Source organism: Cucumis melo, chromosome 10 (genome assembly GCF_025177605.1).
Source record: "Cucumis melo cultivar AY chromosome 10, USDA_Cmelo_AY_1.0, whole genome shotgun sequence".
NCBI classification, from domain to species: domain Eukaryota; kingdom Viridiplantae; phylum Streptophyta; class Magnoliopsida; order Cucurbitales; family Cucurbitaceae; genus Cucumis; species Cucumis melo.
The window spans coordinates 10061767-10133855 of record NC_066866.1 but is presented as its reverse complement, the minus strand read 5'-3'; the positions used below and the strand labels follow the sequence as shown (position 1 = coordinate 10133855).

The window sequence follows — 72089 nt, the reverse complement described above, 5'->3', positions numbered from 1 at the left end:
ATGCAATACCCATCTCGAGAAATTCAAAACCAACAAGAGTAAATATGGAATTTATGAAAAACAATGGTGACTTCATGGATTTTTATTTGTTATATGGGTCGTAAATATTTTTGCATTTTATTCTATATATGAGATTAACCTAGTTTCATTCTAGTATTTTATTATTATCTATCATTTATATAATCTAAAATATTGCTATATCTTATATTTTTGTTCATTTTGGTATGTTTTCAAAACAAACCTAAAATATTAATTATCATGTCAATTTATGTTATATAATTAACTTAAAGTTCATTGGACTGATATGCTAAACTAAGAGGACATAGACTTCACTTTTATTCATAAATATATGTGTGTATATGTACGCAAAAAACTTCACCTAAATGTTGGGTTTAAAATCTCAATAATCTAAATATAGCCCAAGTTAAATTTTAGGGACTCAAATTTTTTCTCCCTCAAATTTCAGGATTTTTATTTATTATTTTTATACAAATATCGTACACGTTTTGATTTTAATTTTCATAGGAAATCATTGTCAAACCAACTTAATTGTGTTTTTCTTCATTGCAAGGAGAGAACATAACGATGAAAGAAATAATAAAAACTTCATCATAGCCGTATATTAATGCGCAATCAAAGTTGCAAACCTTTGTTTAGTTGATAACAAAGTCAACAAAATGAATACAAAAGAAGATAAAGACAAATTGAGTATGAAATAATATTGTCAATATATATATTTATATGTATGAAAATAATATTTCACGACTATTTAGTCTCCTCCGGTTCTACTACGAAGATTTGATCTTTTGGTCGATCGTTTATGTTAGTTAAGTTATGTTCGTTTTGTCAATACAAATAGTTAGTTAGATAAACATCATTTTGGAGCTCGATGAAGACAATAACCAATAGAAAAATTATTTTGAAGGATAAAACTACGCAGCCTAAATTAATTCTCACAAATTTACACCACAAATAAATAATTTAAATTCAAACAACAAAATAACACAAAAAAAAAAACTAAATCTCAAATAAAAATTTAGGATAATTGAATGGAAAATTATCTTAATTTTTGGGGTGTTACAACTCATGTCTTTTAAATTTACGGCCATTCACTTCCTAAATTTTCAAATGATCGCGCTAATGCATTTCTAGTTTTCACTACAAGAAGTCGAAAGTTTTTCGATGTCGTGAATCACGTCGGAAATGTCCTACCATTCCCAATGCATACAAATGGGCATCGATATAGGCGAACAATTCTGAGGTCCCAATAAAGACGTCGGGATTGCTTAACCAATTTGATCTTTTTGAAATATATTGTGAACTTTTCCCGACGATGATCTTTTTAAAATATACATCTAAGGCATCGGAAAAAATTAAATAATAATTTAATTGTTCAATTTTTCCTGACGTCTAGACGATTTCAAAACGACATTAAAGACAGCTTTAATGTCGGTTAAAAAAAATTAAAGACATCTTAGCTTTAATGTCGGTTAAAAAAAATTAAAGACATCTTTAATGTCGGTGGAAAAACGACATTAAAGATGTATCATAAGTGACATTAAAGATATATTTAATGTCGGTTATCCACCGACATTAAAGATGAACCGACATTAAAGGCCTTTAATAACACCTTCAAAGATGTCGGTTTATAACCGACATTGAAGGCCTTTAATGTCGGTTTATAACCGACATTAAAGATGTCTTTAATGTCGGTTATAAACCGACATTAAAGCCCAACCGACATTAAAGCCCAACCGACATTAAAGCCCAACCAACATTAAAGCCCAACCGACATTAAAGCCCTTTAATAACGCTCGCAAAGATGTCGGTCGCCAAGTGACATTAAAGGCCTTTAATGTCGGTTTTAAACCGACATTAGAGGCCAGATTTCTTGTAGTGTCTCTACATGGCGTCGGGGGATAGAGCCAACCAATACCGATGCCATTAGGTAAATGTTGGGATTGGTTGGCATTATCCCCTGACATTTGGCGTCGGAAAAAATTAAAATAATAATTTAATTGCTTAATATTTTTCGACATTCCTACATGGCGTTGGGATAGTTCCAACCAATACCGACACGTCATTAGTGAAACGTTGGGATTGGTTGGGGCACTAACCTCGACGTTCCACTTTATGGCGTTAGAAAAAGTTGTGTTTCTCGCATTTTCGAGGTGCATCTAAAAGCCCTATAAATTTGAGTTCTATGATGACAGAACACAGAAGCAAAGAGAAAGGAAGAGGAAGAGAGATTGTCGAGAGAGAGATGGAGATTCGTTCGTCATCGTCGTCGCCTGTCGTCCTCCCTTGTCGTCCTATTTGTCTGTCACCGCTCCCAATCAAGGTTTGTTTTCAAAGTTTTTTTTGTTTTAAAATTAAAAAAAATGTATATATTGCATGTTCTTTATTTTTTTTTAGTTTAGTTAATTAGTTTTAGGATTTGGTTTACGGTTTAGATTTTGAAATAGATTTAGAATTTAAATTTAGATTTGAATTGGTTTTAGATTTTAGTATTGAATTAGTTTTAGATTTTAGTATTCAATTTGAATTGCTTTTAGGATTTAAGATTGAGATTGAGATTGAATTTGAGATTTATAAATAACTTGAATGTGTTGAGATTTGTGGGTTATAATGAATTTGAGGGGGCTATGTTGAATTCAGAAGTTGTTTATTAAATTTGATATTGTGTTTAAATTGAATTTGAGATTGTGATTTAATTTGAATTTGAGATTGTGATTTAATTTGAATTTGAGATTGAATTTGATATCGTGTTTAATTTGAATTTGAATTTGAGATTGAATTTGAATTTGATATTGTGTTTATGGTTATCCTACATTTATTTCAATATTGGTTTTTAATTTGTTAGTAGTTTTGGGGTTCTTAATTAGCTAAGTAATTTTTAATGAAGTATGTTGGAAGTGTTAGGTATATGTTAGAAGTATGAATCTTAACTTTAGTGAAACTTAGGAGATTGGGCATAGAGTATCATGAAGTAAGTTTGAGGTAGATTAAGCATTTGAGAGGATGAATATAAGATTAATCAAACATATTTATGTTTTACGGCTTTTAACAATGGACAGGGGTTAGATGAAACTTAGGAATAAGTTTTCGGTTGAGTACAAAGAGGAAGTGTCTTAATTTTTAGACCTTGAAAAGCATCACGTCGATAATTACGGGCGAACAAGGTGTCCATGCAAGATATGTATGGACTCAAATTAAGACTCATTAGAGGGTGTGGAGCGACATCTATTAACCATTGAAATATCCCCTTATATATAGAGTGAGTGTATCATTCTTGACAAATGGAGAAGATGAGGAAGATGTGATCGAGGAGATGAGTTGGGCATAGAGAGGACCATGAAGATGCTTGGGATACGTATTTTTCAACTTTTAATTCGTTTAATTTCTCATCTACGAGCGAGGTTTTAGGAAATTGATGTAGTTCTATTATTTTAATGTACTCCTTTTGAACAATTTGAACAATATTAATTGTTATTTTTATTAGACATTCGGATTTCGCATTTTGATTTATAAATTGTAAATTTTTTATTTTAGTAATTTGTTATAAATTTTGTTTGTTGTCTTCCGAAGGGGAAGAAAAAACAATAGTTCACGGTAACATAAAAAATAATAAAAAATAACAAAAGATCATAAAATCATACAATGTTAATAAAAAATAAAAAAAATTAACAACCTTTTCCCAATATTGCGTTGGAATTCATTTAATCCCAACGCACGGAGGCCACGTCGAGTATAGTACATTGCCGACATATGCCAAGCATCGACATGGACTACGTCGGGGATGCGTCTATTCCGACGTTGTCCCTTAGCATGTTGGAAAAAGTTTCTCTGAAGCAGTATTTCTGACGTTCTGGCTGATGGAGTTTTCGACGTCGGCATAGTCTTGGCCAACACGCTTTTCTATTTGGGTCGACGCTCTACCACGTCAAAAATGCCCCAAAATTTTGTAGTGTTTTGGAAGTTGGGTTTGTTTTCTTACTTTTTTTTTCTCCTTTGATTTTTAAAGTTGTTTAGAATATTTTTAAATCCATCTCTCACAAAAACTTTTTTTTTTTAATTATCTCTTGAATTTTATAAAACAAGTAGATAAAATTTATTAGCAAAAGCAGTATTAATAAAACTTAATTTTAAAACAATAAATTTAAGAGTCAAACGAAACTATAGTGATATTATGAAAGATTTTTTTAATACAGATATTATGAAAGATTTTTTTAATACACATAAGGGTATGATTAAGCAAATTAGAAATTAGAACTGTTTAAAGATTACATCATAAATTTTTTAGTTTATTATCAACCATGGCCAGAGAATATAAGACTATTATTGTATTGGATGAATCTTTCATCTTCAATTTGATTCTTATAAATATACAAAATGGAGTGTAGAATAGAATAAAGTATGAGATTGAGAAAATGGAAATTATGATGTGTCATTTTTTGTTTTTATCTCCCTTCATATTAAATCGATCCAACTGTTTACTTCAATAACAAGTAAATTTTATTTTCTTTAATAGTTTGAAATATGAGAAGTTGATCAACTAAACCATTAAAATTTACTAAATTAATCAATTAGTTTAATTCCTTTTACCTTTTATTTTCCTTCAACCATTCTATAGTTTCTATTTTTTTGAAGAAAAAGAAAACAATATTCAAAGAATCGAAAAAATAGATATATTCAAAATAAAATACAATCTTAAATTACATATTCGATTCTCAAATAAGGATTTTTTTGAATTGATGGGAGAAAAAACGTTATTTAAATAATTTTTATTAAAAAAATATTTTATATATGATAAATGTGTCAAAAATATTTACCAATTGAATAAAATATCAAAATCTATTTGTGATAGATCATTAGAATAGATCACAATTTATTGTAGATAGACGGTGACATTTAGCTATATTCATAAATATTTTAGTTCATTTTACTATATTTGAAAAAATCCAAATTTTTCTATATTTTAATATGTGCAAATTGTTCATAGGCAATTTTTCTATAAAACTATATAAACAATATATATTAAGAAATTATTTCAGATGACAAAATTGTAGAATAAAATATTTACAAATATAACAAAATTTCATATTCTATCGATAATAGACATTAATAGACATAATCTATAAGTGTCTATTGTATCAATATCAATCATTAATAGAATATCAAATTTTACTAAATAATTTGGTCCACTTTGTTATATTTGAAAACTACAAGTACATGTGTAAGGTTTAGGCTTTACTCTTGAATTTTATAATTTCAATTGTCTTTTTTTCTTTCTTTCTTTTTTTTTTTTTTTTGTCTTTGCACTTGGAAAAAATGGAGAATTGTCAAAATTGAAAAAAATGGACAGGCCATTTACACTTTGCAAAATCAAGTACAATAAATTTTTATCTCTTAAGTTTTTTAAATAGTTTGTATTTTTTATTATTCTAAAAAAACTCATTAATTTTTTTTTATTTCAATCATAATTTTAAAACAAAACAATACTCAATTAAATTAATTTAGGTTAATTTTCATAATGTAACAAAACACAAAAATATTTTCAACCTGTGTAACAAAAAGCAAAAGTTCATGAAACCAGTACAATATTTTTATAAAATTTCATATTTACCCTTAAATATTGCAGATGATTAGTCTCTTCTCTTTCTTCTTATTCTTTGTGATTTATTCATTTTCTCTTCCAACTTTCTTCATATTCTCTTCCAAATTTTCCTTCTTCTATTTTTAAACGACCCATTCTTATGTTTAAATCTCTTATTTCATCTTCATCATTTTCGGTAAGATTTTTTTAAGCTACTTCATCTTCCTCATATTTGAGAATATCAAGATCATCTAAATATCATTTTGACATGATCTAAACTCGTTTACCATTGTCAACATGATCGTTTAAATTTGAAGCCTTTTTTTCATCGTTTAAAATGATCTAAACGATCGTGTTGACATTATCTAAAAAATCACTTATCATAGTCAACATGATCGTTTATCATGGTCAACACGATTGTTAGATTAGATCGTTTAGATCTTGGTACATGATTGTTTAGGTCTAGAAGAGAAAATATATGATGAGAGATGACGAAGATCATTTATCACGTGAAAATTTGAAGAAGTGAAAAAAGAAAGATATAAAAGAAAGAATAATAATAATTGTAGAACAATGATCATAAAAGAAAGAGTAATAATAATCATAAATGAAAGAATAATAATAATTGTAGAACAATGATCATGATTTCAAAAAAATATAAAAGAAAAATTCTAGAAGAAGAAGAGAAGGAAAAAGATGGAAAAGAAGAAGGAAGAAATCGGACTCATACAAAATTCAAAAGCGGCAAGGAAAAACCTCGAATATTTTAGAAAATAATGGTTGGCTTCATAGGTTTTTCGATTTTTTTATACAGACTGTAAATATTTTGCAATTTTGTTATATTTATGAAAATTAACCATTAAAATAAGTACTTCTGTAAAATTTTATACGAGCATATATATCGTGTGCTGTAATGTTCCACAAACACGAACTATGCTTCTCGTAGATATGTCTCTTTTTTGTCTCTCTTTTATTGAAAAAGAAAGAGAACATGCATGCTTGTTGTAACTGTTAGATTTATTTTTAAATATAATATTATTATTAATGTGGCCCAATTGCATTATATGTTATTTATCTCTTTTGGGCCTATTATTTTATTAGGCCTTAAAAGATAATACCCTAATTAAACACCATGATGGGTGGTGTCTATAAAAAGAACCTTAGAGATTGATCATCTCACTGCCTCATTAAGTAGTTTATTCTTCCCATCAAGAAACCTAAATTAAATTCTAAAGGAAGGCAAGGGGGAGAAACACAATTCCTTAAGTCCACAATTAAGAAGACTGAAGATGCTAAGGAATTTACGAAATCTGAGGAAAAATGTTCTCAGTCAGAGTCGGCTGATAAGTCACTTGTTGGAACACTTATGAGTACTTTAACCCATATCAAGTTTGATGGTTCTCATACTATACATGAGCATATCCTTGAAATGACGAACTTCGCAGCAAGATTAAAGACCATGGGAAAAGAAGTTAATGAGAATTTTTTGGTAACGTTTATTCTTAATTCCTTACCTTCAGAGTATGATTCATTCCACATGAACTATAACACTCTAAAAAATAAATGGAATGTACATGAATTACGAGTATGCTCATTCAAGAGGAAGCAAGGCTTGAGAAACTAGTAATTCACTCTATCAATCTCATGGGTCACAAAGGAGCTGGAAAGAAACCTAGAAAAAAAAATGGAAAGGGCAATCATGGACAACTAAAAGTAAAACAGTCATCTGTCCCAATCCACAAAAATGAACAAATTAAGTATAAGTCTCGTTTTTGCAACAAACCTGGGCACTATCAGAAAGATTTTCTAAAACGTAAGGCATGGTTCGAGAATAAAGGTAAGCATAATGCTTTAGTATGTTTTGAATCAAACTTAACTGAAGTTCCTTATGGTACATGAGTGGATTAATTCTAGTTGTACCATTCATGTTTCCAATACGATGCAGGGATTCCTTATGACCCGAACCACAAACCCAAATGAGAGATTCATCTTTATGGAAAACATAGTCAAAGTTCCAGTTGAAGTTGTGAGAACCTATCGTTTAACTTTAGACACTGGACATCATTTAGACCTTTTTGATACCTTTTACGTCCCTTCTATTTCTCGTAATTTGATTTCCTTGTCAAAACTTGATACTTCAGGTTATTATTTTAAATTTGAGAATGAGTGTTTTAGTTTATTCAAACAGAACATTTTTATTGGTTATAGTATTCTTTGTGATGGCTTATATAAATTAAAGCTTGATCATTTTTTTGCTGAGATTTTGTTAGCCTTACATCATAATGTTGGTACTAAATGTGGTCAAACTAATGAATCATCAACTTACTTATGACATAAACATTTGGGTCACATATCCAAAGAAAGAATTAAAAGATTGATAAATAATGAATTTTTTCTAGATTTGGATTTTACTGACCTTGGAATTTGTGTGGTTTGTATTAAAGGAAAACAAACAAAATACACAGTTAATAAAGAAGCCACAAGAAGCTCACAACTTTTTGAAATTATACACACACTGATATTTATGGGCCTTTTGATATTCCATCTTTTGGTGGAGAAAAATATTTTATCACCTTTATTGATGATTTCTCACGTTATAGTTATATCTATTTATTGCATGAAAAATCTCAAGCAATAGATGCCTTAAAAGATATTTATAAATGAAGTTGAAAGGCAATTAGATAGAAAGGTGAAAATCTTAAGATCTGATAGAGCTGGTGAGTATTATGAAAAATATGATGAGAATGGACAATGCGTCGATTCATTCGCTAAATTTCTAGAAAGCCACGATATATGTGCTCAATACACAATGCCAGGAACATCACAACAAAATGTTGTTGCAGAAAGGCGAAATCGTACATTAATGAATATGGTTAGAAGCATGTTAATTAATTCATCTTTTACATGTGTCCTTGTGGATGTATGCATTAAGAATCGCTCAATATTTATTAAACAGAGTTCCTAGTAAATCAGTTCCAAAGACACCTTTTGAACTGTGGACAAAGAGGAAACCTAGTTTAAGGCACCTGCATGTTTGGTGTTGTCAAGTGGAAGTAAGAATTTATAATACATACAAAAAGAAACTAGATTCAAGAACAACCAGTGGTTCTTCATTGGTTATCTAAAAAAATCAAAAGGGTATAGATTTTATTATCCTAACCATAGTACGAGAATAATTGAAACTGGAAATGTAAGGTTCATTGAGAATGACATAATTAGTGGGAGTTTGGAACCACGTAAAGTGGAAATTCAAAAAGTTAGGGTGGAAATTCTTTCATCTATAACTTATTCTCAAGTTATTGTTCCTGTAGTTGTTGACTCTGTTAACAATCCATAAGAAGAACAAATTAATGGTCAAACACCACATAATGATGTTATAACAAATGAACATGTAACTGAGGGATCACAAGAAATAGAGTTAAGAAGATCATTTATTTATGATGACTATGTGGTTTATTTGCATGAGTCAAAATTTTACTCAAGTATCGATAATGACTCGATTTTGTTTTCACAAGCTATTAAAGGAGATAATTCTATCAAATGGTTAGATGCCATGAAAAAAGAGTTAAAATCTATGAATAATAATGAAGTCTGCGATCTTGTAGAATTGCCTAAAGAAAGTAAAAGAGTTGGGTGTAAATGGGTCTTTAAGACCAAACGTGACTCAAATGGTAATATCAAATGACATAAGGCTAGACTTGTTGCTAAATGTTATACTCAGAAAGATGGCATTGACTATAAAGAGACCATTTCTCCTGTCTCGAAAAAGGACTCTCATTATGGCTTTGGTGGCTCATTATGATTTAGAGCTTCATCAAATGGATGTGAAAACTGCCTTTCTAAATGGAATATTTAGATTATAAAGTATTCATAGATCACACAGAAGGTTTTATGGTTAAAGGAAAGGAACATATGGTGTGTAAATTAAAGAGGTCAATATATGAACTTAAACTAACTGCCAGACAGTGGTATCTTCAGTTTAATGATACCATCACACCTTTTGGTTTTAAAGAAAACATCATTGATCGATGTATATACCTAAAGATCAGTAGGAGTAAGTTTATAATTTTTGTCCTATATGTTGATGACATCTTGCTTGCTACGAATGATTTTGGTTTGTTATGTCAAACCAAAGAATTTTTTTCTAAAAACTTTGAAAAGAAAGATATGGGTGAGACCTCTTATGTGATTGGAATTGAAATATTCAGTGACTGAACACATGGATTGTTAGGATTGTATCAAAAAGCATTTATTAATAAAGTTTTAGAGAAATTTAAGATGGACAAATGCTCTTCAAGTGTAGTTCCAATTTAGAAGGGAGATAAGTTAAGTCTCGTGCAATGTCCAAAAAATGAATTTGAACGAAATCAGATGGAAACTATTCCTTATGCATCTATTGTTGGAAGCTTATTGTATCCATAGACTTGCACTATACCAGGCATCAGTTTTGCTGTGGGTATGCCAGACAGGTATCAAAGTAATCCAAGAATGGATCATTGGAAGCTGCAAAGAAAGTTTTAAGGCATCTGCAAGGAACAAAGGATTATATCTTACTTACAAGAGATCTAATCCTTCTTTAGGTGATTGGATATTCAGATTCAGATTTTTTCGAATGTGTGGATACAAGAAAATCTACTTTTGGCTATTTATTCCTATTAGCTGAAGGAGCAATTTCATGGAAAAGCGCAAAGCAGTCTATTATCGCTGCATCCCACTATCGAGGTTAAATTTGTAGCATGCTTTGAGGCTACGGTTCATGGTTTATGGCCGCAGAACTTTATCTCAGAACTTAGAATTGTCGACAGTATTGCCAAGTCGTTAAGAATTTATTTGATAACTCTGCAGCAGTTTTCTTCTAAAAAACAACAAGTATTCTAAAAGGTGTTAAACATATGGAATCAAAATACTTTGCTGTTAAAGAAGAAGTTCATAAACAAAGGGTGTCAATCGAACACATTAGCATTAAACTTATGATTGCGGATGCACTGACTAAAGGATTGCCACCAAAGATGTTCAATGATCACGTTGAACGTATGGGCATCAGTAGATACCATTATTGAGTCAAGGATTATGTTATTTGACACTTTGAGCTCATTTATTTATTGTTCTGATTTTATCTTATGGTTATGTTCTTATGATTAGTATATACATAAATGAATTATGTAAACCAAACAAACATCGTCTTTGATAAATACACTTATTGTTGGACCATTATTGATGATTTTTATTATAGATCATGTTAATAGAAGAATTATTTTAGTGATACATGGAAGGAAGTATGTTAATGCAATAATGTATGACCGTCATGATTCTTTAGTAGTTTCTTTGACTTGACCTGATATGTTATGAAGTTTAATTTTGCATATTATGTCTATGAACGTATATGGTAAATAATACCAATGGGCGAAGTGGGAGAATGTTAGATTTATTTTTAAATATAACAATATTATTAATGTGGTCCAATTGCATTATATGCTATTTATCTCTTTTGGATCTATTATTTTATTAGACCCATTAGATTAAAAGATAATGCCCTAATTAAACACCGTGATGGGTGGTGTCTATAAATAAAACCTTAGGGATTCATCCTCTCACTGCCTCATTAAGTAGTTTATTATTCCCATCAAGAAATCTAAATTAAATTCTAAAAGAAGGAAAGTGAGAGAAACACAATTCCTCAAAAAGATTATCCATGGATCAAGGTATGTTGTTCTTGATTAAATTTTAATTTGTAAAATTATCTAGTTCAAAGATCTTGGCACTTATTATTATATACAATGTTAAGGTTTTATTGTATAATCATGAAACTAAAGTTTACAGTAATAAGTGAAGCTTGAGTTTCTATTCAACCATATGTTACTTAAGTTGTTCGGTGTAAAAAGATAATGAACCTTCATTCTTTTTGTTGAGTGATACAATACTTGGTAAAGTATTCTCTTTCTTAAAAGGAACACAAGAAAACATGTTTAATAGACTTCTCAAACATCATGAAAAAAATTGAAAAGTTTCAAAAGAAGAAGTACCAAGTTTAAGGGGAGCCTAATCGTGAAGTGCATCATGAAAGAGTCTTAAAGTTGAGGGAGAGTCTAAAATATTCATTAGGAATCAACTCTTTGTGGGTCTAAATAATGTGTATTATCATATAAGTATACTTTATAATATAATTTAATTCTACTAAAGTTCTTTTTATTATGCATACTAACCTAGACATAGATGTGGTTATACTGAATGCAATTACCAATTTCTTTGTGTTCCCATCATTCTATTCTCTTGACTATCTATGTTTGTATCTTGTTTGTGACATTGTGTTTGGCTTGTGATTTGGTTATTAAAATTCATATGAATGAATATAACTTGATTGATATCAAATTTATGGAAATGTGGGAATATATAAGGGAAATTGTCCAAAGTAGTACACTTTAGGTTTAGAGATTTGAGAATAGCACATTGTTTTTGGAAGTCGTTACACTGTTTCTTCTCGCTACGTCTCAATTGAAATCATCCACAAGATTATTATGTAATTCAGATAGCCCAAGATTTATGCACCTGTAGGTGAATATAGAAAAATTGTCCCCAAGATTTTTTGTAATTCATGATGAAAATGCCATCAATTCCAAAAAAATTATTTATATTATTTATATATATATATCATAATAAAATGTAAAATGAAATTGACTTGCTCAAGAAATTTCATAACAACTCCCAATAACAAGTTTTCAAGATCTTCTCCCACACTCAAGGGCCATTTGGTGGAAGGGTTAGGGTTATGATAAAACTAGTGCTATGATAAACCTAGTTTTATCATAACCCGTGTTTGGGAGAAGAGTTTAAAAATGTAGTTTTACGATAAGAGGTGTTTGGGAAAAGGGTTATGTGGGAAGAGTTATAATAGTGTTTTGAATAAGATGTGTTTGTGGGAATTGTTCTGTGGATAGGTTTATAAGGGTTTTATGATAAGATGTATTTGGAGGGAGGAGGGAGGAGGGAGGGGGAGGAGTTATGTAGGCAGTGTTATGATTTTTTTTATTTATAATTTTTTTTCAACCCATTTTGTAAATGGAAAAAAAATGAACTACATATTATTTTTTTATGAACGCATCGAAAATTTGCTATAACAGTTTGCCTTACTGTCTCCAACGGTAATGTCCATCTTCAATTTTATTGAATTAGTAAATACATTTAACCAATTTTTCAACAATTCTGATACATATTTGCATAAATTTTTTCCAAGTCAATTTAAAAATATAAAAACCCCATATTACGTATTTTTATTTTCGAGCGCATCCGACATTTTTTTAACATATTGGCTTACGTGCTATAATGCATTCGTCCATATTTAATGTGCTTCAATTAGTTACTATGTAGCACTTAAACGCCAATTTTCTAGAAATGTTACACACACCTTCCAAATTGTAATCATTTCAACCAACACTTCTTAAACCAAATTTCGATACTAGAACATTATGCAGAATAGTTTCATAAAATAGTACAAATGATATACAAATCATAAAAGAGTACGTACTAAAACAATTTCATAAATTATAATTACGAAGAAGAGTACAAATCAAATACAAACCAAAGGAAGAAAAGATAAGGATTAGCTGGTGGAAGTACAAAAACAGTTAAGGAAAATCTCGTAGGAGGACTGTGCAGTAGTTCATCCTCTCCTCGTCAGTCATCTCAATGAAACTGCGCATGTCATCCAAACTGTGAAAGAGGCTCCGCGATTTCTAGATTCTTGAGGTGAGGGATCAAATCTCGAATTATCTCTAGAAGTTCGAGATTTGATAAAAAAAATGAATTTAATCAATGTTTTAAAAAAATTATTCAAAGACTAGTCCATGATAGATTTTGAGAAATTGTAATAATTTCTCACTCTTAAGGTGGGGAATTTTTCCTCAATATAGTCTAATTAAGGGAATGTATTCCACTTATTTTATGGGATCATTGCTCCAAATATTGGAGTGTTGAGCAATGAAATAAGACAAAAAAAAAATTTTGATGAATTTTATTAAAGACATTAAATTTGGTCACCATTTTCTAAATGTGTGTTACGGGGTGCTAACACCTTCCCCGTACACAAATAACTCACGAACTCAACTCTAGTTTTTTTTTGCATACCATTTTTTATTTTATTTAAAATTATTTAATTTATTTCGGTGTCCAATCGCACCATAAAAAAAGATTGGTGGCGACACCTTTTTTTTCATTTTTAAAATTAACCTTTTTTTAGAGACGTCGGTCGCTTCGCGTCGTCTCGAGTACGTGGCGACTCCATTGGGGACATAGGTTCCACCTCGAGAGTTTGGACTATTTTTTTGTCTTGACTTTTTATATTTATTTTCCTTTTCTTTTATTGTTTTATTTTCTTTTTTCTTTTTATGTGTTGCATATTTGTTTCACACACAATCACAAGTCTCCTGTCCGGGCTCTACCCTATAAGATTAGAAATGAGGATGGAGTAGTGTTGACCTTCGATGAGCTTATGCTTCCATGCATGCACACGAAAAGTTCTCACTCAATTTGGTCATGCAATTGTATGATCAAATTGAAGACCTTTTATCCTTTAGAACTTATACTCAGCTTCACTCATTATGATTCACATATCATGTCAACTCATATGTTTTAGAATGTTCTCACATACTAGCACAAGCTCTCTACCCGGGTTGTACCTGTAGGATTAGATCAGAGAATGTAGTAGTATTTTACCTTTGAGAAGTTGTCGCTCTTGTGCAGGCACACAAAAAATTCTCACTCAATTTAGTTGTGTGATGAAGTGTGACTATACACCATTTTGAGGGCCTGTGCCAGATAGGATACTAGCATTAACTTTAGTAAGTTTGTTTGAGCCATTGCATTATTTGATCATGTTCTTTCTCGCATTTGACATTTACATCTATACTCATTCTAATTGAATCATTATTCTTTTTTTAAAAAGATAAAAAGCCAAAACTTGCAAAATAGCTCAAGGTTCACCTCCTCAGCATCCATATTGAACAAGAAGAAAGACTCGAATAATGGATGAGCAAACCAATGATTAGGTTCAAGCAGTTTGTTAGGACGTTGAAGGATTGAAAGATCAATTAGCAAAGGTCCTGAAACTGCTCACTACTAGAAGAGGGAAGAGTGTTGTGGGGACTTCATTACAACTGAAAATTGATCTGAACTAGGTAATAGAGGACATGCATGCATACCCTTAGGTTTTTACTACTCAAAGGTCGTCCAGTCCATGCATGGCGGATAGGACATATCCTACATCCTTTCTCACTCAAAATCCTAATACGACCTCACAGTAGGCAACCCGCGTGAGTGATCCCATGTCTACTCCAATTGCAGAAAATGGTAAGAAAGTTTCAGAAGAGCAAGGTAGTAGAAGAAGACTGGAATTTCTTAAAGAAAGATTACGTCCAAATGAAGGTGCAAACATGTACGGGATTATCGACACAGCGCAACTATGTTTGATATCAGATGTGGTGATCCTTCCAAATTAAAGACTCTAGATTTTGAGAAATACAATGAAACCACATGTTTAAAAAGCCATCTAGTTATGTATTGTCGAAAAATGTCAGCTTACGCTCATGATGATAAATTGTTGATTCATTACTTCCAAGACAACTTAGATGGTCCAGCTTTTCGCTGGTACATGCAATTGGATGGTTCACAAGTGCATAGGTGAAAGGATCTCGCCGATTCATTCTTAAAACAATATAAGTTCAACATTGATATGGCACCCGACCATCTGGATCTTTAGAGGATGGAAAAAAAAGAAGTTGAAACTTTTAAGGAGTATGCACAACGACGGAGAGAGTTAACTGCACAAGTGCAACCTCCCCTAACCAAAAAGGAATTGATAGTCATGTTCATAAACACTTTTCGGGCCCCAAACTATGATAGAATGGTTGGAAGTACTTCGACTAACTTCTTGGACATTATAACAATTGGGGAGAGTTTTGAATTTGGAGTGAAGAATGGAAGGATCACTGATCCTACTTTGGAGCCAAGAATGATGATGACTCCAAAGAAAAAAGTGGGAGAAGTACATGAGTTGAGCTCGACTTAAAGAGTAGTAACACATGTATCATCACCAACTGTAAAGCAGATAAATTACTCTCCTAGTTATCATAATTGGAGGTCAAAGCCCATTCGGTCAGTTAACTCAAAAAAACACTAGGAACAATTGGAAGCAAACTCGTTTCGATTCTAGCATTTTCTCGTCAAATCACTTATATTTAAGAATTTGAGTTTGTATTTGAGGTTTCAGTACTCATGAACGTTATTAGGCTATTACGCATGTTTTGGTTTTATTTTTTTAGAAAAGTAAACAATGATACAATTTTTTTATACCTAATTAACATGTTCATGTATACATGGGCGTTCACATTGTCTGCATTGTCTACATTCTCATAGGTGGCATCGTCTACATTCTTGATATGATAATTTAATATATGACTGTGAGGCGCTTGTTTTATCCCTAGCCTCCAGCTTAATTGTTCATTCTTTTGTCATGAGGTGCTTGTTTTATCCCTGGCCCTTAGCACCATATTGTTACGATGACGTTTGTTTTATCCCTAGCCTCCAGCTTATTTATGCTTTTGTCGTGAGGCGCTTGTGTTTATCCCTGGCCCTTGACACCATGATGCTGTTATGACGCTTGTTTTATCCCTGACCTCCAGCTTATTTATTCTTTGTCATGAGGCGTTTATTTTATCCCTAGTCCTTGACACCATGTTACTGCAACGCTTTTTTATCTATGGCCTCCAGCTTATTTATTCTTTTGTCATGAGGCGCTTGTTTTATCCCTGACCCTTGACACCATGTTGTTGTGATAACACTTGTTTTATCCCTGACCTCCAGCTTAATTATTCTTGTCACAAAACGCTTGTTTTATCTCTGGTTCTTGACACCATGTTGCTATGATGATGCTTGTTTATCTCTGGCCTCCAACTATTTTATTTTTTTGTCATGAGACGCTTGTTTTATTCTTGGCCCTTGACACCATGTTGGTGTGATGACACTTGTTTTATCCTTGGCCTCTATCTTATTTATTCTTTTGTCATGAGACACTTGTTTTATCCCTGGCTTCTAACACCGGTAATATATCTAAAATATCTTAGTTTGACGAGTTAGTGGCTACACTTTTGTCCAGCTTCTAATTCTATAAGGATGCACGAAGGGGGGGTATGACCCAACCTACATGAAATAAAAACACCAAATATGCAAAAATATCCAACAATATAGCCCAACCATTTCCAATTTTGCAACAAAGGAAACTTAAAACTCAGACTGAAGGACAAAATCATTCAAAGTGGAATATCTCTACAAATTGATGCTTAAGGATGCACCAAATAGATTTGAGCACTTGAGAATCAGTGAATTTCAATGATTTTGAGAGCAAAGAAATTGATAACTCGATCGGAATGAACACCTAGATTCGCAAATATGTAGATGAAAGGTCTTTTAAAACAAGTATATTTTCGTAATTGTAGAGTAGCCTCTATTTTGAATTTCAAACGAATATGTTGAAATCTCGGTGACGATCTTGAGACGACTCGAGAAGAAGCATTTTTCAAAAAATGTGCTATTTATAAAATGTGAAGCCTAAAGCACATTGTTTTGGATAATGTGCGACTAAGTAAAAAAAATTCAAAATTCAAAATTCAAAATTCTAAATTCTAAATAATTCCATTTTCTTTTTTTCAATTAATTAAGAAAAATGTTGTTGAAAGGTATGAGGGTGGACCGGGCAATTTAGATTTGAGACGGCTATGTTTGTGGGTCATAACATTTTTTTGCCGGGAGATCAAGCAAAGCTTTGTTACATGGCCACTTTCCAACGATCCCCAATAACTCCTTCTAATTCCACTATGTTTTTATGAGAATTAGTTTCTCCATCTCATGCCTAATATTCCTCGTTTGAACAATTCCCAAAACCCAAAAGAGGTCAAGCAACAAGGATCAAGTTACATTTCGTAGAAGATTAACACAAAAAAGAACACAACGCAGGCCTTCTTTTTGGTTAATCCGCCATGTTTTCCAAATTCTTTCATAAACCCGTCGATCAACAATCTCCATCATCGTCAGCTCCTTCTCCGGTAGAGTAATTCCAAAGTTCTTCGCATTTTCCTCCCCACCCCCGTTTTGGCTTTTCACATTCAGTTGTTTAATTTAACAATCGCTGAAGGGTATCTTTGAATTCAGCTTGAACTTGGTGCAATCATGAGGAAAAGTTATTTCCATTTTGCATTGTTTGTTACGAAATGATTGATTAATTTATGATTTGGGGCTCAGTGGAATTAGTTTATGCACATGCCTAGATGGTTAGCAATTAGCATATGATTTTTGAGTTATATTCTAATTTACCAATTGAGTTAATGTTGTTCTGAACCTACAATCACCACTATAGTTTCACTATCCAAAATATCAAATTTCTGATTCTATATTGACCATGGACCGAACAAATTGACTTTTGTTTTTGAGTATACGTGAATCTTCACCATGAAGTGCCCTTTCACTATCTATCTTTTCTAATAGACTAATCAGTCCAGCTCTGAAATAATCATCTTCTTGTACTTGGTGCACGTATTGATTCTTTTTCCATGGATGTAGTGGACTTAGAGAGTGATTGGTTTAACTTTTCTAAGTGTTTAATTTTGAAAATTTGTTGTTCTAAAAGAAACTGGAGTGTTCATCAATTACTCAATTGATTCTAAAACACATTCAAAGTTTATTTTTAAACAATTTTTATCCGAAGTGTTTGAATAAAAATGATTTTTTTTTTTATAAAAAAACACCTTTTGCTATATTCAATCCAAACGAGCTCTTAATGTTCTTTTGATGGCAGAGTGCAAAGAAGGGAGTACTAACTGGAACTGATTTGGACCCACGTGTCACTCTTCACTATGGGATCCCGCCTACTGCATCAATTCTTGCTTATGACCCTATACAAAGTCTTTTAGCTGTAGGAACACTGTAAGTTAGATTGCTACCCTCTGGAAGATTATTCATCATTAATCGTTGGTTGTTGGTTGCCTTGAGGGTCATTAATTTTCTTCCTGTGCTCAGTTCCCATATCTTTGGTTCACTTTGAGTTGGTTAGATTATTTTCTATTTGCTTCGAGTTATTATTGATAATGTTATGCTTAGAGTTATCTGCTTAATACTACAATTTTTGTCTATTTTGATACTTCAGAACTTTTTCTCTGTATAATTTTTATGTGTTTCTTAAGAAATTGTGTTCCATTATCATTGATCTACTTCCAAATTATTGTGGAGAATGTGGGAGAATGTCTTGAGAGAAGGTGAGGGACTTGCATCTTCAACTTACCTAACCACATTAAGATTTTTATTAATTCCAATTTGTTGAAATTCTTGAGAGTGAGAGTTGCTTGAAGTGATTTATGGTTCTGTGTTTTAGCATTTGAAGAGTAAGGGTTTTGAATTCCAACCATTTTTTATCTGGAAGGAAATATGTCAACTTTTACTTTCTATTTTAAATTTTGGTCCTCTCTCAATCTGTTTTTGTTTTTGTTTTAAATGTTTTGGTCTTTCTTGCTGCAGGGATGGTAGAATAAAAGTTCTTGGTGGTGACACCATTGAAGCTATTTTCACTTGTCCTAAATCATTGCCATTCAAAAATTTGGAGGTCTCTAATTACGGTTTAGAAAAAAAAATGCCTATCCTTTCCCCCTGCCTTTAAGCATTTGTCCGACCTGTTGTACCTCATTCATCTCTTCTTTGTTTTGATGCATCATTCATGTACTATGCGGTTTGTGAAACTTTAAATAAATTTTTATAGTTGGATGACATAGCATGTTTCTTCCCTGTTTAGTGCACTCCTGTGATTCAGACTGCTCATGGGTTGCTTTAGGTCCTGTTGGCTTTGAAATTGTCATCTTTTGTATGTCAGCTCCCTTGGAGTTACTGAACAAGAGACATATTATTAGTCTTTTAGATTGAATTTTGCATACAAAGACATCAAACAATATCTTGATATTTTGCAATTTCCATGTTCAGTATGTTACCTATTACCATGTACAGTATGACAGCTCATTTACATTGCTGATAATCTGACATCATCGTTATAATGTTTTCTTTTGTTCTTTTTTACAGTTCTTACACAACCAAGGTTTTCTAGTAAGCATATCAAACGATAATGAAATCCAGGTTTGACTCTTCACACTATTAAATTTCTATCAGTAGAAAGAGGCATTGGGTTTCTGTACTATATTTGTCTAATAGGCTTGTTTCATTCATTTTTCCCCATAGTTTCTTTTCCACCAGCTACTGAACTGTCTCAAATGTCTTTGGTAATGATAGGTTTGGGATCTGGAGCATAGGCAGTTAGTTTCTACTTTACAATGGGAGTCCAATATAACTGCATTCTCTGTACTTTTTGGCACCTGCTACATGTACTGTACCAGCATGCGTTATTGTCATTGTTAAAAAATTATTCTTCTTTATTTTGTTTTGAACTTACTAATTGAAAATAAATGGAAATGTGACCTGTCATTATATTCAGGTATGTAGGAAGTGAATATGCTATGGTGGCTGTCTTAAAGTTTGATGCTGAAGAAAGAAAAATCAAACAATTACCCTACTATCTTACTGCAAATGTCATATCTGGTAATACTTTCTCTTTATGTGGATTAGAGCTATCCTTAAATATCTCATGTGATCTTGTCTTGTCTACACAATTAAGATACATAGTTCTGACCATGGTTGTCATCATACATACTAAATTGCATCTTAAGTGAGCAATAAGAGCAGAGGTAAATGGTAAAAGACGTGGAGGAAATAAACTCAAATGCTGGTGGCTACTTATTTGAATTTAATATACTACAAGTTACCTTGACAATCAAATGCAGTAGGGTCAAGCAGTTGTCGAGAAAATAGTTGAATTGCATGTAAGCTAATTCGAACACTCATAGATAATATATATAACATTAATATTAATAGAAAGCTGCATCAAAGAAGGTTTAAGAGGTTGAAGAGAAAGAACATTAATGAATGGTTCATATGTTTTTTTTTTCATCTTTTACCTTTGATGTGCTTTGCAATAATAGTTGTGTGGTTATCTTTTAATCTGATAACTCCATGCCTCATCTATTATTCGAACCCTCATAGATAATATATATAGCATTAATATTAATTAAAAGTTGATCAAAGAGGGTTTAGGTGGCTGAAGAGAAATATGTAATGAATGGTTCGTGAATTTTTTTCTGTCTTTGATTTTTTGCTCTAGCATTTACCTTTGATGTGCTTCGCAATAATAGTTATGTGATTATCTTTTAATCTGATAACTCCACACCTCATCTTATTAGCTTTACAAATAAACTGATAATAATATAAAGTAGCAAGTGATGTTTGCAGCTTAAGTGAAATAGAAGTTGCTTTCACCTGGTCAATTCACTTGGATTACATAGATTATGCTGTGAACAGTTTCTTAGTAATGATAAGTAAACTTATTATTGAATGCTTAATGGATGATTTTACCAAGTTTAAGACTTGCTATTTAGGATTTAAAAAAAATCTATTAGAAGTTCGTGTATATTATTGGAAATTCACATGAATATTATGATTTGGTAGGAATGTTTTCATTTTTTTGATACTAACTGCTATGCTTAGCCTTCATTATTTAATGCTGTCAGGCTCAATAATCTTGAACCATTTCAATCATGTGCATTATAGGAGAAATAACTTCTAACTTGAGCCAGTCAAAATACTCAATTTATTTCTCCTTAATTTTTTTTTTCTTCTCTGATTTTTGTCATTGTAAATAAGGCTGAGATAAGTAGTCCTGCATTATTTATTGATTATACTAATATGTATTATACGTTTAATTTTTCAGAGGTAATTGGTGTGGAACTGCCTGATCAAACTTCAGTTGTCGGTGTTCTCCTTCAACCTTGTTCTCTTGGAAATAGGCAAGGAAATACTTTAACTTTCCTCCTGTTTTCCTGTTTTAAGAATTATGCCTTTACCTAATTTTTCTCCTGATACAGTGAAGTAATTTATTGGCTTGTTGTCTGAGTATAGGATGATTTTGTGAAGATACTTTATAGTTTGAAAAACTAAAAGAGTCACATAGTGCTTGGAAGCACTTCGGTAGTAAACTGTATTGTTCCATTCTCTGTCTGATCTCAAAATCGATACCTTTTCCTTGTCATAAGTTTTAAACCCAAAGAGTGATAAGAGCTTCTCTGACACTTCCAATTAAGTTTTTCTTATTCATCTAGTTTACTGAGGCTGGAGCTCGGAAGTGCACACTGAGATTTTCCCCTTCTCCTCCTCTCTCTCTTTCTTTTTTTCTTTTTCATGTAGTTTCTAGAAACTTTTCAGTGTGAGGTTGCCTTTCTCCTACATTTGACTAAGTTTGTTAGTTTATGTTGGCATACATGGACGTGTCTATGGAAGAAGGAGGTAGTTTGGTCTCTCCAGGATGCCAATGGAAGCATCAAACCTCTTGAATGATCCTTGGAGAGACTTTATAGTGTGCGTGTGTGTGGCTGTGGGGGGGGGGGGGGGGGGGGGGGGATATGTTGGGAATAGGTTGTAGATATAGCTAAAGTTGTTATTTTATTTTATTTTTATTAGTACAGAACCTGCGGGATATGGGGATTTAAATCTCCAACCTCAAGGGAAGGACATACCAGTTATTGCTAAGTTTGCCAGTTTATGTTGGCATACATGGATGAGCCAATGGGAGTAGGGGGTAGTTTTGGTCCTTGCGGGAAGCCACTGGGTGAGCAACAAACTTCTTGAATGTTTGATTAGGGTCTCACTTCTAAAATCTCAATTGTTTGTTACTATCTGGGTTGGGACCTAACATGCACCTCCTGAGTCTTTTTATTATACTCCCCCTGTAATGGACTTCAGTGGCGTGCTTACTTTTTTACTGAAACTATAAGAAGTGTGTATAGATAAAACAATGAACAAAAAACGAGGGAATGGAGCTGAATCTCTTACAATAACATGAGAGAGATCAGATTATGATTCTGCACATGTGCTTTCTTAGTTAAATCTCATAAAACATTATCCTATACTTTTATAATTTATTACCAAGGAGTTCCTATTGGTTTCCCTAATACATTAAAGCGATAGTAATGTCTAACTACTTAACTGAGTAAAGATGCATCTCTGCTTCCATCAGAGTGAGAAGGTACGGCTGAGAATCTGAGATAAGAGAGTGAGTGATGGAAAGTATTTGTACAACAAAGAATTGACACTATATGTAAGGTAAATCTTATGTTGATAAATCTTATTTTGTTCTACGTAAAATTAATGGCATGTCATCTTTTACAGAGTGCTGATTGCTTATGAAAATGGCTTACTTGTTCTCTGGGATGCCTCTGAAGATCGAGCTGTAATAGTTAGAGGTCACAAGGACCTTGAATTGACGGAGGGTAACATGACTAATCCCTCAACAGATGTAACGGACCTTGAATTGGAGAAAGAAATAAGCTCTCTCTGTTGGGTAGCTGGTGATGGGTCAGTCCTAGCTGTTGGTTATGTTGATGGAGATATCTTATTTTGGAATTTTTCAAATGTTACCTCTTCCAAAGATCAGCAAGTTAATCAATCTCGTAATAATGTTGTCAAGCTTCAGCTATCATCAAGCAATAGAAGACTACCTGTGATTATTTTGCGTTGGTGTCCAAGTGAGTTGCAAAATCACAAGGGAACGCTTTTTGTATATGGTGGTGATGAAATCGGATCTCCAGAAGTGCTTACCGTATGATGCACATTAAATTTTAGGCTTTCTACCTTTCCATTATAATTGCATAGTTTCTATTTCAATGTCATCTAATACATGTTTGGGAATGATTTTAAAAGGGTTAAAATCACTTTTGTCATATTTAAAATCTTACGCCAAAAGCGAAACATGTATCTAATAACTGAGAATTAATTTAATATTTAATTTTACACTTTTAAATGCAATTCTCATATCATCAAAATTGGTTTGGCTAATTAAAAGGATGTTGAAAAGTGGTTTTGAAAATGACAAAAATGATTTTAACTTTTTTATAATTACTCCCAAACATGATCTTAAAAAGGTGGAAAGGAGATGCTTCAAGTTTGTTATAAAACTTATAATCGTTGGATGGTAAATTAATTGTGGGGTTGTACATATAAACGTAGCTTTGTGGGGCCACCCTTTTTGTGTTTCCTATTTGATTGTGTATTCTAATTATCAACTTTGTATTGGAAAGGTAACGATTAAAAATATTGCATAGAAAATTGTAAACAAGACTTGCAAGTGAAGCTATGTTAGAAGACATGAACGACTTAGTCTAGGAATCTTTCAATATGCACTATAAGCTTCTTTTAGATGATATGACTTGCTATGATTGAACTTGTGTATGTGTCTGTATGTTTTGGGTGACTGTTATGTATGTTACTGATGGAAATTTGGACTACTTTGTGAGGTTTTGGAAATCTTGAAGGCCCCACAATCACTTGTTGGGGCATTATAATGCAAAACACAGGAGCACTCTAAAAGCTTTTACACAAATTAGTGCTTCCGTAGAATGTAATATAAAACGAACATATTCTTCAGCTTCTCACTAACTTGAGTTCTATAATTAATATAAGGAAAATTATAGTTTGTTTCTTCATTTATCCTTGCATATTTTTGTCTAACTTTACTTTGTTTTGTAACTATGTATTGCTTCATATTCATAATATGATTGTTCTCTTGTTGCAGATTCTGAGCCTTGATTGGTCTTCTGGACTAAAAAGCTTGAAATGCATTGGACGCCTTGACCTTACACTTAATGGTTCTTTTGCGGATATTGTTTTATCACCTAACGTTGGTGAAACAAAAAGAGGCATTTCTCTATTTGTACTGGCAAATCCTGGACAGTTGCATGTTTATGATAATGCTTACTTGTCTGGCTTAATGTCTCAACAAGAGAAATTATCTTCTGCTGCTGGCGTGCAATATCCGACAGTGATACCCAATATTGAACCATGCGCGACGGTTGCTAAGTTGGGTTTCATTCACAGAGAGGGAAAGGTCTTCCGGGCTCTGGATGAGGTACTCTATCTTTCATTATTATTAGACAACCTAATTTAATAATAGTGGGAAATTTTTCTTTTTAAAAAAAGATAGAATTATTAGGTTGAGAGAGTTTTATCTTAGAATAATAATGTTGTTTATTTATTCAGATAGAATTAAATAATATGGTTTGAGTTGTTCAATCATGTCAACTGCAAAACATTGTGCACGTCAGTGTGATACAATGTTCCTTTTCCTTTAGATTGTCACTACAGCCAAACATCATACTCAGGTTCCAGGGGATACAAAATGGCCTTTGACTGGTGGTATACCATGTCAACTCCGTGATGCTGGAGATTATCAGGTTGAGAGAGTTTTTATAGCTGGTTACCAAGATGGTTCAGTCCGAATATGGGATGCAACATATCCATCCTTTTCACCTATTCTCTATTTAGAGCCTGAGGTTTGTATTTCATGCTATGTTCTTTTGAAGTTCCAATTATATTATATTCTGCAGATGGCTCTTTCGTTTATGTTAGGTTATGAGCAAACCCATGAGTTCCATCAATATAGCACCTTTGAATATGGCATGTTTCATGTACAGGTAATAGGATTAAATATTGCTGGTTTAAGTGCATCGATATCAGCTTTGGACTTTTGCTCGGTCACTCTTAACGTTGCTGTGGGCAATGAATGTGGTCTGGTAATGTTATTTATTCTTTTAAGTCTCTTCTTTTAAGAGAGTTGAAATAAATGATTAGTTCACTATATCTACATTTGGGAGTTTGTAGGTTCGTCTTTACAAACTAGTTGGGAGCTCAGAAGGGGCAAGCTTACACTATGTGACAGAGACTAAAAATGAAGGTATCTTCATACGTAAAATTCCCTAAATTGTTGACCATACTTTTCTACGGTTATCTTCAGTGATATCCTTACGTACTGAGAGGAACACAGCCGTCATAAGGTGTCGATCAGAGAATTAAGTCCTACAATGTATTGTGGATTAGAAGAAAATGGCTAATAAAGGCTAGTTAGTGTATTACCTTTAAAACATTTCTCTCTCTCCTTTTTTTTTTTTTTTGGAATAAGAAACAATTTGATAGACAGAGTTAAAAGCTCCCAAACACCTAAAAGATGAATTACAATTAAAGAAGGAAGACTGATTGTGAAAATAGGGCTTCCATTTCACTAATGAAGGGCATTAAAAGTAATCAAATCTAGAAAACCCCCTCTAGATAGAACCAGTTTTGTGGAATATGCATCCATGTCGATCAAATCAAGAAGTCTAGAAGAGCAAAAGCCCCACCTAAATAAAAATTTAAAATCATCATGAAGGAGCAGGCTTCTGGTGAGGGAGTCCCCCCATCGCCCCCACCCTCACCTCCGTTGAAGTTTCTTTGAATATGCATCCATTCTGATCACATTAAAGAATCCAGAGGACCAAAAGCCTACGCGAAATAAATAAATGAAAGTTCATTGTGAATAACGGTAGTGGACTTTAGTGGAACCACACCCAGAAACTGTAGTTTCCATGAATATGCATCCATTTTGATTGTACCAAATAGTTCAGAAGAACAAAGACCTACTCTAAATAAATAAATTAGAGTTAATTATTAATAATGGTGGCAGGCTTCAGTGTGAGACTGTGGGAGTCCGCCCACGTATTTGTTAGTAAGATTACTAGATTAGGCATAAAAGATACAACTAAGTGAATGAAGGCTGCCCTTGATTGTTGAGTGTAAGTAGGAGACAGTGGGGCCTAGAACTTTTGTATTTCCTTTCTACCAAAGTAGCATGACACATATATTAGTACTGTATTTCTATCAGCAATATGTATATATTTTACTTCTAACTTGCTTGTAGTTCATTACATGCATAGAGGAGAAGGAATTCAATGTGCAGCTGTGTTTTCTGTCATAAATTCTTCTGTTAGCTATCTAAGTTTTGAGAACCGTGGAGCCACACTTGCCGTTGGATTTGAATCTGGACAGGTGAGTTTATCGTGCACATGATGTTTATTTGTTAGTGTCAAAAGTTTGTTGATCTATCATTGTTTCTATTGAAAGCAATTAACACCAACACGAGGCTTATGTTGAAACCCGAGAACTAAGAGAAAAACCACGATACTTTAGTTTTTATTATTTTCTTATGAGTAAATACAATAGGTACAAAGAGAGAGAATAAATAGAATACAATAGGAGTAAGAGAGGAAAAGATTTAGAAAATAAAATCTTCTATATTATTCTTTCCAAAAATACTCTAAGGGTAAAACCCTACTAATTCTAACACTCCCCCTCAAGTTGGGACGTAAATATTAATGAGTCCCAACTTGCTAACACAAAGGTCGATGTGTGGTCTGAGAAGCCCCTTGGTGAGAACATCAGCAACCTGTTGGCTCGAAGGAATGTACGGAATCCGTATGCTTCCACTGTCAAGTCTTTCTTTGATGAAATGCCGATCAATCTCAACATGTTTAGTTCTATCATGTCGAACTGGGTTGTTAGCAATACTAATAGCGGTTTTATTATCACAAAAAACCTTCAACGGTGTCTCACATTCTTGATGAAGATCTGACAAGACTTTCTGGAGCCAAATTTCCTCACATATTCCCAAACTCATAGCTCTGCATTCAGCCTCAGCGCTGCTCCTGGCCACAACACTTTGCTTCTTACTCCTCTAAGTTACAAGATTGCCCCAAACAAAAGTACAATAACTGGAGGTAGACTTTCTATCAACAACAGATCCTGCCCAATCCGAGTCAGTATATGCCTCAATGGTCTTTCTATTTGTTTTTCTAAATATCAACCCTTTACCAGTTGTATTTTTCAAGTATCTCAGAATTTTGTTAACAGCTTCCATATGTTTCTCATAGGGAGCCTGCATAAACTGGCTGACAACACTCACAGCAAAAGAAATATCAGGACGTGTATGGGATAAGTAAATTAATTTACCTACAAGGCGCTGATATTGTTCTTTATCAACTGGAACTTGATCATCAGAGTTTCCTAGTTTACAGTTGAATTCAATAGGAGTATCAGCAGGACGACATCCCAACATACCTGTCTCGGTTAGCAAATCAATGGTGTATTTTCTCTGAGACACGAAGATACCTTCTTTAGATCTAGCCACCATTCCAAGGAAATATTTCAGATTTCTCAAATCCTTGATTTCAAATTCATCACTCATTCTCTGCTTTAGTTGACTGATTTCTGTTTGATCATCTTCAGTCAAAACAATGTCATCCATATAAACTATTAGAACAACAATCTTCCATGTCTTGGAAACCTTTGTAAATAAAGTATGGTCAGAGTGCCCCTGACTGTACCCTTGGGACTTGAAAAGGTAGTGAATCTGTCAAACCATGCTCTCGGAGACTATTTCAGACCAAATAGGGATTTCTGGAGTTTACACACCTGCTGACCAAATTGGGCTTCAAATTCTGTCGGGGCTCATGTAGACTTCCTCCACAAAGTCTCCATTCAAAAAAGTATTCTTAACATCCAGCTGGTATAGAGAGGCCAATCTTTGTTCCTAGCAACAGATAGCAGGACTAACGGTATTCAACTTAGCAACTGGAGAAAAAGTTTATGAAGAGTCAATATCATAGGTCTAAGTAAATCCCTTTGCAACTAACCTTGTCTTGTGTCTATCAAGCGTACCATCTGCTTTGTATTTGAGAGAGAACACCCATTTACATCCTACAGTTTTATGTTCCTTGGGTAGAGCACAGATCTCCCAAGTTCTATTCTTTTCAAGAGCCTTCATCTCTTCCATAACAACATTTTTCCATTTCGGACACTCTAGAGCAATGTAGATATTTTTCTGTATTATGATAGAGTCAAGGCTTGCTGTAAAAGCTCTAAACTGTGGAGAGAGATTATCATAGGAAACATAGTTGCAAATGGGATGTTTCGTGCAGGACCTGGTACCTTTTCTCAAAGCAATGGGAATGTCAAGGGAGGAATCATACTCATCAAGTTTCCTTGTATGACCCTGTTCAACTTCATTATTACTGGTTTTTATTCTAACCTTAGTCTCATCACCATGGTTCTTTTCTTCCACATTTTCAAGAACAACATCAGACCTGTCATTCTCACTCATCATATTATTAGTACAAGGTTCTGTAGGGTTTTCCATACCTTGGTCTCGAGGAGGTTCGAAGTCTTGGACTGGAGCCAGTGGTTGACTAGTAGGAGACCCAACTTCCTTTCTGAGATTCCTCCTGTAACATGTTTTCCAGGGAACTTGGTTTGTGGGTAGGATTATGGGATGAGGATCAACGTCAAATACGGTACTAGGAGTAGGTTCAATAAATTCAAAGGTGCTGTTAGACTCTTCACTCACACTCTCCCCCTGAAGATGGCTAACGGGAAAGTAGGGTCGATTCTCACAGAAAGTAACACCATAGTGACAAAGTATTTCCTGGACGGCGGGTGAAAACATTTATAACCGTGCTGGTGAAGGGATACCCAACAAACACACAAGTCTGAGCCCGATGGGTAAATTTGGTTTGATTAGGGCCAAAATTATGGACATAAGCGGTACACCCAAACACACGAAGAGAAACCTCAGAAACAAGACGAGTAGAGGGGTAAGACTCCTTAAGACAATCTAAGAGAGTCTAAAGGTGGAGGATACAAGAAGGCATTCTATTGATTAAGTGAGCGGCTGTAAGAATAGCATCTCCTCACAGGTATGATGGAAGGGAAGTGGAAAGTATAAGGGAACATGCTACTTCCACAAGGTGAAGGTTTTTTCGTTCAGCCACTCCATTTTGTTGAGGAGTGTAGGCACACGAGGTTTGGTGAACAATCCCCTTGGAGGCTAGAAATTCACCAAGGTTATGGTTTTGAAATTCCCGACCATTATCACTCCGAAGAATTGCAATTTTTGTATGGAATTGTGTTTCAATAGTATGATAGAAGTTTTGGAAAATGGATGAAACCTCGGATTTATCCGTGATAAGGTAAACCCAGGTAAGATGGGTATGGTCATCGATGAAAGTTACAAACCACCGCTTTCCTGATGAGGTGGTGACCTTGGAAGGACGCCAAACGTCACTATGGATGAGGGTAAACGGTTGTGTAGGTTTATATGGTTGTGAGGGAAAAGAGACCTGATGTTGTTTAGCCTGGATACACACATCACAAGATAGAGAAGAGACATCAAGTTTAGAAAAAAGGTGGGGAAATAAATATCGCATATATGTAAAGTTTGGGTGGCCCAGTCGAAAATGCCATAGCATACAATCTTGTTCAAAAGTGCTAAAGTAGGACAACAGTAAACTAACCCTAGAAAAACTACTACAGGAGGTATCATCATCAAGGATGTAAAGTCCCTGCTATGTCGGGCAATGCCAATTGTCCTCCCCAAGCTCATGTTTTGAAAATAAACAGATTTAGGTAAGAAGATAGCTTTACAATGTAACTCACGAGTGATCTTGCTTATAGATAACAAATTGTAAGACAGTTTAGGGACATGCAAAACATCCTGGAGAGCAAAACCGTCAAAGGGAACTATTTGTCCTTTGCCAACAATCGAAGCTAGAGAGTCGTTGGCTATTCCAATTTTTTCATTACCGGCACATGGGGCATTCGAGATAAAGTGTTCCAAAGAACCTATCAAGTGATTTGTAGCCCCTGAGTCTAAGATCTAGGGATTCTTCCCATCAACGCTAATAAGCCCAAAGGACTGAGGCATACTTGACTGAGCAATGGCACCTAGAGTCGAAGTCTTGGTCTGGCTTGCAATAGGACCAGTTGATTGAGAAGTACTGGCAGGGTAGTCTCACTAATGTAGGCAAGTCCTGAGTTCTGCTTTTCGTTGGAGGACCGTTTCTTACCTCCTAGGGGACAACCGTGGAGTTTCCAATACTGATCCTTGGTGTATGCCATTGTTTCTTGCAGTGCTCACACATAGGGATTGACTTCCCATTATTCTTGTCACTATCATGATTTGAGGTCCGAGTGCTAAAGGCAGCGGAGTCAATGGTAGGCATAGTCAGTACACCCATGGCAATAGTGCGATCCTCTTCCAGGCGGACTTCAAAACACACTTCCATTAGGGAGGGAAGAGGTCTTTGTTCGAGTATATGGCCACAAACAGTATCAAATATGAGATTAAGTTCTGCAAGGAAGTCATAAACACGGTCAGCCTCTTCAAGTTTAGCATATTGTGTATCGTCATTTGGTGTGTCCCAAACTATCTCTCTATACAAATCCATCTCTTGCCAGAGGAGAGAGAGCTTGTTAAAATAGGTAGTCACGTCCAGGGTCCCTTGTTTGCAATTATGGACCTGTTTTCGCAGTGTATACAATCGAGAGGCATTGTGTCGTTGCGAGTAAAGGGTCTGAGTTGTATCCCACAAATCTTTTGCTGTGGCTGCATATAGTAGAGGCTTGCCGATTTGTGGTTCCATACTATTAATCAGCATGGACTGAATAAGTGAGTCTTCCCCTTTCTAGAGTCATTCCAAGGTGTTTCCTGGTGGATGACGTACAGTATCTCCAATTAAGAAGCCAAACTGGTGGCGACCTTCGAGGAATATCTTTATTGATTGGACCAAGAGAAATAATTTTGCCCATTTAATTTTTCACCTAAAAAGTTCCTTGTAAACGAACTCAAAGAGCCAATTATATAATTTGACAATAAATTAGGGAACGAAGTTACCGGGTTCTTGGAATACATCGGCAACTCGGTTGGTTTTGAATGCGTCGAAGACTCGCCCACTTCAATGTCCGATCTGTTCTGGGGTTGATCAATCCCATTACCAGAAAACAACTGTTGCTGTAAAGAGTCAACATACATCGGATGCTTATCGTACAAATTTGACAGATTTACAGTTGAGGGTTACTATCCGAAGTGCATAAGCAGTGCGTGAGAATGCGGATGGCCGGAAGGGTATGACGGTTGGACATCCGATGGCGCGTAGAGGGGAATGGGCTGGGTGGTGAGATGAAAAGCATCAGCGCGTGGGCCCACGTGTCGAACAAGAGCGGCGCGTGGGCCCACGCGTTAGATAGGAGCGGCGTGTGAGTCAGTTTCTGGTCAGGCGGCAGCGCGTATGGCTGCGAAACTACTCCCGTTGGGTAGATCGGCGGTTTCTGTAGGTTTTGGAGCAGTTTCTCCATGGCGGCGTCCATGGTGGCGACAGTGACGGGTTCAATTTCGATCTAGGTTTCTCCTAGGTTAGTTTCTAGGGTTTCGTTATTGCTTTTCTCTGATACCATATTGAAAGTAATTAACACCAACAGGAGGCTTACGTGGAAACCTGAGATCCCGAAGAAAAATCACGATACTTTAGTTTTTATTATTTTTCTTATGAATAAATATAATAGTACAAAGGGAGAGAATAAATAGAATATAATAGGAGTAAGGAAAAGATTTAGAAAATAAAATCTTCTATATTATTCTTTCCAAAAATACTCTAAGAGTAAAGTCCTGCTAATTCTAACCGTTTCTGTTCTGGTGCTTTGACAATTCTCAAGCATAAGCTAATTGGATTCCAAACCATGAAGTTTTATGCACGTAGGAAGCGAAAAATGGAGGGCCATGTAATATGTAAGGGAGTGCGTCGGTGTGATTTTGCCTATTATTTAGGGGCGTATGTTTGATTGATTTTGTGGGCTCCATCGAATATTGTTAGTTAGGTTGCAGAGCAATGTAAGTTTTTGTGAGACTCACATGGTCTCTAATCCTCCCTACCTTTGCCAAAATTGTTGATAAACAAAACGAATTCCTATCAAACACATTGTATATGCTTACTCTTGTGAATTTTTATGACAGGTTGCAGTGATTGATGCTAACACATTGTCACTGCTATATCTGACAAATGACGTGTCCAACTCAAGATCTCCGGTCATATCTCTGGCTATCAAAGTATTTCCAGAGACAAATCACTTGGAGGTTAGTTCTGAGGAGTCTACACCTAAAACTGCCCATCCTCCCATAAAGGGAATGTTGCTCGTAATGACTAAGAAATCAGATTTAGCTGTCCTCGATAGTTCTAACGGTGAACTCATCAGCTTCCAATCAACAAATGCAAAGGAGTTGACTTCAATATCCATGTATCTTATTGGTATGTGTTTCATTAGAAAAACAAAACAAAATAGTTCTGTTTCTTTTCATTTACTTTCTCTGGCTACTTTTAGAATTGTTTGTCAACGTTTAAATTTTTGCTCAGATGGTGATTACTTATTGCCTGAAGCGTTCGGTGGAACTCATGCACCTAGCACACCAAGAATCAGTGGAGAAAGCAGTTCTTTACCTGCCAATGCCCACTCTGGAAGTACATTGCACGAAGTTGGAGCCGAGACCTCAAGTGGAATGGTGAATGCAGAGTTAACAGTTGCTAACTTGTTCATTTTGCTTTGCTGTGAGACAGCACTATACCTGTACCCCTTGAAGCTTACGAATAAGGTGCCTCTAGTGTTTTCACCGTGCTTCCTTCATTTTTGTAATATGTCTTTGCTAATATGTTGAGCATCCTTATTTTAGGGTGAGAATAAATTTATACGGAAAGTGAATCTTACAAGACCATGCTGTTGGACTACACTGTTAAAGAAGGACGGTAAAGTCTCTGGCTTGGCAGTTCTTTACCAAAATGGTATGATTGAAATCAGGTGAAGTTCTGAATGTGCTTTCTTTTATGCCAATTTCTAAGAATCAAAATTTGTTTTATTCAGAAATTATATCGAAGAATATTTGAGAGGTTTAAACTATAGCTATAAGGCGAAGAATGGGCCATTACAAACTCAATAGTTCATTCAAAATTTTAGGCTTTCCAAAATGTATGGAGTGGAGGTGTCCATGGAGATTTCTGTTCCACAGATAGCTACCACACTGTTGTCCATAGAGTTTTAGCTTCTCCTTCGAGAAAGTACCTGTTGAAGTAGTTTGACCTCTTAGAACTTCATGTATAGCACCATTTCATCTAGCAAGTTGCTTCACTTTGTGGATGTGAAAGCCGTTACCAATGTTTCAAATTGAAACAGTTTTTGTTTTCAATCCATTTTGAATTACTAGCAATAATCTTTTCATCAAACCAAGTGATGTATTTCCTAGTTGCACGTGTTTACTTTTCCATTGACCATGCTATTTTAGCTCAAGCAATAATACGTTGGTTGTATTAATATTTAACTGCAAGTTGCTTCCATCTTTAAACAGATCCTTCCAAAATCTTGAGGAGGTGCTGTGGGAAAGTTCCTTGGCGTCGATTCTACGGTGGAACTTCAAGACGAACATGGACAAAACAGTCTGTTCTTCTGATGATGGGCAACTCATGCTGGTTCTCTCTCCCCTGATAAATAAGTTTTTGAATTTCTTTATTTTCTCAAAAAGCATGGATACAGAATAATTGTCAAACAATTGCGTACACTTTTGTTGTTTTCAACTTCAAAAATGCTAAAAATATAACAGGATATTATTCAAACAAAATTTCATTTTTTTAATTTGTGAAAACAAACATGGAAGAAAAAATCTAGCAACAAAGAAAAACAGATGTAGAAAAATTTGTCATTATGAAATGATTTAATAGAAACAAATACTATAATTTTGACCCCCTTGATTTCCTTAATCTTCTTACTTGTGATACTTCCAGATGCATCACACAATTTGTCTGCATCTTTTTTATCATTTTGGTCTGTATAACTATCAAGCAATGGTGATGCTGACTAATTTAATATAAGTTTGATAGCTTGGTATCATGATTGATTTACATTTACTTCTTTCTATTATGATTTGAATTTACAGTTAAATGGGACTGAGTTTGCGGTTGTGTCTCTATTGATCTACGAAAACGCTTTCAGGTTTTTCTCCCAATATTATATTGTGTATTATGTGGGGACTAATGTGTCTTCTTCCTTTCAAGCTTTTAATCTCACAGATTATGTTATTTTTAGGATTCCCGAGTCTTTGTCTTGCCTCCATGATAAAGTCCTTGCAGCTGCTGCAGAGGTCTCGGACAACTTTTATCCAAGCCAGAACAAACATGTAATCTACTCTACTTTCTGGCCATTTTTCAATGTTTTTAAAATTTTTCTGTAGGGAAGTCTGATTTTTGTTTCGTTTCTACTGTCCAAGAATGCTACTTCTTCTGGGATTTTTGATAGTGTTGTCAAGGGATTTAAGGGTGGTAAAGTGGAAAACGTTGTGGATCCTTTTTGTCTTTGTAAACTGAATGGTGCGCACCTGGAAAGTTTGTACTCATATCCTCCATTTTTAAAGCCCTCCAAAGGAGTGATTGATGGGCAAGACATTGTCGAGCTTGATATAGGTACTCTACTTGCGCTTTCATTGTACTCCTTTAGTACCTTTATGTTCAATTTCTGAATTTAAATTGCTTTCTGATGCAGATGATATTAATATTGATGAACCCTTAGTTGTGCGGTTTTCACCTAAGGCAATCAAGAATGAAAACGAAGGTACTGTTTACTCTCATCTGCCGGCAGTTCTTGATTTCTGTTACATTTTACACTTAAATTTCGACATTAATGAAGGCAAGAGATCAGAGAAGGAAAAGTTATTTGAAGGTGCTAGTACTGACTCACAACCTAAGATGAGGACAGCTGAAGAAATTAAGGCGAAGTACAGAAAAGTTGGGGTATTAGTTATGATGATTTGGAATTGTTTTTACCTTTCTCTACTTAATCGTGAATGTTCTCTGATTGCTAAAAGTCTTTTCAGAGTGCTTCAGCGGCAGCTGAAGAAGCCAGGAATAAGCTATTAGAACGGCAGCAAAAGCTTGATGTATGTTTTATATATATATATATATATAACGCCTTATTCTATTTTGCATCTTTCAATTCACGTAATTGGTTTTGGTTGCTCATGAGACATGAATGTCACAAAATACTGTTGAATTGAGTGATATATCAGTTCTTAACTGTTTGGCGTAAACTTTCAAATAGGGAAATATCAAAATACGAAGCCTAACTTCAAAAAATTTAGATTCTTATAGAAAACTACTGCATTTTGCTCCACGATTGTTCTCTACTTTGGATTCCTGAAACAACTTAATGTAGGTTTGCAGCCATATCCAACAGCAAAATTCGTTAGGATAATCACCAATCCCCCACCGTTGAACTAAAAAAACCATATCTAGATTCACCTTTGTTGTTTCTGCTAACTATGATGCTGTTGGACTTGTCAGAAGACTCAAAACCATAAATGAGATAGTCTATTATTCAGTTAGTGAGGAATACTAGGCATTCAGAATATCATATGAATTATTTTGGGGAAAAGGTACACGAGTTTATGAAATAAAAAGAAGAAGACAAAAAGCTAAATTACGGTTGCCCTGGAACACTTTTCTTTGATAGAAATGTAATTAGGATGAAATTAGGAATGTTACTAAAGTATTAAGAATTGGGGAACATTTTTCTATAAATTGGCCAATGAGTTTGTCTGGAGAGTTATAAATATTGGGATTGGAAAAGGACGAAGGTAGTCTCAATTGTTAGCTGATTTAGGCTTGAATGGTATCTCGAGAGGGGAGGCTCTATGTCATAAGTGCTTATTTGGATGAAATTAGAAATATCATTCGAGTATTGAAGATATATTTGTAATCAGTTGTGTTAACAAAATTGTCGTGCTTTATTAAAAATAGAGGGATCAGGAAAGGATGAAAGCACACACTAGTTTAGCTTGGCTTAGGCATGAGTGAGATGCTCTTTGGATGAAAGCACACACTAGTTTAGCTTGGCTTAGGCATGAGTGAGATGCTCAAGTGGGACTAAAAGAAAGGTCCAAGTACCTCAAATTACTTGATTATCTCGTAATTGTTTATCTTTTATATTTCAATATCAATCTAGTTGTTCCGATTCTATATGAATATGTCATTGATATCTTCGAAAACAATAATATCTGTAAAGTCACTAAAGAACCTGCCGTACAATCTTACTTTTCTTGTTCAATTGACACCAGAAACTCAGCGACCGAACTGAAGAGCTGAAGAATGGAGCTGAGAACTTTGCAGATATGGCCAAAGAACTGGCCAAGAGAATGGAAAATCGTAAATGGTGGCAACTGTGAGGTAACAGGGATTTGGGACTTAGCTTGGTCCATTCTCAGGAATGACAAGTCTATAATCTGTCGAAAAGGGTTCCACTAAAGTTTCACATTTGCTCCGTGGCATCTTCATTTGTGCATCTCAAACTATACCTATTTCTTTACAAACTTATTTCAAGTATCTAATCACAAGTGTCACGTGGCGAACTTTTTCTTTTCGATATATTTTTTCTTTTATATTTTTCTTTCCTTTGTGATTGAAGAGATGCATGAAGATGGGTGCAGATCCAATATTAACAAAGGTCTTCGACATGAGGATTCTTTTTACTTTGGAACATATAGAAGCATTGTCATTCATTCGTGGGTAAACAAACATCTGAATTATAGGATGGAAAAAAAAGGGATAAGAAAGGTAGGCTTGTTCCCCTTCCAGTTGGATATATAATGTAATTAATTATCTTTGAGTTTGTATGAAACCAAATCTGTATTATACTTTTTGAGTATTAATGAAAATATACATTTTACTTTTACATAATCTTTGAGATTGTTTGGGTGATAATGTTGCACAGATTGTTCTATATGTAAGATCTCGAGTAGAATTTTAGTGGCAAAAAGAAAAATCATGAGAACAAAATTGTTATTTTAAAAATTTTGGAACTAAGTGTTATTTTGGATTAACTTAAAAAGGAAATAATTTTTTAAAAATTTTTATTGTTATTGGAACTTTTTTTATATATAAAAATTGTTTAGAATATATTTCAAAAACTATTTGAAGTAGTTTTTAAACTTTTTTTTTTTCAAAATGACTTACATGGTAAAAGACTTAAGAATGTATTTCAAACAACTTTGAAATAGACATTTTTTCTTACTTTGTTCTTTTTCAAAATGACTTAAGTAATTATCCTAAAAGAACTGTAATGACCAAATACAACAGGAGAGAATTTGAAAATTAAAACAAGATAGAAAAAAACACGATTAAAACTTATTTTTATTATTTAAGTGAGAAAATCAATATTCATAGGTCATGACAAGGTAAATTCGTAATGATATTCTCAGCCAAAACTCATAAATTTAAATCTTCATTTCAAATGTTGAAGTTAAAAAAATTAAAATTAATCCAAGCCTAGCCCTCTCAAATCCCTTCAAATATCTTTCATTGAGAGGAATTTCGAGTATTTCATACCTCCTCAATAAACAGTACACCGTCCAACTTTCTTTCAAAAGAAAACCCAAATAAAGCAAAAGGCAAAAATAAAATAAATCTATGTGAATCTAATTGCAAAACGTGTAAAATATATATATATATATATATATATATATATATAGAAAGTCATATTGACCAAAGAAAAAAAAAACAACTAACTTGCCTAAATTATGTATTTATTTCAATATAATAAATAAGGATAGAACTTTGAGCTATTTTTACTTATATATTTATGTTGGTTTATTGATATTTTGAGCCACTATTTATTTTAAAACAAGAGAATTTAGTAATAAAAACTATGTAGATCCAATCCATGTGACAAAAATAGTCCATTTATAAACAAATTACTACTTATACTCTTTTTCTTTTTCCTTTCCTGCTGTGAAATATTTAATTAAGAATTGATGTTTCAATTAATTGTAATATCCTCTTTTGCATTTTGGAATGAGGTTCACATGGTTTCATTTAAAAGGAAGAATGGGATTGTTTGAACTAATTTAGTTATTATAAGACTATTTCAACCTAGCTACGTTAATTATGAGAAATATCTTTAAAAAATGAAAAAAATAAAAAATAACATTTTACATAATTTTAGACGATATTTTCAAATATAACAAGTGGAATCCAAACATTTACAAAATATAACAAAAATATTCTTATCCAATAATAGATTTTTTATAAATAATATGATAAAAATTAATCAATGATTTATTATCGAATATTTTCTAACCGTACGAAAAGAAAAATATTCAAGTATGAGTAATAAATATGTTGAGAATAGATTTTGATATTTCAACTTTTCTTTTTTTCTTTTTGTATTATATTTAAGGTAAGAATCTTGAGACGTTTTGGTGTATTTCCATGGAAGAGCCGACCATAAAGTAGCATACAAAAAAGTTATTGATCACTTGCCGTTTTGTCTTTCTAGACCAAATGTTAGACGTTGGAAATTATAAATATTTGAAATTACACGTAGTTCCCTAATTTTAAACATCATATTTACTTTGTACCTATATAAAATATACGATATTTTTTAATATGACAAATAAACTGAAACCATTTATAAACTATACCAAAATTAGTCTGCAAATTTTCTATAGCTCATTTCAATTTTTTTTCTATATTTTGTAAATAGTTTCGATTTTTGCTGTTTATGACAATTTCGCTCTCCTTCTCTCTCTATATATACACACATATATACACATACATAGAGAATTCTTGTGGATAGAAAAAATGAATTTTTTTAAATATAACAAATCGACAAAATATTTACACTATATAGAATAATTTTTAAAACAGAAAAAACTCACAGGATCACGATGTGAAATACGAAAAATGTCCTAGTCAACATGCGATTAATCGACCACACAAACACACGTAATCCTTTTTCTAAACGATCATCATATGCAATCGTGTAAAATATGATACACAATCGTGTATGAAATGATACAAGATCATGTAGGTGGTATCAACACCAGCTACATACGCATGTAATTCTTCTTCTAAACGATCATGATACGAGATCGTGTATGAAATGATAAACAATCGTGTACATTTTTTGAACGATGGAAAAATTCTTCAAATCGTTTAGACTATATCAAAGTGATATTTAAATGATCTTGATATTCTGAAAGATGGGCTGTAAGAAAGAAAGAGAAGACGAAGAAAGAAAGACAAGATGAAAGAAAGAAAAAAATGAATAAAAATACAAGATATTCCAAAAGAAGATGAATGGAGGAGCTAAAGAAATATAAAATAAAAATAGAAGAAGAAATAGTTAAAGAAATCTAGAATAAAAGATAAATAAAGCGTAAAGAAGATGAAGAAAGAGAAGTGACAAATTATCCGCAATATTAAGAATAAATTTGAAATTTATGAAAAATTTCTACCAGCTTCATAGATTTTTTAATTTTGTTACATAGACCATAAATATTTTAAAGTTTTTATTATATTTATGAAAATTAATCTAGAAAAAAAATTGAAACTTACGAAATATAGCAAAAAGAACTAAAATATGCTAAGAAAAATAGGTTAGAATTTTACTATCTTTTATAAATAGTTTCAAATTTTTGAAATTTTTGCATGACCCTGTATTGTTTTTATTGAATAGTATTTATTCTAAAAAAATATCTTTTAAGTGTCAATGCTTATCTCAATTTGTTAGTTTATAGTTCGTAATTAAATTAGATTCTCAAATGAAAAAGGAAAAAACCCTCAAATTTTGTAGCATTGTTAATGAAAAATATTTGAACCCACGCCACTAAAATGAAAAATACAAAATTTTCCAAAAAGTTACTATCTACTTATTATCAATTAAAAGTAAATTAACTTCATAAATATTATTTCAAACTACAATTTTCTTGGTTTGTTTCCTATCTTTTCAAAAACCAAACCGAAAAGTTGAAATGTAGCCTTTAGAAACATTTTTCTTTTCAAATCAAGCTTAGAATTTAAATAGGGTGTAATTAGAAAAAATATAGTAACAATAATAAAACACTTTTAATTAAAAACCTAACATAATAATACAATTATCAAATGAATGCAACCTAAATAAAATATTTAAAAAAAAAACTATTAGAAAAATGATTAGGAGGAATTTAAAAGAAAAAAACGAAAACCACCGGCCAGAGCTTATTGTGAAACCTCATTTAACACATTGCTAACACCTCCTTCTCACCTTTTCACACTGACCCTTCATAAATGTAATAATTCAAATTCAAATTCAAATTCAAATTCAAATTCAACCCAAACCCAACTTTTAAATTTTATGATTAAAATTAAAAAAATTTAACATATTTAACTAAAATTGAACTAAAGTATAAAGCCTTCACATTTTCTGAAAGTAAATGAAAAATGTTAATAGGTGGTATTGGAACATCTAACTTACTTCTATTTATTTAGACCATGGTATGATATGATAATTATACAACTTTCTTTTATTATTATTTTTTTTTTTATGGTTTATGTTTGGAATTTTTTGCCACAATTTTCACATTTAAATAAATAAAAAATACTTGAAATATTATAACTTTTAGTTAAATTTGTTCTTTTGTGTTAGTTTTTATAACTTCACATAACTTTTAGAAACAACAAAAAGAGAATTTTTAAAGGTTAAATAGTTATCCAATATGTGTTCGGAGAATATGACACGTTAGTTTCAAATAGTCTATGTCTATGGGTTAAAAATTAGTGTAGAGTTTAGTCATTAGATGAAGAGTATCTCAAGTGGTTTTTTTTTTTTTAAATCTCTTTTGGTTGTTTTTGTTTAGGTTTAATTTTTTTGTTTGATTCTTCAATTGTGACTTTTATATATATTTTCAAATTTTTAACACTTTGGATTTGTTTTGATTGAGTAAATCATTGGTTTGTTTAAGATATTAGTATGTCTATGTTATTCACTGTGTTATGTTTTCCCAATTTGAAATAAAATAATATACGTGTAACATTATTTAGCTTAAAATATTATTTTGATTCATCTTATACCACTTCTCTACTTTCTTTTGTTTGTTTTTAATCTATATATTTTCTATACTTAAATTTAGTTTTTAATACTGTTTATTGTTGATCTTTTTCGATTTATTTTATCATTTACTACTCACATTTTTACTAATAATTTTGAAAACATGTTCATATTTTGTAAGGCACAGCAATTATATCATTAGTTTTCTATCCATTTCAATAAGGATTAATTTTAAGAGAATAAATTTAAGTTTAATTGAAAGTACCTAAATTTGTTACAAACTAAAATTAAAGTTCATATGGACTAGATTTGGTTTTTATTTCGTAACAACAATAATAAGTAAATGGTTTATAATCATGAACCTAAGAAAACAAATTAAAGTTGGTAATTATTTTAAATGACAAAACTACTTAAAATATTTATAAATATAGTAAAATATCAGTGATATACAATGATCCATCGATAACAAAGGCAGAGCTAATGTAAGAAATCAAATGTCAAACCATTCAATGGAATAAGTAAGGAGATACATCACTTCATTATAGATATAAAATTAACACTCATCTTAAGTCAACACCAATTAGAGATACGAAATTGACCTTCGAAATATTTGTAAATATATTTGTTGCACTTGTAAACACATTTTTAAATACTTCAAAAGTTAATCCAAGCATGCATTCAAATCTTTAAAGTGTGTTGGATTGAGTACCACTTCAATATAAAAGATTCCACCTATGTAGGTAGATGTAGAAACTTAAACACCGTTACGAAAATTACGCAACAACAAAGATTCATTGATGAATCTAAGAAAGTTGTCATAATAGTAAGTACCAAATTGTCTTTTTCAAATTTTTTTTTTAAAAAAAAAACAAACAAAATTGCACATTAATATACTAATCTTAGGATTCATTAAATTAATCAACCCTAAACCTATTATTAATGAGGAGATTGGAGGAGTGGTCGGAGAAAGGGATTTTTCCTTTGAGCCGAAAAAAAAAAAACAGATCTTTAAAGAAAAAGCAGGACGGTCAGTCAATCAATTACCAAGACGTGTTCAATGAAAAAGATCATAATCATAATCCCAAATTCAACCTTGACCTACAAATCACAAAAACATGCGAAATTTTTTTGGAATTTTAAATTCCCACTTTCTATGTCTTCGATTCGACCACGTCACCTTCCTTCTCCCTTCGATACGATCTTCTCCAATTTCACTTAATTTTGGTGTTTATTTCAAGTTTTATTAGTGGGTATGGCGAATTATGGAATCTGAACCCTACCCATTTGATTGGAATGTCCAACAAGCGTCTAAAAGTCGCTGAGTAGACTCTGTAGACGAAGGAGGAACAGTCGTTGTTATGAATGGTGGATTATAAGTAGACAGAAAAGTAGAAAGGGGGGGGGGGGGCCAAGTTAGAGGACAATCAACAAGAAACACAAGTTGGGTTTTTATGGTTGTAAGTGAATGAAGAGATTTCTGGCTGTGTTATCTCATATCTGTTTCTGATTTCCCTTTTTATTTTAGGGTTTTGTTAATTACCCATCTTTCCTTTTTCTTTATCTTAAGCTGTTGAGGCTTAAAAACTTGAGGCTACTTGTTTTTTCTCATCTGGGTCTCTAATGGCGAGGTGGGTCTTATCTGAATGTGGTGTTAAACCACTCCCTAGGATCTATCCTCAGCCATCTAGGAATGGGTTTGCTTCTAAAACTTTTATGGTTTCTGAGATTAGGCAGCCATTGTTGACCTCTAAAGCTCATGTTCTTCGCTCTTCTTTGGGCATTTCCACTAAAGGGAAGAGTTGGGCATTGAATGTGAGTACTCCTGTGGTAGTTGCTTCTGTTGATGAGGATAATGAGAGGGAGAGAGTTGATGAGGTTAATGGGGTTGAGGATGAGGGTGGTTTCGACCCCGCTGCTCCTCCGCCGTTTCGGTTGGCTGATATTCGTGCTGCCATTCCAAAGCATTGTTGGGTTAAGGATCCTTGGAGATCAATGAGCTATGTTGTGAGGGATGTGGTTGTGGTGTTTGGCTTGGCTGCTGTTGCTGCTTACTTCAACAATTGGGTTGTTTGGCCTCTTTACTGGTTTGCTCAAGGAACAATGTTTTGGGCTCTTTTTGTTCTTGGTCATGACTGGTAATTTCCTCTCTTTTGAAACCATTGAATAGCTTTACCTGCCTTTTTGTCTTGGAATTCCCTTGCCTGATTTGATAGTGTGTTTTCTTAATGGTTAGTCTGATTTTGTTTTTGAATGTGCAGTGGCCATGGTAGTTTCTCTAATGACCCAAATTTGAATAGTGTTGTTGGCCATATCCTTCATTCCTCAATCCTAGTTCCATATCATGGATGGTTAGTTCTTGATTATCTTTCTGAATCCTGTTTGGTCAAATTATTCTTTTTTGTAGCTTTAACTTTCTATGACAACATAAACTATAGTCTCATATCATGTTGTTATTGAACGCAGGAGAATTAGCCACAGAACACATCACCAGAACCACGGTCATGTCGAAAACGATGAATCGTGGCATCCTGTAAGTTCCTTGTGCTTCTTTCCCTTAAAACAAAGAAATGATTATCTTGTTGAGTCTTATTCAATAGCAATATGTTCATAACTGCTTGCAGTTGTCTGAGAAAGTTTATAGGAGTTTGGATAAAGCAACAAGAACACTAAGGTTCACTCTACCGTTCCCCATGCTTGCATATCCTGTCTACTTGGTTAGTGCACTCCGTTTCTTCGTCATTCTTCTTTCTGAACTTCAATGTTATGCCAATTCTTTGATGGATTCTAATGAAACATGTTGGTGATATTGCAGTGGAGTAGAAGCCCTGGAAAGAAGGGCTCTCATTTCGACCCTAACAGTGATTTGTTTGTACCGAGTGAGCGGAATGATATCATTACATCCACTGCTTGTTGGACTGCAATGCTTGCTCTGCTTGGATGTCTATCTGTAGTGATGGGTCCCCTCCAAATCCTCAAACTCTACGGTATTCCTTACCTGGTGAGTTTGGTTTTGATCATGAATTCACGATGAGTACTTCCTGTTTTAAGTTCAACTACTACACTCGATTGACTTCTTTTTTTCAAAGTGCACTGCTCTAAATGTTTTCCTTATGTAGATGTTTGTCATGTGGCTGGACGCCGTCACTTACTTGCATCATCATGGTCATGATGATAAACTTCCTTGGTATCGTGGAGAGGTATACCGATCAAATCTTTTTGAGTTTTGGTGTGGAATTTCCAAGAACATCACACCATAAAATGATGTGTTTCACACCATTTTATTAACTTCTCTGCCTCTGCATTTGATGATCAAACAGGAATGGAGTTACCTAAGAGGAGGATTAACGACCCTCGATCGCGATTACGGATGGATCAACAACATCCATCATGACATTGGAACTCACGTCATTCACCATCTCTTCCCTCAGATCCCACACTATCACTTAATAGAAGCAGTGAGTATTCTTTCTCAGTCCTGCATCTGAAATTCAAACTTAATTTTGTTCTATATATTCGGAATCCTCATCCTAACAAGTGCAATCTTCTCGTGTTAGACCGAGGCAACGAAGCCAGTATTCGGGAAGTATTATAGGGAACCAGAGAAATCATGGCCTCTCCCATTTCACTTATTGGGAGTTCTTGTAAAAAGCCTAAGAAAGGATCACTTCGTGAGCGATTCTGGAGACATCGTATATTATCAGACGGACCCTGACCTATCTTGATCAAAACAACATGGTTAAGTTCTATTCATTATCTTTCAACTATTACACATCAAAATTCTTTGCAAATAGCTCGTGAGCCACTCGAGTTTAAAATATGATCAGCTGCCAAAGAAGCTGTTCATGATGATATCATTCATGCTTATAGGGTCTTAGAGTTGCATATTATTATAAACCACATGAAAGAAAAATTTGGCATTGTTTTTGCTTGAAGTATGTTTAATAAACTACTAGTGAACCACAATGCCATTAATTTATATTGGAGGAGTTGGTTTTTTTTGTAATCGTTCTAAATTTTTTGTTTCATCTTAATTTCTTGTCCCACAATAGACTGTTAAAAGGGATTGGCAATTTCTTAATCACTGAAATGGGGCGAACTGTCATGTGGTAATTTTTAAAATACCCAATAAATGCTACCATTTCATGAGCTAAAAAAGTAGCAGAAAATCAAATAAATGGGAAGTTCAAATTTTGGCAATTGTTTTCAGTATAGTACATCGTAAATTAAGAACCAGTCTACCATGTGTGGTTCCGCCACTGACTACCATGTGTGGTTTGGATCCTTCATTGTATTAAAAAAGGATTTAATTTTGTTGATAACTTTCCACTTCTTAAACTTATAAAACGCTTTATTTCTATTAGCATATTTTGAATTATTCATTTTAATCCACGTAGGAGAATAAAAACCTTTTAATACAAATTTAAGCACATGATCACTTTTTAAAAGTACAAAGATGAAAATATTATTTAAACCATTCATATTTAAACGAGTTACTATATTTGCTTTAACCTAATATCATATTTTGAAACAATCAAAATTCTTTTTAGAATATCACATCATAAATTCAGAACAAGGAATTTAGATACAACTAAAAAAAACAGCGTTTATATACATTAAAGACTTGAACTATGTTTAGATCGATGAAATCCCCAAACTTCGATGTCACAATAATATTTGATCCTAAAACAAAAGGGAATACATCTTATTAGCCACCAAATGAAATAAACAAAACAAAACAGAGTTGGCCTGTGGTTTACAAAATGATTGTTATAAGACTTACTTAACAGTTACAAACGAATCAAAATCAGTATTTTCTCTAGGATTAGTTAAGAAAATTGGATACTTTATGGATACACAATTTTCTTGATCAATATTTCACTGAATGAACAGCCTTCAAAAAAGACTTGATTCGAATGAGATCCTTTTGAATCCCATCTGAGCCACAGATTCCACTGCTAACATCAACCCCTTGAGGCTTGAGAATAGATAAGGCTTCAGATACGTTTTCTGGATTGATGCCTCCAGCCAAGAGCCAGCCTTGTTTGCTGCTAATTATTGGTACCTCAAACTGGGCCCAATTGAATCCCTTCCCACTGTATTCAGCAGAAAAATAATTTAAATCAGCTCATATCACATGCAGGAAGAAAATTATAACGACTGGCTACTAGTACTTTGTCAAAATCAATACGTTTTTTCTCTTCAATTTATTTAAAGGGTTTGGTTTGGATTTCTAGCTAATAAACACAAACACGTAAAATTAAATGATGTCAGCAGCAGATGTGATTGGTTTGTGTAGATAACAGTCTCAACCCTGTTTGTTAACGTCTTGCTGTCATTCATAGCTTGATTTGTTTTACTTTCAAATTTTATAATTTAGCTTTTGAACCTTGCATAAAATTTGTTAATAGTTTTTGTTTCTTTTTTATTTATTTATTTTATTTTTTGGAATGTTTTGTTGTTTATCTTACACGCCACCACCAAGCAAGCTTGTGTAGAAAATTTAGCCACAAGAACTAAAATGAATTTTCGTGGAATTTATAGGGACTAACCCAAACATTTAATGTCTAATGACAAACAAAAGTTTAGGCCAATTAAATCATAACTAAACTAGATAGCTACAATGAGCTTAGCTTGGGGTAATTGAGCTGCCTTCGTTCCTAGAGATTGGGGATTCAATCCCCACCTTTGCAATTGTTGCACTAAAATTAACTCAATTAGCTAAGGTATATGTAAGTGATCAAAATGTCAAAAGTCTAAATCTCCAAACCAACTTGTTATTTAACTCAAAAGAAGAAAAAATAACCTAAATAAAATAACATTTGACACTAGTTCAAAGGCATTATAGATAATCAATCAAAACCAGCACATTGAGAGGGAATAGTGATGTACCTGCCACCTTTGGCACTATCAATAAGAACCCAATCGACTAAAGAACAGTCCTCGGTTGAGATCTCATTTAGAAGACTTCCATCTTCATTTGCATTCAGAACATAAATAATTCTATAGTCCTTGACAAGAACTGGCAATGCTGCCCGTGAACCGTCTCCATGAAGCTGTGAGAATCCAAACCATTTAAAGTAAGAAAGTTATTTTTGTGCACAAGGCAATGAAGCCAGCAAAAAGATGTACCTGCACAAGTTCAAGGTCACATGCATCAGCAGCTCGTGAGATTGTTTCGACATCATCATCAACAAACACTCCAACAGGCTGTGCACCATTTTGTCTAGCAACTCTGGATATCTCCTTAGCAACTGAGAGTGAAACAGAACGTTTTGAGTTTGGCCAAATAATCATCCCAATGAAATCAGCACCAGATTCTGCTGCCAAAGCAGCATCTCTCGCTGATGCAATACCACACATCTTAACAAGAACCTTGTCCTTTCTATGATGTTCAGGGCTTGAATATACGTTCTCTAGCTCAGAAATGCTACAAGTAATCCTTTTCTTTTGGCAGGGCCAGTTTCTCCCAATATATGAACTTTCTCTATTCAATCCTACAAAGAAAGAAAGCTGGCTGAATCTTCAACATTCATAAAAGCAATGTTGAAAAAAGGCAGAACAGTGAATTACTGATATAGATAAATGGAGCATAATACCATAAAACTGGTGCCTTCCACGCACATTTACAACTTTTGGCCAAAAGCAGCTTCCATTAGTTAAGCCTGGCAACGATAAATGAGATTATGATATCAGGGTTTTACACTATTAAGGAAAGGCAAATTGTTCATAGTTAAAAAAATGGGGGGAAATCCCATGACCAAAGAATCAAATGGTCCACATTTGAAAAGCAATGAACATAACTCAAACAAAAAGAAAGAAAACACCTCCATAGCATGCTTTTGTTTATCTGGAAAAATAATTAATTGACATGCATTTGAGTTTTATACTCCATTTGATAGTGATGAATTAAACAGGAACCCGCATAAGACCGCTATGGGGGATACTAAAGCGGCGGAGAGGCAGTAAGAAGACAATGCAAATCATTTAGGAAATTCGTCGAACAGTTGGTGGGCATTGCAGGGAAATGAAGGGGGAAATCTCAAACAGTCTCGAACAAAATAGTACAATCATACCTGAAATCATTTTTCTGCCCCCTTTCCTTCAGACTCTTATTTCTGATAGCAAATTGTTTCAGATGAAGTTGAATTGCTAAGGAGGAACAAATTTTTTTTTTTTCTTCCAAAATTCTGGGCTTGTTTTTCCGATTACACAATCATCAATGGGCTAAACTGAAAACAAGATTTGTAATTGAATTTTGAAGAACCCATGCTAGAATTAGTGAAATGGATTGTTGATGAGTTGAAAAGTTTACCTGATTTTTAAGGCAAAACCATTTTGCAGGAAGCAGCTATTCTCTTAACGTTGGTCGGCTGACGCCTCATTTCAAATCGTTCACAACTATATATTTTTAAGGCAATTTTATTTATTACCGAATTTTTTTGGCACCAATTTTCTTTTTAGTGAAAGTTTCGATTTGTTTAATTTAGATATCTCATTTTTCTTAACTGGAAGTTTAGGGGTAGGATGGATCTTTTCAGGGAAAATCGTAAAAAAAAATGACGTGGCACCGAGCTACATCATCAAGTCATATCTAAACGGATAAGTTTGACTTTATATTTAGAGCAATGTCATTTAAACCTTGATAATATGATGCGATTAGATTTCATACATTTGTAGAGCCAATCGAAAAACATAAATCACTTATTATCAAATTTAAAATATTGCTGATCATAAAAAATATCTAAAAAGCATGTTTACGTATATTTATGAAAAATGTAAAAGAAAAGTATTTATATTAGTAAATTAATATTTTATTTTTAAAAAAATTAATTAAAATATTTAATATTTATATTATATTTACATTTGCGACTTTTTATTTTTGTTTTTTATATTTTGTAGATTTTTTTTTATGATATAATGAAAATGTCAATTTATTTTGTTTGTCAACTACCACTTCTAAATTGAAAGATCTCATGTCAATTATCGACTAACTAAACTCATTTTGACAAATGGTTGGTTCGGGAAAAGCAGCTTCACGCTCTCTAGCCGGCCCTCCTCACCCTATCCCTTGAGTCTGACTGAGGCCTGGAAGTGACTGTGCTCCCTACCCTAGAAGGCGTCCGGACTCATGAAATTCCACACTCAAAGGTGAGGTCTCGCCTTTCTCTAGTCCGAAAGGGATCATTTTTTTTGTAAGTATTTTTGTTTACTTTGAAAGTGTTGAACTCTTATACCATCTCTTGATATTAACTTTAACAAAGTAAAAAGTATGAAGTGATGTGTATCACATTTTCACTATAAGCTTTTAATGAGTTCTACCATCTCAGCTTTAAACTTGACAAATGTTGCATTTTTTATACTTTAATAAACTTTTATTTTAAAATTTTGTCAATAAAAATATTTGCATGGGCTAAAGGATATAATAATCATTTGTATGTAATCCACAAAATATTCAATCAAGAAAATTGTGAAACTCAATTAATCATAAAAATTAAGAGAGGAGTTTAGGCTGTGACCCAATTTGACTTACTCGACCTTAGCTTCGGATAAGAATAAGTTCGAAATCGACCCTCTTTATTTGATTAATGAAGCATACTATTGTCTATTTGAACATTGAGAAGAAAATAGTTTGGGTCAAAAGTCCAAACCAAACTCCTAAGCCTCGAACTAAGGAGCCTTTAAGTTTGATGAATGCTAATTACATTCTCTGACTGGGTTGGCACAAGAATTAACCAAATACAACTCAAAAAACCTTAATATTGACGCTCTGCATCAAAATTTCACCAAATTAAAATACAACATTGTGACGTTAAGAGATATAAGTCAATTTTAATACTCAAGCTCTCTATTTGTTACACAGTTAGTTACACTTTCTAATTTAAGTAAGAGACATATGATAAGCAACAATTTGGTGTGCAAATCTTTCCATTTTACTACTCACATTCTTCTCCAAAATCACAAAATTATCATCACTATCACATAGTGAAATACATTTTCTCCCATCACCATGTTTAAACAAAACAAATCTACAATCTAAAGTTTCATTCAAAAAGTGTAAAATATATACGTTGCAATCTATCAATTATATCATAGAATATGATTGTGTTTGAATTTTGAAAGTAAGTATAGTTTATGTCTACATCACCACAAACGATATAAAATGTGGTTGAATTTCAAGGGTAAATATCTATGTATAGAATATGCTTATAAAAGCACAAAGTGTTCAATTAGTTAATTATTTTTTTAAAAGAACTTTTAGCATGTGAAAAAAGTACTTTGAAGAAGTTCACTACAACTCTATATTAAAAAAAAGAAAAAGAAAAAGAAAAAGAAAAAGTAAACATATTTGATATCTAATAAGTAATATTATTGAAAAAACATCCTCCCAAATGAAAAAAGAAAAAGAGAAATGAGCCAAAAGAGTTTTCCCAATTTTGAACATCATGACAAACACTTTTGTTTTGTTCCATTACTTTATTTTCTTTTTTCTTTTCACAAAGTAATTATGAACAATACTTTTTGAGTATTAAAAATGGCAAATTGAGGAAAATCACTCCAAATTGTCTTTATCTAGAGCTTTAATCATTTTATTTATAATTAAAATTGAATAACTCTCAACATAGACCAAAGAAAAATTGTAAACCCATATCTCATGTGAAATACATAATAACAAAATTGATATAATATTTGAAATCATTATTAAAAGCAATATGAATAGAATCAAACATCAGAACTGCCATTTAATATATTATTCAAACATGACAATTTCATTCAAATAGATTGAATCAATGTAAGTTTTCATGAACAATTCCCATAGACAAATGATTGGCAAGAAGTTTAGTATTTATTTAATTAATAGCAAACAAAGAAGGTTGAAATTCAAAGAAGATGTTGACTTGGATTGCTAGAAAAAATGAAATTTAAATAACTCATTCATCCGATCCAAATTCATTCGTAATATAAAATTATCCGTGACCTAACGAACTAAAAAGCCTTTGAATAAGAGTATATGAATTATTATCATATTAATATCATGTTTAGGAGTGATTTTCAAAATCATCATCTTGAAAATGTTTTTAATCATTTAAAAAGATAAATAAATAAGATAATCATTCATAAAACAGTTAAAATCACGCTTTGATTATAATAAAATACCATTGAGGTTTAAAACTAATAATAGTTTAAATATAATTTTGATTCCTATGGTCTGATTTGGATAACGATTTTATTTTTAAAATTTATGTTTGTTTTCTCATCAATTTCATACTATAGTTTTTCATATTTCTTGAAGATACTTGAACTCTTAGTCAAATTCGTGCATAACAAAACAAAGAAACTTACAGGTAGAAAAATTGGTTAGAAGTTTGCTTTCAAAAGAAAAAAATAAAAGAACAAAGAGTAACTATTTTGTTTTAGAAAATTAAGCCTATAAAGCATTACTTTAATCTTCAACTTTCTTCGTTTGTTATCTACATTCTACCCATGGTTTTAAAAAACGAAACCAAATTTTGAAAACTAAAAAAATAGCTTTCAAAAAGTTGTTTTTGCTTTTGAATTTGGTTATGAATTCAATCATTGTATTTAAAAAAATATGCTAATTATTGTAAAATAGAGAAAAAACAGCCTTAATTTTAAAAACGAAATGATTATCAGACAAGATAGAACAATCAAATTGGGCCAAGTTTTTAGTTTTTGTTTGTTCTATAATGTATGTAGTTTTTTTTAAAACAAATGTGTGCTATTCAACCTCTAACTTTTAGGGACAGAAGCCTTGCCAATACCACTAAGTTAAACTCACATTGGTTAGTTAATGTAGTCTTAAAATTTATGTTTGTTCATGTGCTTTTTATGTCCATTTCTGGTCAGGTTTACGACCAATTTGTAATCAAATTTGGTGTATTTGTAATGGAATTCTATTGATAGATAAATTGTAATGGGTCAAAATCACAAACATTATTGGATTGTTTTTTTTTTATCACATTCACTTAGAATTACGATTCGTCACATTTAGTTATGGTCAAACAGTAACAATAATGGTAACAACGACAGTAAATGCAACATATGATCATAATTCTCATACTATAATAGTAGAATATCAATAATGATAACAAAATCGACTAATGAGTTCCACATAATTTTTAAACACTCGCTAGAACGATCACCTTTCACTCATCAATCAACTTTCATTTTTTTATAACATATTTGATAGTGAGCCCCATATATTAGTATGCGTATAGAACGCAACTAACAACAACCGTAATTAAATGGTACTCACTTTTTATATTATCATTGATTTATTACAATTTATTTTTAAAATAAACATGACATTACTTCATACACTACTTAAAGAACTATTCTTTTCATATGCTTTTTTTTTTAAGGATCTTTTTAACTCTCTTCTTATAATTCTTTTTATCTCAAACTTTCTTTGGATTATTATGTAGGACATTACACTCTATCAATTTTTGGAATTATCATGGTGACTTCATTTTTTTTTTTTTTTTATTTTGAAAGGCATAACTTGATATTAAAAGTTAAAATGTTCCATTCTACATTAAATTCGTGTTAGAATTATGTAAACAATGACTAAAACAGTAACCTTCTAAAGACTATGAAGAATGAAATATGCTTTCAACAACTAAAATAAATATTTTAAAATTACAAAGACCAAAAAGATAAAACTAAAAAAAAAAATACACATTCTATATTTATAATTATTTGTTTTTAAAATTTATACTTAATTTCTTAGGATATTTTCATTTACTTATTTCACCTTTATTAAATAAACACTTGAACTCAAATTCAAATTCTAAAAAAAGAACAAATTTTAGAAAGTTTTTGCAAAACTTGGTTGCTTTTAAAAGCATGAGTAGGGGCTTGATAACAAATATGGAAACTTATAGGTGAGAATGGTTTCTGTGTGCTTAATTTTTCAAGAAATAGAAGACAAAAAGTTATTAACTACTAGAAAAACGAAAAGCATTGGGAAACAACTTTTAATTACTAATTGGATTAATTTAAAATATTCTCGACACAATTTCCAGTTATATCTATAAAATAAAATTTTCAATTTTGTATCTAGATTTTGAATACTCCCAAAATTAAAATCCATGATAACTTTTTCCATTACAACAAGATAATACAAATGTTTAAAAATTTGAAAGCAGATGTGACATCATTTACAATATCATTCACATCAATTAAACTAATATGTAAAAATTGATTATATTAGTAGTTTTAATAGTGATCCTGAATATCTACGTAGTTGTAATTTGTAATGTTGAGATGTTTTGAATTCATTGCTTGGTACTTGAATGACTATGTAGACTTTGTATTTGACATATTTAACCATTTGTAGTTTATTTACGATTATGACTATAATATTATCTCCAATAAAATTATCAATCGTCTTTCCCGTAGTTACATCAAATGCACTGTAATTGAACTACATAAGTTTGTATGTCGATTCTCTACTATTTTACATTTTATGTATGTACATTTGTCAATTTTGTAATATGTATACAATACAATACCAACATATAACAATTTTTAAACATATATTGTCAACAACAAACATAGTGGCATTTGCAATGAGAAGGAAAATGAGGTGCTAAAAAGTACCTTAAATGCTCATCCTCACAAATCTGTCAATCATTTAGTCGGTTTCCGCATTTTAATGAAGTTAACTAACTGATTGATTCGTAAATAAACAAAACTAACACTAAGTTTCAAACCGATTTCGATCAATCAGTTTGATTTTTGGGTCTACGAGCTCTCTCTTAACTATCACATTACTTTTTATATCTTACTTCGGATCAAAAAGTGTTTTTTTTTTCTTTACCAAGTTCATAGTTTAAGTTAGAAAAATAAAGAATGAAACTTTGGAGGGTCAAGAAGAGAGTAGTTAATTATTGAGAGGGTCTGAAGATGTGAGAGCTGTGGAACCCTTTGGTCAGAAAGTTAGATAAAAGGAGGAAACATGAAAGAAAAATCTCAAAACTTTTCCTTTTCTCAATCTCTTTGCTACACATCAAAAAAGATTTAGGATTAGAAAAAATGGGATGGGCGGCTATGGAAAGAATAAATGAGGTTATAAAAGTCAATATGCAATGGCCCCACCACCCAATTCCACAACCTCAATTCTGTCCCAATCCTCAAACAATTAAATATTAATTTCTTTTTTTCTTTTAATACTAACAACTAATGCTTTTTAGTTCGCTGTCTCTCTTCTGTTTCTGTCTGTGCCTTCCTGGCTCTGCCTGCACTCCATTATCACCATTTTCCCTTTTATTTGGACTTTTCTTTTCTTTAAACTACACTTTCAACCACAAAACTACCCATTTCAATTTTGTTCACTTATATGGTAATCAATAAATCATGTTATAAAACCATAACCTGATTATAATTGATTCTTTGGTTTATATTGTTTCCTACCATTGTCTTCTTACTTTACTTTTGGAGTCGATCAGCTCAACTCCTAAATCATATTGCATTTGTAGTAAACTCCACGTTCCACTACAATTATAGAACATTTGTTGTTCATTTTTAAAATTGACGTTTCGCTATAAACACGGTTTAAGTTTGTCACTTCAAACAAAACAAAACAAACCAAACCTCAAAAGTTCTGGATCAAACAAGCCATTCTAGATACTACTACTTTTGGCTGACCTTAGACATAAGAAACCAAAATCGCTTGGAAATCGACCTACAAAAATTTTGTTAAAGCTAAGAATATGTTTACTCATTCAGTTGGATGATCCCATTCCTCGCAAGTAGTCGAATGAATATAAAGAGAAGTATTCCAAAAGAACATATTTTAAACCATCATGAGATCATCTAGTGATAAAAAGAGAAACAGTCTCGATAAATAAGAAATCATAGATTTAAACGCTGCCTAGGATTTAATTTTCTATTAGTTTTTTTGACATCCAAATTTGTAGAGTTAGATGGATTGTCTTGATTAACACCTAAACTGGCCTGAACACTCACAAATATAAAAAAAAGTTCTAGTGCATAGCTTTTAAAACTCATGACAGCTTAGCAAGGTTAAAAGAGCAATGGAAGTATATGTTTCCCTTTTGCACGAGAAAATCCAAAGAAAATGCAGAGCTATTAGAAACATTATCTTTATTATTATTGTACTAGAGAATACATACTCATTTTATATCAGCCCCAAATTGGAGAAAAAAATTAACAAATATAATATAATACAATGAAAAGAATACAAAGATATCTTACTGATCTGATCATTAGACTGTTACTGCTCTGTCCGATGATCATCGATCGATCCCATAGCGAAACTTCAGGGCGATTTTTTGAACTAGAATTGACTCTAGAACAATTCTCTTTTTACTACTACCTTTAAACTTTAGTTTCTGTAATCAAATATTGAATGAAATGTAAAGAACTTAGATTTTGTTAGCATAATGAAGGGGATTTTTGGGAGTGCTGCTTATGCCACTATCTGCTCCTGCTCCGCATACAACTGCTGCTCCATCCAGGATGGGAGCATCTCATTGATTTCCCTTTTGAGGTTGTATGGACGCTTCTCGGCACCAAACAGTCCAAAGCTTTCGGAGGGAACATCTTTGACCAAAGAGTTAACCCAAGAGACATCAGGTTCCTCTACTGGTGGAGCGAACGTGGGAGTTCCTATGCCGTTGTTTCGGAAACCGAAGGAAGCAGATTTCTTGAGTTTGTTGAGATCGTTGCCATTCATTCCCCAGTCTAGTTTGCCATCAGGGGAGTTCCAATCTGAGAGATGGGAAGACATAGTAGCTGCAGAATTTGCAGCTCCGGTGAACCCAGGAAGACGGGACACTGCAGCTCGATCAATGAAACTCTGGCTTCGTTTTGAAAAGGCAGCAGACCTTGAGTTCATCACTGCAGCTGCCACTGCACTTGATGAGTCAAAGCCAAAAGAGGAGGGTTTCTTTACAGGTGAGGATGATAGGTTATTAGCTGGGTAACTTGCACGAAGTTGGTTCATGTTTTGGCGCATCTGCAGCCCAGTCGGGGATTGAACTTGAGCTGAGATCGGTGTTTTTAGTGAGGCGCCTTGCAACTGAGACAATAAGGAAGAATCTAATGATCCAAACATGTCATCCAGGTTCGATGGCTTCATCTCTGCACTCCTGCTTACATCTGCATTCCAGTAAGAAGGAGACGAGAGCCGGCTAATCTCGTCGATCAACTGTTGTTGATGTTGTAACTGGCTTGCGTTCTTTTCTAATCCGAGCAATTCCATCTCTAAATCCAAATCTCTTGCACTCAAGGTAGTCTTTAACCGACTACCAGGGAGCTGTAGAGCAGGAGGGGTAAGGTTAATCTTGTTCTGCCACAAGTTTCCATTTTTAGGGGAAGACACTGATGCTAAGGGAGACATGGGAGGTGTTGAGGTTGTTGGCAACGACAACGAGGACGAACCAAGAGCCAATGGGCTCATGGTAGACATATCTCCAGTGCTGCTCGAAAGAGATCGGGGTGAAGGCATGCCTGAGCCTGTTGATGCATATACTGGGCGCAACTCATCAGGTTTGTGAGCAAAGAAGCAGACTTTCCTTGTGCAGCCAGTCTCATCCTTACAGAGCCGGGTTCGGTATTGAGCAGGGTGGAGCCAAGACTCAAAAACACCATGTGCATACTCACAGGAATCTGCCTTTGGACAAGCCCCCTTGCGGAATTCAGGGCATGGAACGCAACTATATGGGTACTTCCTGGGGTCTCTACGCCTAGCGTTCTCACCGGGATGAACGAAAGGGCACTCGGTCCAATCGTGCGAATACGCCCTCGAACAAGGCTTCACTTTGAAAGTATACATCCTGAAATCATCGGTACCGTAGATCCCACTGTTGATGTCGGGCAGCGATACATCAACTGGATACTCTTTCTTGTCACTTCCTTCTTTTGAGAATTGGGAAGCTGTGATCTTCTGCTGGTCTTCTCCAAGGTAAAGGCTCAGATCAGCTTCCCCAGCCATACCATCTCCTCTCAACAACATCTCCATAGCTTTTCTTCCCGTATTCAACACCATCCTGCAAGCTGAAACAATCAAATCGACAGGTTTTCTCCCGTAGGCGTCGACGCAATCGACATCAGCAGATCCGTCGAGCAAGAGCTTGATGGTCTCAAGGGAAGAACAAGAGCCACCAGCAGTAGCACAGTGAAGGGCAGTGGTCAAATCTGAACCACAGGCCCTGTTGACATCAACCTTGCCTGTTTCAATTAAGTACTTGACAACCTTGGAGCTTCCAAACATGGCAGCAATCATCAACGGAGTTCTTTCTTCAAAGCCCATCTTCTTTGACCCAATTCCTCTTCCATACCAGCAGCTCGGCTCATCAACATCCAAATCCTTTTCTTCAACCTCTCTCTTGAACCCTTCTACATCATCAGAGGCTGAAAGTTCAAGCAAGATCGAATTTTCAGAAAATAAACCCCCATCGCTAAGCTTCAGAAACCTAGCTTCCATGGCGGAATTCGTGGAAGCAACTTTATTCTTAGAGCCACTGCACATATCCAGCTCCTGCAAGATTTCAACCCACAAAAATCAGAAACCAATACAACTCAAACGCTTGAAATATGTGTTTCTAAGCAAAAACCAATTCCTAAACGCAACCGATCTTTATTTTTAAAAAATTCATCCACCGACATGACTTTAAAAACAACTTCTAGAGACACCCAAATGAAGAACAAACATGAAAGACACACTCAACCCTCTCAAATCCACCAACAGAAACACAAAAACTAACACAACCGCAGATCGATTCAAGCAAAACCCATGTGAAAACCACAAAGAAAAAGCCAGAAAACAGGTAGATTCAACAAGAACCGAAAGATTGTTAATACCTGGAAGTAAATTGAAGGAAGAAACAGGTCGAATGATTGAAAATAGTGGAAGTGAGAAGAGAGAAATCGAGAAGGCCTTGATAGGAGGGTGAAATTGAGATGCTAAGAATGGAAGAAGGAAATGGGGGGGTTTTATGAGGAGGGAAGCAGAGGGTAAAAACTACAAGAGAAAGAAAGGGGGAAGAAGGTGCGACTTTTCTTCGTAGTGGCTTCACCAGTCAAAGTCAAAGCAGAGTGAAAGGCAAAGGAAGAGAAGAAAGGGCCCCACTTTTCGCAATCCAAATTCGACCCAAATCGCGGTTGCTTCTTCACAGCAAAGAAATCCAAATGAAACCCAAATGAAATTCAAAATGAAGATGAAATTTTGGAAAGCAAAAAATGATCTTTTTTTTCCCTTCTTCTTTTTGGGTGAGTGATGAATGAGATTCGTTGACGCGTCGAGAGTGTTGTGGATCAGTCATTTGGGTGGGTGACAGAATATATCCGACTCAGTCTTCCACTCATCTCATTTTGTCTTTTTGCTTTGTGTGAATTCAATTTTCATATAATTAGAAAATTATGCCTCATTGCAATATAATAATAACAAAGAAAACAACCCTCAAATATCAACCATACTCCAATTACACTCTCAAATTTATATCAGTCTGATCCTTGTATTAATAATAATTATAGAAACTGGATTTGAAACTAATAAAAATTGAATTTTTTTACGGTTTTATGAATTTTAAAGTTTAATTTTAATGTTTGTATAAGCATAAAGATATGGTTCCCACTACATACCACATATTTTTTGAGAATAATTTTTTTAATTTGTTCAAAAATTTAGGATATAATTGAAACTATTTATGTTAATTATTTTTTATCTATTTAAATTTATGTTATCGGGGTTGAATTGGGATAATTTAAACAATTTGTATTAATCTTGTTAGCGGAGAAGACGGGTGTTATACTGTTTGACCAGAGAAAGCAATTCCACTGTGTAGTGTTAAAAGATTAGGAGCCATTCTTTCTTATGGGGATTAGAGCACTAAAACAATCATGTTTCTTTAACATGTTTAAACTATTGTTTTTTTCCTCCTACCTAAAATTTGTTGATCGGATGGATATAAAAACGTGGAGCTAAATAATAATAAAATAAATATTCCAATGTGGTTTAAGTTTTATGTTTGACCACTAGGGGTAGTTTCAATATTAGGATCCATATTTTACAAATGTTTCAAAACTACAATATATATACACATAAATAGAAATGATTTCCTCTGCACTCGAGTCGATCTCCTTTAGCCACATGCAAGTCGTTCCCTTGCAAGCCGCGAGCTGATTTCCTCTGCACTCGATTTGATCCCCTTTAGCCGAGCTACCCAATAGTTTCATGCCCTCTTTTTACCTATTTTGGTATGTTTTTGTAAGTTTTAATGAGTTTTGGGCAATACTCATAAAATATTAATTTTAGACACTAAATAATTTAATTTTAGATTTAAGTTGGGATATTTTTTACATGAAGGTTTGGCTAAAGTAAATTGGAAGCTTTGTGCTAAAGTAAATTGGAAGTTTTGTGCTGTAGAATTTTCCTAGACCAAAGATAATTTGGATTCAACCTCAACTTTGGGTAAGTTGAATTAAATAGATTTTTGGGTTTTAAGCAACGGTTAAATTAACAAACTTAGTTATTTTCCCCCTTACTGCTTATGGCCTATTCTTAATTATTAGTCTTACGCAATTGTAAAATATGACATGTCATTTTAAAATGTTAATTATGTTTTTTTTAAATTATTAGTCTTACGCAATTATAAATGATTAAACTTCACCAAGTCTTTAGTCTTATTAATTAGTTCCATTTTCGGAGAGCTGAATTACATTTCACGATGTCTGGACTCTCTAACTTGCATCATAGTTAGTAAGAGAGAAGCCACTATGTTTAGGTCTTTTGGCAGCTTCCTGTATTTAAGAAGAATGGTGACGATGTTTGTTTCCATCTTTGCAAAAGTTGAAAAATGCTTTAATTTGATTTCGGGATATTTTCGTTGTTGAGACAGATTTCCGCGTGTTCAAAAGGCAATTGGATATTGTTGTTTTTGTTTCTGTCTTAGTCTATTTATTGGATCATTTTTCACAATCTTTCATCACCACACCAGGAATGCTTGCTTAATTTAGCATTTCGCTTCAGCTTTGAACTTTCAAAAAAGCCTGTTTGATTGACTATGTGAAGTTGATGAAGCCTGTTTTTGTGTGTCTTCCTTTATTTCTTGATGGAGGTATTCTGTGATTTCTCACTGTCAAGTGCTGTTAGTTTGAATTAATATTGAACTAGAGTAATTAGTCAATTATTATCATGAAATGTTTACCTGATAGGGTGTTGTTCACACGAGATTTTCAGAGAAATTCAATTCGTGGAGTTGAACTTGTGTTGATATTGTATTTATGTTAATTCGATGCGATATGGTTCGATCTCTAGAATTTGATCCTCTGATTCTATCTCGACTGGATGCTTACGCTTGATTTGAGGAAGCGAAGCACGTGATGTTCTTGGAGTTGGAGTCTTCGAAGAAAGCTTGGATCTTCAAAGGAGCTTCAAACTTTGAGGGTGTTCTTGGAGTTGAAGTCTTCGAAGAAAGCTTGGATCTTCAAAGGAGCTTCAAACTTTGAGGGTGTTCTTGAAGTTGGAGTCTTCGAAGAAAGCTTGGATCTTCAAAGGAGCTTCAATCTTTGAGGGTGTTCTTGAAGTTGGAGTCTTCGAATAAAGCTTGGATCTTCAATCTTTGAGGGTGTTCTTAAAGTTGGAGTCTTCGAAGAAAGCTTGGATCTTCAAAGGAGCTTTAATCTTTGAGGGTGTTCTTAAAGTTGGAGTCTTCGAAGAAAGTTTGTATCTTCGAAGAAGCTTCAATCTTCAAGGGTGGTCGACTTCAGAAGTTGAGGAGACTTCTATTTCTTGGGAGAATTCTCTCTAGACCTTCTGGAGTCAAAAATTTTCAACCCCCACAAATGAAGAGAACTCCTCTATTTATAGAGTTCCCTGGTGGGCTTTTATGGACTTGAGCCTGTTCTGATCCATGGACTATACCCATCGGCTCAATCACATGGATTTGAGTCATATTTTATTTTAGGCTAAATTAAGCTTATTTTTGGGCTCAATTGAATTTTAGCCTAACTAAATAATATTTAATTGAACCAAAATAATTAATTTGACCCAATTGTCATAATAAAGACACGTGACACCATTAGAATTGTCCAATTTGTCTTTAAATTTAATTTGAGACACATGCCAATTTTTAGTTAATCCCAAATATAATTATTTTAGTAAATGATGTGGCAATTTGTGATTGGTTCCAAAATTTCTTATTCAACAGGTGTATTTATTTGTTTTAAAGTAGCACCAAGAAGAAGTTAAGTTAATTGTAATAAGGTGGTTAAAATGGGAAATTGTGTTCAGACGTTTGGTTTTAGACATCTATGAAAGACGTACTAGTTATATCTTTCAGACCAATGTAGTTATTTTCTTTAATACACTTATTTTCAGTATTGGAAGCAACAAAAAAAAGTTAATGCTAGGAAGCTTCAACAACAAACTGATGTTTGCTGAGGTATGATGATATTCGCAGCTTATGTCTAATTGCTTTTAATTCATGACGAATGATGTTTTGTGTTACTTAACTGAGCATGCATGTATAGGTTAGCTAATTATGAAGGGAGGTGTTCAAATTCCTTTGACTAATCTCTTTCTCTTAACCTAAACTAGTTGGTTGTGTTATTTTTAGTTAAATCTCTTTCTGATAAGTATATATGAATGAAACAACACAATAATTTATTCGGTAAAAGAGGTCTATGTAAAGCCATCAAGAACGTTTGACAATGGTAAATAGTTCATAGCATCTATTGAAAATGAGTTTTGTTATGGTTGAAATTTATCTTTTTTGTTAGGTTGATAATTAGTGTGATATTTGTTTATAGTTCATGATCTATTTGAAAGTTTATGTTGATAGAAAGATTTATTTGTTTAGCGTTGTTCACATGCTTTATAAATGTAAGGAGTTATCAGTGCTTCTTGCTTGTTCAAAAACTCTTATTGTTGAGTTTCTTCTATTAGTTGTTAAGTAATTTCCTGGCATATATTCATCATTTCATTCAAAATATTTGGATTTTCTTTTTGTAGTATTGACTTAGTTTTGGACTTTTTCAATCATTTTTCAACTACGATCACTACAAGAAAAGAGTCCTATTATGACAGTTCATTCTATCCCAAATTGAAAGGAGTGAAGAAAAAAATGTCATAAAAGGTCAAAATGCATATTTTTGGCAGGAAAATGCGGAATTTTTCGGATTTGAAGAATTTATGACAGTTTTTAAGTGTCATAAATCTATGACAATTTTTAACTGTCATTAAATATAAATAATAAAATAATAAATATTTATTTTAAATCAAATGAAAGAAAAGAAAGAAAAGAGAAGAGTACCAAACCTCTTGCACAATTTTTTCTTATGCACAAAACATTTATCCCCAAATCCTTCTGCACTATTTTCTCTCGCCCAAAGAAGAATAGATACAACGTTTCATTCTTCTTCTTTATCTCTCTGCCTCTCTTGCCCTTTTCCTTCTTCTTCTTCCTTCTCCTCTCTTAGATTCATCAAACATTTCCAATCCCTTCTTCTCCCCAAGCCCTAGTTTCCCACTTTTTGTTTCTTCCAGACGCATCATCTCCATTTGTTGTCTTCAGTCGTCCTGTGCTTCTCCTCGCTCCCTTCTCCGTCTGGTACATTCTTCGTTCATTCCTATAGTACTCCTCTTTGTTGCTTCGTTCTTCGATTTGTTCTTTGCTCTCCGAATTCCTTTTTACTTAACCGCCATTAATCGCCTTCATTTAGTTTTTCTTGATGAATTCGAACGTGTTTGACGTGGGTCTTCATGTTTAGTTTTTGTTTTTTGTTCTTTTGCCTGCAAACTGTTTGAGAAAATGACTGATAGAGTAATTTCTAGATTATTATTCCTTGGGTATGAAATTTTCTTCCTTGTTGACTAATAAACTCCGAGGATGATTGCACAAGTTCTACGCTCATTTTGCTTTTTAAGTTCTACTCTAATTTTGGTCTTCTAGCTCTTGGATGCACATTTGATATATATGAGTTATTGGACTTTGAATGTTTGAGGAAAAAGGTTTGGAGGAAGCCGTTAGAAAATTGGAGGCATATAGACAAAAATTTCCAAGCTTGGAAAGGTAATTCCATCCTTTTTAAGTTATCTTCAAGATGGTTAAATGCCTATATCCACTTAGAATGAGGTATTTCCTTTTGTTTTGCTTTTCAAGTTTTGTAAAGATTTTACAAATGAAACTCATACCTCTCAATCTCTTTTATATGCAGAAATTTAAAGAGGAAACAACTGTTGGATTAGTTTTGAGGTTACAACAGAAGTAGGTAATTTGTTTTAAATTACTTTTATACAACATCAGATTACAAATGCTAGAGGTTCTTAAGGATACCTAATGGTCAACTTTGAATATTTTTTCATGTATTCTATCCAAGTGAAATTGTTGACAATAGCTTAGGTTTTGTGTTCTCAATCCAACCCACATAATTATTTTTTCTACTTAGAATAACTTAAGTTTTTTGAATTAGCAAAAACAATGGACGAGTCCTTTGAGCTAACCCATAACAGGCATGCTCTGTTACAGATCCTAAAGCTTTGTCATGCATTTGAATTAGTGCTCAGTTCTACTACTTCCTCGTGAATGTTCTTTTTTATTCTCTATCTTGATTTTTAATTCATGAAAATATTTGATAGCTTTGTGTATTGATAATTGGAAACTTTATGTTGGGTTGTTTTTAGTTCAATGAGTTCTTGTGAACATTTCCTTTAAGATAGAAAGTTCATATCAACTATTTTTAGGTATGGTCTTTTTCTCTTTATGATAAGATAACAATGAAAAGGAAAAAAAAAAGCATTGAGGCCTTATAAAATAGAAGTTGGTTTGGATTTGAATTTCCTGTCTTCTCTCTTATTGTATCTTTTTATCCATTTTATAAGGTCTTCTATAACATGCGTATGTGAATGTGCTATGTATGTGAATGTATTGCAGTTAAATGAACTGAATGTAAACTTTTCTTATATTCTTATCTTGATGTGTAGAGTCATACTCTAAAATTTTATTTTGTTTTCTTACTAGGTTTTGTAAGAATCCATTAGAGCAGTGAAGCGATATTTGCAGCAATTGATTGATTTATAGGCCTTTTTGTAGGTTTGGTAGGCAAATTTTGGTTCAAATGTACTTATTTAAATATCTTGTTCGTACCAAAACATATATGTTCAATTTCTTCGTTGTACAAACACTTTACGAACAATTGTACATATATTAAAGTATATATATTAAAGCGTTCACCATTTCTTTCCATATGTGTGTGTTGTATAGTATTTTGTGATTGTATTGGTCTGTGTAATAGCAGGGCAGCAAGAAAAACAGGGATTCAATAAAAAATAGGGCAAGAAAAATAGAGACTGAAAATACAATTATGACATTTGAATCTAATAAAAAACTATCATCGAAAACGTTTTTTTACAGTTAATTAAAGTCATGGTAGGTGAAATGATGACAGTTGATAAGTATCATAAATGATAAATAATGACACTTATTCTTTGTCATAAAATATAAACAATGATAGTTAATATCTGTCATAAATATAATTAATGACAATTATTATCTGTCATAAAATCTAAATAATGGCAGTTATAATCTGTCATAAAATAAGAAATTCGTGACATTTATTCTTTGTCATGAAAAACACATTTCATGACAATTCTGTAGAATTGCCATAAAATACTTTCCATGACTGCTGCATCAATGACTACAAATAATAATTCTTTTTATAACAACATTTAATTGTCATCGTAGGCCCTTTTTTCTACTAGTGCAGGGAGTACCTTGCAACATAATAGTCTAGTGATCCTGTAGGACGCACACATCAGTTTAGTGATCCCGTAGGATACACATATCAATCTAGTGATCTCGTCGGATACACATGTCAGTCTAGTGATCCCGTCGGGTACACATATCAGTCTAGCGATCTCGTAAGATACACATCTCAATCTAGTGATCCTGTAGAATACACATCTCAATCTAATGATCTCGAAGGATGCACAACATGTGGTGATCCCATAGGACACCGTGCCTGCAAAGTACACTACCTCATAGATAAAGCTAACAAGTACCCCTCAATTCATGCTAAGCAATCTATGGTAGTCACATCAAAACACATTTCAAACTAACAATTCAGTCTCTACGCATCACCAGTCAAACAGTCTAAGTTCAGTCAGCAGTACCGTCCATCAATATATGTAACTAAACTATACATCATAGTCATACTATCTAATTCCAATCCATAGTACAAACCATCAATATGTAACTACACCTAACAGTCAAATTATGTACATTCGGTCATCAACACAACCCATAAATATATCTAAATTACATATAAGTCAAATCGTCTATACTCTGTTAAAAGTGTAAACTAGCAATACTTTTCTATCTACACATAACAGTCGAACCAGTGCAGTCATTATATTATAACTTTCGTATCAATCAATACGTCCCAATTATAAATTGAGCCTAGTAGTAGAAATCCCTTACCTTACGCTTAGCTAAGATTCTTGATAAAAGAAGTCCAATGAACCAACCTAACATAAACATAAAGGATTCAAACACTATATTAAGCAAAGCCACCCAACCAAAACACCCAAATGCAATTTCTACAACTTACCTAAGAAAATGAAGAATTGAACTCCAAGTTAAGTTTGTTGGAAATTCAGGAACTCAACTCCAACACCTTAAGGATCAACAATTTAAACCAACCATTTAATCTAACATTTACACTTAACAATGGCCATGAAAACAACCACAAAACCCATAATTTTATCCTTACCGCAAGACTCACTACGAGGCAGAAGCGGTAGCACACCAAACGAGTTAGACGGCGACGAGCAAGGTGAATCAAGTGGCTGCAAGAAGAACTACAAGGCGGCTCGAATTTGGTGGAGTGTGCGACGTGAACGATATTGAAGCCGACAGACGGAGTGCACAAACGAGTGGAGGAACATTGGCTCACAACCCTCATCGGACGGCTCACGATATGGCTCGACTCATTCTGGGCTTCATCGAACGACACGCGGGGAAGAAGAAGTGACGACATGAACGAGGGATGATGATGAGTGGCTGTGGTTTGCGAGGATATGACAACGACTGGCACTGGGCTAGGGCGAAAACGGTTGGACGAGGAACCTGACGGCGACGTGGCCTCATGGATGGAGTACAGGTGCGGTGGTGGAGCTTGGTGAAGAGAAGAGAGTTAGAAGGAGGGGGCAACTGAAGGGTGAAGAAGAAGAAGAAGGATGAGACACACGTGAGGGTTCCTTACTTTTAAAAAATAAAATAAAAAATAATATATAATAAAATATAATTATATTATATTATACTATATTATATTTATATTATTATTATCTTTTCTTTTTCTTTTCTCTTACTCACAAAAAACAAATAACATAACATCCAACAAAATAAAATCTTAATAACTTAGGATAATAATGTTGAAAAAAATTTACCTCGAAATTTTGAGGCATTATATTTTGTTGTTTATAAGGTTATACCCAATATCTTTATTAGTGATGTTATTGTTGTACCATTTATATCATAATTATTAGAAGTCTAATTTATAATTCACTAATTGTTATTCATAAAATATTGTACTTTCACTTTAATAAGCTTTTAAAACAAGTAAGAATGATGTTGTCAGATCACAGAGGATGCAGGGGAATGTCGCGATCCGAATTAAGAATCCTGGTCCAGTTCTTGGACCTAGGGCGTTACAATTAATTAACAAATCATCTATAGTATATATAAAAAGATGGAATTGGAGAAACTTTTTGTTTCCAATTTTATCCTTTCTTTTAGTTCATTTATTTGTTTCTTACTATGATTTTATTGTAATTTGACCTTTAATTTTATTTTTCAATTTTAAATTAATTATTGTAATTATTGTCTCATTTCTCCCAACTATTCACATTCCTTTCTCATATTAACTTTTTTTTTTTTTATCTTTTTCAACCTTTCAAATTCTTCCCTTTTGCCTTATAACTTTATTTTTCAATTTGAAATTAATTATTGTAATTATTGTATCATTTCTCCTGACTATTCACATTCATTTTTCATATTAACTCTTTTATATCTCTTTCAACCTTTTAAATTCTTCCTTTTCAAATTTTTGGGTATAAATATATCATTTTTTTTTCTCATTCATGTTCACAAGTCACAACAAAATGCTATGAGTAAAGAATAAATGAAATCATGTTTTTCTATTCTCTTCTAATTTTTTTTTTTAATTTTGTTGTCTATTTTTTTATATAGAAGTATGTAAGCTTGTGTATATTCCTTCATTTATAGGTTTCTTTTTAGTATAGAACATAAGTGGGAAAACTTTAACCACCAACTTCGTGGTTGATATGTACATATGTCTATGCTCTTTTTGTTTAAATCATGTAATATTGAGATTTTTTTTAGTGTAACCATAGGAATCTTGCTCATGTTTTTTTCTTCATTTGATTTTTTTTATTAAAGTCATTTTATTAATGAAATAGTTGAGTGACTTATACTTTGATTTTGTTAAAACAATATAAGTATTCTTGAAATTTATTAAGTATACATAAAGGTAAATAAAATGTGTAAAACAAGAAATATTAAAGTCTTTCCTTTTAATTTTTTTACATACAAAATCATTAAAAAAAAGTTATGATTTCACATTTACAATTTCATAATTTCAAAAGAAATATGATTTTGGTGGATGTTTTGCCCTTTCATTAGAACTTTTTTTTTAGCCTTGCTTTGGTGGCAACTTTATCATTCACATAGATTTCATATTGTTTGTGGTCATTTTCATATTCAACAAGATAGAAGTTACACACTTCAGTAATTTTTCATCTCCTTATTAAAAAAAAATCGATTACATAACCAATATTAGTTAATGCTATATGTTAATAGGGTCGTAATGTAACTTTTCCATCTTCCATAATTGATATTACATAATACTATATATTATTACACAACTTAACAACCTTTCAATCTTCCACTTTATTTGGATATATATAGATTAAATGGTTAAGTTTGTAACGTGTAAGCTTAAGATGTTAAGAAATGGAATTTAAACTGTGCAAAAAAATCAAATTAAAAAATACATTCGAACGATGACACAATTGTCTCTGTTGAAGAAGAAATTTTGGAATCAATTACAAATTGCCACATTATTTATTAAAATAATTGTATCTGGGATTAACTAAAAATTGACATGTGTTCCAAATTAAATTTAAAGATAAATTGAACAATTCTAATGATGTCACACGTCTTTGTCATGACAATTGGATCAAATTAATTATTTTGATTCAATTAAATATTATTTACTTGAGCTAAAATTCAATTAAGCCCAAAAATGAGCTTAATTTAGCCCAAAATTAAATATAACCCAAATCCATGTAATTGAGCCCATGGGTATGGTCCATACACCAGATCAGACCCAAGTCCATAAAAACTCACAAGGAAACTCTACAAATAGAGGAATTCTCTTCATTTGTGGGGGAAAAATTTTTTTACTCCAGAAGGCCTAGACAGAATTCTCCCCAAAGCTAGAAGGCTCCCAACTCCTGAAGTCGACCACCCTCGAAGATTGAAGCTCCTTTGGAGATACAAGCTTTCTTCCAAGACTTCAACTTCAAAAACATCACGTGCTCCACTTCCTCAAATCAAGCGTAAGCATCCAGTCGAGAGAGAATCAGAGGATCAAATTCTAGAGATCGAACCACATCGCATCAAATCAACATAAATACAACATCAACACAAGTTCAACTCCACAAATCAAATTTCTTTAGAAATCTCGTGTGAACAAATTGGCACGTTCAGTGGGACATCTCTACCTCTCATCTCTCTCTCGTCACCCGTGAAACTGCTGAGTCAAGTCAAACTCCTGTTGTCAAAGCTACTGATAAAGGGAATAATGTGGTACAGGAAAACCAACTACAACAACATCAGTTTCTGTTGCTTCTTTCTCAATTCAACAGCTACAGGATATGATTGCGAATTCCATTAGAGCTCAGTATGGAGGACCACCACAAACTTTATTCATGTACTTTAAGCCATACACCAAGAGAATCGACAACTTGAGAATGTCGCTTAGATACCAACCTCCAAAGTTCCAACAATTCGACCGAAAGGGTAATCCAAAGAAACACATTGCTCACTTTGTTGAAACATGCAAAAATGCAGGATCAAGAGGAGACCAACTAGTCAGGCAGTTTGTTCGAAGCTTAAAAGGAAATGCTTTGGAGTGGTATACTGATCTAGAGCCGAAAGTAATTGACAACTGGAAACAGTTGGAAACAGAGTTTCTCAACCGCTTCTATAGCACTAGACGTGTCGCCAGTATGATGGAGTTGACAAACACCAAACAGCAGAAAATAGAGCCAATCATTGACTACATAAATCAATGGAGAACTCTAAGCATGGATTGCAAAGATAAGCTCACTGAACTGTCTACAGTGGAGATGTGCACCCAAGGTATGCACTGGGAACTTCGATCTTTATATTTTACAGGGAATAAAACCTCGCATGTTTGAAGAATTGGCAACTCGCACCCATGATATGGAGCTGAGTATCGCTAATAGAGGAGCAAAAGATTTCTTGGTTTAAAGAACGAAGAGTGACAAGAATGAAATCAATGATACTAAAAAGGTTACAAATAGTGTCCTAAACGAGTCTATGGTTGTTCAAGAGACTTCATTGAAATCTTTCTCTAAAATAAAAGAAAAAAACATGAAAAAAATTATGATGGCGATGAAAAGTGACGCTCAACTCTTAGAAAAACACATTAAAAAGTTTATCCCTTTCCTGACTCTGATGTTGTAGACATGTTGGAGCAATTGATAGAGAAACAACTTATTCAGTTGCCATAATGTAAATGACCAGAGCAAGTAAAAAAAGTAGATGATCCTAACTACTGCAAGTATCATCGGATCATTAGTCACCCTGTTGAAAATTGCTTCGTGTTGAAGGAGCTAATTATAAAATTGGCTTGTGAAAATAAGATTAAGCTCGATATTGATAAAGTAGCTCAAACGAATCATGTTGCAGTCAAGATGGCTTCAAGAGTTATCCATCAATGTTGCTTTATGATCAAAGGGAAAGTTTGATTCAATTTGGGACTTTCGAACCTATACTTATTCGATTCCAACAAAAGATCATGACCACGAATTCTCAAAACAAAGAAGAGCCTATTGAGGACGATGACGAAGAATGGATAGTCGTGACTCGTCAAAAAGGGAGACAAACGAATTCCATTCAAACGAAGTCGCACTTCCATCAAAAGCATTCAAAAGGAAGTATCTCTCATAAAAATAAGGGAAAAAGAAGCAAGAAGATGTCGAAGCCTAGGCCTATCAAAGGAAAGGACAAAGACTTCCTCTGACCTGGACAGACGATAACTTTGACACGATTCTTTCCAAGAAGTTTCCTTGAGGATAATCCAAAAGAAATATTAAAAGTCACGACATGTCATGCTGTCAGTGTAGTAGAAGTCGACAACAACTATACGCCTTCTAAAGAAGTCGACAATTCAAATGAAATTAAGCAAAGGATTTCTGTCTTTGATCGTATCAAGCCTTCAACTACTCGATCTTCAGTCTTTCAAAGATTGAGTATGGCCACAAAAGAAGAAGAAAACCAATATCCAATGTCTACTTCCACTCGAACTTCAGCTTTCAAAAGGCTAAGTATCTCTACATCGAAAAAAGATCGACCTTCAACATCTGCTTTTGATCGTCTAAAGATGACAAACAATCAACAACAAAGAGATGAAAATTTTTGAAGACAAAGTTATTTCATGAAGAAAACAATGATGACGGTAAGATTCAAAGTCGTGTCTCATCACACATAAAGAGGAAGTTATCTGTTGATATAAGTATAGAAGGCTCCTTGACAGTAACACCAAGACTTATTATATTCAACAATTCTACAAACGAAGAAAGTGAACAAATCCTTGATGAAAATATGAGCTACTAAACATGCAAAGCTCCTTATCGCAAGAGCCTAAACTGCATGGTGCTCTTAGCCTACAAGAGCTTAAAAGGTGAATGGCAAAAAAAAGTTGAACTACGTTTTGACTTGATTTCTATATTATAAAGGGTACGTAGGCAGCTTAAGGGAAACTTTAAGTTCAATCCAGTAAAAGAAAAAGAAACCTCAAATTGAACTATGTTATGACTTGATCCCTATATTACAAATGATACTTAGGCAGCTTAAGGAAAACTTTAAGTTCAGTCACACGTAAAAAAAAAATCATGTTTCATTCTTATCTAATATGTAAGAATTGCAAAATAAATGTAAATGTAGCCACACTAGAATAAAAAAAATAATAATTCTCTTTTGCATTATCATTCAACAATTTTTTTTTACATTTACAAGAATTGCAACAAAAGAAAAGAGGGCAAAGAGTGTATAAATCAAAGCTTCCACTTGAAGTTCTTAAATTCTTCTCATGCAACTTCCATGCTCCTACGAACCATAGCCAGAACCTCAATCGCTTCTTCAACAATAGTAAGGGTGCTTTCAAGTGTGTTAACTTCATCTTGGAGCTTGGCAACTTGTAGTTCTTGCTGGTCTATGGCCTCTACTTTCTTATAAGATAAGATCGACAGTTGTTCAGACTCAACATTTATGCTCTGAAGTCTCCTCTCCAGTTCCTTCTTTTGTAAAGATAATTGCATGACTCTTTCCTGAATAACTTTGGCATTCCCTCGTAGTTGTTCCATCAAAGTTAAAGCTTTTTTGATGGCAGAGGTCTTCTAATCTAATTGACGAGCTTTATCTGTTGACAACAATTGTGCAGAATATGAAGATTGCACATCGTTAAAATTGTCTACCCTCTTAAGATAATTATTTAGATACTCTTTAAAAAA

General features: G+C 33.3%; 4 protein-coding genes across 11 annotated transcripts; 2 read left to right on the top strand and 2 right to left on the bottom strand.

The window, feature by feature from the left end:
* The first annotated feature begins 17349 nt into the window (after positions 1-17349).
* Positions 17350-37134, top strand: LOC103502872 (lethal(2) giant larvae protein homolog SRO77). Of its 6 annotated transcripts, none has more exons than XM_008466991.3 (25): positions 17352-17688; positions 18438-18565; positions 19154-19238; positions 19706-19759; positions 19913-20004; positions 20115-20218; positions 21444-21519; positions 22898-23327; positions 24300-24632; positions 24856-25056; positions 25198-25296; positions 25385-25457; positions 26457-26584; positions 32379-32670; positions 32776-33011; positions 33090-33214; positions 33759-33879; positions 34344-34399; positions 34493-34583; positions 34674-34866; positions 34946-35014; positions 35090-35193; positions 35277-35339; positions 36516-36624; positions 36863-37134. In XM_008466991.3, exons 1-24 carry the CDS (start codon positions 17623-17625, stop codon positions 36621-36623), a joined length of 3327 nt encoding a protein of 1108 aa, XP_008465213.2. In that variant the 5' UTR covers positions 17352-17622; the 3' UTR covers position 36624; positions 36863-37134. The 6 variants fall into 6 exon arrangements, with proteins under 6 accessions (XP_008465214.2, XP_008465213.2, XP_050947433.1 ...); XM_051091476.1 differs by having other exon boundaries at positions 17353-17688; positions 24886-25056; XM_008466992.3 differs by having other exon boundaries at positions 17350-17688; positions 24886-25056; positions 36516-37134.
* A 5276-nt stretch (positions 37135-42410) lies between these two features.
* LOC103502871 (omega-3 fatty acid desaturase, chloroplastic) lies at positions 42411-45266 on the top strand. Its single transcript, XM_008466990.3, has 8 exons — positions 42411-43398; positions 43522-43611; positions 43727-43793; positions 43885-43977; positions 44076-44261; positions 44380-44460; positions 44581-44718; positions 44818-45266. The coding sequence occupies exons 1-8, from the start codon at positions 42884-42886 to the stop codon at positions 44983-44985; spliced, it is 1338 nt and encodes a 445-aa protein (XP_008465212.2). The 5' UTR covers positions 42411-42883; the 3' UTR covers positions 44986-45266.
* Positions 45267-45936: 670 nt separating this feature from the next.
* LOC103502870 (N-(5'-phosphoribosyl)anthranilate isomerase 1, chloroplastic) lies at positions 45937-48834 on the bottom strand. Of its 2 annotated transcripts, none has more exons than XM_008466986.3 (6): positions 48576-48834; positions 48337-48492; positions 47860-47925; positions 47393-47757; positions 47153-47316; positions 45937-46356 (listed from the first exon to the last, which is right to left on the bottom strand). In XM_008466986.3, the coding sequence occupies exons 2-6, from the start codon at positions 48344-48346 to the stop codon at positions 46131-46133; spliced, it is 831 nt and encodes a 276-aa protein (XP_008465208.2). In that variant the 5' UTR covers positions 48347-48492; positions 48576-48834; the 3' UTR covers positions 45937-46130. The 2 variants fall into 2 exon arrangements, with proteins under 2 accessions (XP_008465208.2, XP_008465210.2); XM_008466988.3 differs by having other exon boundaries at positions 48337-48487; positions 48576-48751.
* Positions 48835-55373: 6539 nt separating this feature from the next.
* On the bottom strand, positions 55374-58360 carry LOC103502869 (zinc finger CCCH domain-containing protein 29-like). 2 transcript variants are annotated; one of them, XM_008466984.3, is made up of 2 exons: positions 58112-58360; positions 55374-57788 (listed from the first exon to the last, which is right to left on the bottom strand). In XM_008466984.3, exon 2 carries the CDS (start codon positions 57777-57779, stop codon positions 55716-55718), a length of 2064 nt encoding a protein of 687 aa, XP_008465206.2. In that variant the 5' UTR covers positions 57780-57788; positions 58112-58360; the 3' UTR covers positions 55374-55715.
* Positions 58361-72089: the final 13729 nt, after the last annotated feature.

Coding starts and splice junctions, on each gene's coding strand:
- LOC103502870 (XM_008466986.3), bottom strand. Junction 47,758..47,859: donor TGGAAGGCACCAGTTTTATG/GTATTATGCTCC, acceptor CTTTCTTTGTAG/GATTGAATAGAGAAAGTTCA. Junction 47,317..47,392: donor GTGACCTTGAACTTGTGCAG/GTACATCTTTTT, acceptor GGATTCTCACAG/CTTCATGGAGACGGTTCACG.
- LOC103502872 (XM_008466991.3), top strand. CDS start 17,623: ATGTTTTCCAAATTCTTTCATAAACCCGTCGATCAACAATCTCCATCA. Junction 19,760..19,912: donor CAAACGATAATGAAATCCAG/GTTTGACTCTTC, acceptor TGGTAATGATAG/GTTTGGGATCTGGAGCATAG. Junction 33,215..33,758: donor AATGGTATGATTGAAATCAG/GTGAAGTTCTGA, acceptor ATCTTTAAACAG/ATCCTTCCAAAATCTTGAGG.
- LOC103502871 (XM_008466990.3), top strand. CDS start 42,884: ATGGCGAGGTGGGTCTTATCTGAATGTGGTGTTAAACCACTCCCTAGG. Junction 43,612..43,726: donor CTAGTTCCATATCATGGATG/GTTAGTTCTTGA, acceptor TATTGAACGCAG/GAGAATTAGCCACAGAACAC. Junction 43,794..43,884: donor ACGATGAATCGTGGCATCCT/GTAAGTTCCTTG, acceptor AACTGCTTGCAG/TTGTCTGAGAAAGTTTATAG.
- LOC103502869 (XM_008466984.3), bottom strand. CDS start 57,779: ATGTGCAGTGGCTCTAAGAATAAAGTTGCTTCCACGAATTCCGCCATG.